The following is a 60948-nucleotide window of genomic DNA, read 5'->3' as shown; positions in this document are numbered from 1 at the left end:
CACAGTGTTCGCCCACCTTGCTGTTCATGACCTCGCAGGCTGCACAGTGTTCGCTAGGGACGGCAAACGACGACGCCCACAATACTGTTTGTGTTCTGACGTGTCTGGAAGGTTGTATAGTGTCCGTCTGACATGGCCTGGCGGCACCGTCCTGCAGGTGCGCAGGGCATGGCAGGGTACGGTCCTCGTTATTGCAGTTGACTTGAGTGCCTTGCCTTATCTGCTCCGCTTGCTCCCCGGGCCCACACCGAGCAGGCGTCCTGGTTGGTTGTTCCTAGTCGGCCCCGATCGTGTCGGTCGGGAAAGAGAGGCGAGCAAAGGTCCGACATATCTCCGGTCGGAGGAACGGGGTCGGAGTCGGACTGCGGTCCCACCTCAGCTAGGCCTTCCGATCGGGGCTCCGACCAGGTCTCCTGGCCGGAGGTGCCGGTCAGGGACCGGATCGTGGTCTCAGCCTGTTATTGTGTATCTGGGCCGGCCCAGACGCGCATTGTTGCTGCGCCGCCTGCTGGGCCAAGTATTGTAGGGAAGTAGTTTCATTGGAGACCTCGGGTTTATGAAGCCGACACTCTCTATCTAAATCTAAATCGAAAGGAGCTAGCTTAGCTACTAAAGTACTCTATCCGGTCAAAAACACACACACATTTGACGTTCCATGGTCTTCCATGCGTATATTTGATCAGTAGATTCTTGTAGAATGTATTCTTAGAAGCCTTCAAAGTTAGGAGATAATGTCAGCATCTTCAATATATATCTACACATGCCATTTTCCCTCCATGTTTCTAAACTAAATATAATTGTAACGTGCTTGTAATTTTTCAGGTTTAGACCATTTTTCCCAATATAATAAGGGTTTTTTTTACAGAAGGGAAGTACTGTTAGCATCTATGTAGTGCATGCATGGAGATGCGAATGGGTTGGCCTTGCAACACCCTCTTTCCTTAACCGCATGCTAGACAGATGCTGCTAGTCATGGATGCATCAAAGAACTCCTTATTCATTATGGTGAATGGAGTAGGTAGTGTCACTACAATACTAAGATGCTGCCACCATCATCTTCTCAAGTCATGGAGAACAGGAAACAAGAAACTTGAGAGGTGTGTTGTCTTGTGTTTTCAAAAGGGAACCAAAGATGTCGTCTAGGAAAAGTGAATCTACGATACTTGCAGCAGAGTTAGTACTTTTTTTTTACTTTCTCTGTTCCAAATTGTAAAACGTTCTATGTTTTGTACATACATAGCTTTTACTGTCATCTAGAAATGTTAGAATGTCTTACAATTAACAATAAACAGAGTTTTCTAAAACTGAACCCTCAGATTTTTTTTATAGAGTATAGAAAACAAGAGGAATTAAGCTCTTTTGCATATGAAATTCAAGGGTGTTTCTTGAGTAGAGTCGCGATGTCCCTACACACAAGAACAAACCGAGTAACAAAGAGTTCAGTGTGCTTTGCATCATTGAGGAACGTGTTTGCTCTCGCCGGATAGAAGTTCAGACCAGCGCAACATTTTAGCAGTGTACGTGACCTCTGAATATACGCAAAGCCCAATCCCAAATGCAGCATTGGGGCTTCCATGTCATAGGCCCAACATATCTTTTTTATCGGTACAAAGCCCATCTAAAACCTTAGCCTTTCCGTTTCCATGTCACAGGCCTAACAAATAGGAATTCCCGATTTATTGGTCACGCACGAAGCCCATCAATAAACAATGTACTCCATCTGTTCTAAATTAAATCGATCTCTAAAGTTGTCCTGGATTAAACTATTTTAAATTTGACTGACTTTATAAAAGAGCATTAATATTTATAACACAAATCAATACTACTAGATGATGCAAAGATATTATGGTTAAATATAGAATGGCTCTAGAAATCAATTTATTTTGGGATGGTTTTAGAAATCCATTTATTTTGACGGAGAGAATAATAGGCTTCCATGTTTAGGCATAAAGAAAATTTTCTTTGTGATTTGGTTGGGGTGCGCTGGCCCTGCCAGCAGTGCGGGCGAAGCTCAAGGGCCCCAATGGCAAGCCACTATGGTGGTTCCTCCACCACAAAAATAATAAATTTAATATCAAAGTGGACACACGGTTGGACATTTCTTACTATCAAAGCAGGGAGCTTCGGCCGCATCTCAGCCCATCCACGTCGCCCCGATTTCCCCGGCCCGTCCGATCTTCCGATCGACGGCCCATGCTCTCTCCACCACTCGCTACAGATCCAGGGCCAGCTACGAAAACCTCAGTGGGTCTCACCGACACCGACGCCCTCCTCCTCTCCGCTCTCTCGCTCTCTCTCTCTCTCTCTCTCCCTCCCTCGCTCCCCACTCGTGAAGCGGCTCAGGCGAACGCGCGGGACGACCTCGACGGTGGCCCCAACTCCGCGCGGCGGCGGCGGCCCTCCTCCTCCTCCTCCGCCACCCCCACCACCCCCACGCCACTTCCTCGTCGTGGCGCAGAGCAGCGGGTCGCGCGGCCTAGGGTTTGGCGTCTCCGTCGCCGGTCCTCCCCACGACCGCGCGGCCAGCCAGCGGACGCCGTGACGCGCCGGAGGGCTCTGGCGGCGGAGGAAACTCCGTGCTGGCCGTGCATGACGATGAGGAGGTCACGTCAGCAACATCGGCGGTGGATCTGGAGCGGGCGCCCGCGGGTCCCATCCCGACGGCGAATCTAAAGCTGGAGCACGGCATGGAGCTCGCGCAGGCAGCGGAGACGATGGATCTGCGGCCAGCAGGTGGATCAAGCGCGGACCCTCCCCGTCTCCACTACATCCGACTACATGGCCTCCACCGATGCCAGGAAAGGTAGGAAAGGACATAAAGGGGTTTTTTTTCTCAGCCTCCTTCCCGCGCTGCCTGAATTTACTCAGCCCTAAAATATAACCTGTGGTGCATTGATCCTATGGTGCATTGATTAGTTTTAGGTTTGCGCTGCGATTTCCTCTCCATCTCGCCTAATTAGGATCATGTCAATTATCAAGCTTGAGTACTAAAATGTCCTTCAGTTTACAAATATCACATCAACTGTTCTGCTTAAGCAAGACAAACAAGTGCTCTTTGTTTTCTCTTTGTCATAGTTTCAGAATTCGGTGTTCTATCCTCATAGTCAAATTTGAAGAGATGCTAGATATGTCGGTTCTCTGGTCCAGGTCCCTGACCAACTTCAGCATGTGTTCTCGAGATAGCTACTTCAATGTTTAACCATACGCTTTAATCCCTAATTTATAAAATAGTCAAAACTAATACTTCCATATCACCTTTCAATTTGCCAAAGAGAGTGCTAAAGCAAGTGAAAATATTAAATTGATGGTAAAACTCCCATCCCTATTATCATCGGGTATTTTGTGAAATATAGTTTACTTTATTGGCTCAAATTTACTGTCCTGCCAGAAAAATAATTGGGATTATTCGTAGTTGACCCAATTGGAAATCATGTCAGATTTTATTACAATTATTACATGCCATCTCTAAGCTTGCACTGCAACTGTTTCTCTGGTGATAGGTGTCCTTCAGCTACAAAATACAGTTTTGTGCCATATTTTTTGTGATCCACTTATATATAGATACATATGTCATATACTTGCAGTTAGTATAGACATTAAGCATATTTAATGGTTGAGCGCTGCCTAAAGGATAATTGACAGAACGTTGGTTCCATGGTTATCTGCTACTTTGGTCTACCCATTATATTCTAACCATGTCTATGGCAGCCTTAGTCCTCTCCAAGGTTAGATTTCTTCGTCTACCTTGACTGGTTGGAATGGTTTGTGTCTACCACATCATGTATTTGTAAGTTAGGTTTGCGCATATATACAGTTTCTTACGTCTTAACCGCTGGCCATGTCTTTGTTTTCCATCTATTATGTTAGTGCGTGTCGTCTGCCTGCAATTAGTATTCAGTCCTTACTGCCGATGCAGTGGCCTCACCTAGACCTTCCTATCATGTTGTCTGAAACCAAATCGAGGCAGATAAACAGCATGCTGCACTAATGGAGAAGGACAGCTGCTACCTCCTTTGTGAACTGAAAATTAGTCCATGAAGTTGCACGTTAACACATGGTTTCAAATTAGAACTAAAGATTAAAAAAGTAGTCCAATTGGTAAGGCTCATATTATGGCGAAAAAAAAGGTTCAGTGACAAAATCTTCCTAAATACTTAGCTTCGTTAATTATATTTGTCAGCAATGTTTACGCATTCTGGCTCGGGATGCAATTGACACCATATATGCTAAATCTTCGTGTGGCTAATAGATTAGGAAGCAATAAAATACAGTGCTCCCTGGCTTATAAGTTTTTTTCATGCTACAATGATTACGACATGAAGTCCTTTTGTCTATTGTTATTCCTGGCAGCTTGATATGATGATGATGTAAGGTCCTGTCTGATCCACGTGCACTATCAGCAAAACAGTGTCATCTCCTACCAGATTTGTAACCTCTTACCTCTGTATGTATTTTTATTGGGTTTGTTTCTAAATGCTGATACATCTTGTGGACTACAGCGAGGTGCTGTCTTTATAAATGTTAAGATTAAATAATCATATATGGTTATATGTTGATGTACTGTGCTTCTATGCCTTATACCATACTAAAGTATTAGATCAAATGAATGAGTATGGTTACTATGGTTTGTCCAAGGTACATGATAACAGCGTGTGTTTACCTATGTACTTATTACAGTTATTGCCTTACCAAAATATGTCAGACAGGCTGATCCACCCCCTCTCTCATTCCCTTTTTATTTCCATCTAATTTTAGTTTTTTCCCTCTTTTCCTTCATGGAGATTTTTTTAAAAAAAAAATTCAACATCCAGGTTCTTTGTTTATCCTAGGGCTTAATCTACCAGTACACACCTCTGCCTCTATTGCGATTGAGTTAGCATCACACTTGCCTGTTTTCTCGTTCTTGCTTTTTTCACATTTTAATGTGCTGCTTTTGGTTTCTAATATCATGATCTTTGTTCCAACGTCCTGTATTAAATTGCTGCAAACTGTCGTGAGCCAATGTGGCCTGCCATAGGCTTAATTATCTCTTCTTCAAAAAAGCTTCCACATGATCCATTCTTTTTGGCTTACACACCTACATGGCTTTATATTTTCCCATATGTGCTTCCTGCATTGGTCCTATTACATTAACCCAAATGCAGGAAGCTGTTGTGTTTGTATTTCTTCATCTCTGTCAACTCTTTCCTTTGGATAATAAGATTTGCTATTTTGCTTCAAACATAATGGATGTATGCGAGGGACCTCATCAGGCCTGTCAGACGTATTGGCCTCGCTCTACACACTACCACAGCACGACAAAGAGAGAGAATGATAGATCAAAAAAGATATCACTCATGACCTCAAAAAGTTAAGAGAGAAAACAATCGTCTCCCCAAAACACTGTGTACATCTTTTTGTTTTTGTGTTAAATTGTTCCTGGTTGTTTAATTTGCTCTCAGATTTCCTACTGTAGACAGGATCAGGGCCTTGCTTTTGGGCATTGCCACAGTTGGTTCGGCTACAGCATGCATTTTCTTTCTTTTCTCTTCTTGATTATTGAGATAACTATATATGCTCTCTTTAACGCTCCGGGAATTCCCGGCCTCTCAAGCCTCCACCTACTATTCAACACTGTTTATTTTTATTTTTTAAAATTTTAAATTTTAAATTATTTTTATTATTTTAATATATTTATTTCTTTGTTTTTTCCTTCCCATTTTTCCCTTTGTTTTTCTTTTCCCCATTTCCCCTCCCCTGCGCGTACCTTCCTAGTATGACTTACTCATTACCTTCCTAGTTGTTATGACTCTGGAGGAAATCTCGGTAATGGGGTGATACGCCCACAATACCAAGACTAATGTCTTTCTTTTCTTCGAATCACAATATAGACATAGATGTTCACTCACTCTGGCCCAATGATCGTATGCCAACAAACAGCATACAAACATGTGCTTATAAGATATTATTTCTTTGGCCAATATAAACTCCCATAGGAAATGTACACCGGCAGAGATAGTTGATCTCATGCTTTTGGTGATATAATGATTTATTGTTCTTTGCTGAAAATACCATATGACCTTTACAGTACAAAGAATTAAACTATTGCCAAGCCGATCATAGAAGATATTTTTTGGTTTGCCCAATATGAAGTGCCATCTAAAATCGACAAAATAAGCACATATCTCATTTCCTTTAGGTGATAAATTGATTTATTAAACTTATACATACCGCCACCTAAAATATACACATTAGGCACCAGCATCTAAAATTTAGATTGCTCCTGATAGGCAACGTCTCCCATATATAATGCAGAGACAGTACAATTTCTCAAAAGTTACTTCAATTTTTGAGGCGATAATTTTTACAGGTACAAATACTTTTAGCATGATGATACCGTTAGTTCGCAGGTTCCTTTCAATCTCCCTCATGTTTAGGTTAATCCCCAATCTCGACAAACAATCATCCTGCATCGAAACATTCCTGCTGCATACTTTTAGTGCATAAATTACATCCTTAATTTTTCCCACTATGTGATTCTAAAGGTTTACACACTATGCAATTTGGTGTCTTGCTTTCGAACACGTGCATGGCTTACTTTTGTGCTTATTTTCTTACCATCGGCCTGCTGCGACGGAGTACACGAATTTGGTTTTACATGCTAATCACCGATTGCATTTATTATTGTTTTGCAGGCTGCCATCTGCATGCGTGGAGGACTGCCATGTACATGTACATATGTTTTGGTGACATGGTGCAGCCTGCCAAAACCATAAGCCTCATGGACCATACATTTGATGACAAGGTACCACCACCTGTGCCTTAAGACGTTTTGCCTCTACATATACATCATCCCCCGTTGATGATATATATTCAGTTTATACGTTTCAGAGCGACATAAATATTTAACGGTTTTTTTAGCTGCAATAAACAATCTTATCGATCTATCCGTGTTTTAAATAATCTTGTCGACATAGTTTGATGCACTACAGCTATTAATTTCCCAGATAGCTAATCTTCAGAAACACACTCTTCTTTTGGGTGCATGATCAGACCATGCTTGCTGAAAAACCAGGTCAGTCATGCTTCAGTTTCAAGGCTGCCTGCAGCAAGGTAATAATCTGAGCATCGTTAGTTTCGTGGTTGCATGGTTATTATTTTCAGCACCCATATCGTTATTATTTTCAGGTAGAATGATGTCTTTGGTTTCCTGTATGGTTCCGTAGCCTGCTGTCAAATGCTTGCTACCCAAGAATACGTACCTCTTCCAATGCCATATTCAACCCCTAATTAACTGCATATCTGGACAACACTATTCTCATAATCATTGTGCAAAACATTACAAATTTTTGGGTGTTACCTATAAGGCGTAAGAAATTTGGAAATAAACAAGTATTTTAACATTACCTCCACATTCGGTACAGACAGTCAGATCAAAGCACATTTGTGTTCCTGCTTTGTACCTGATTGACACAAATACAGGCTAAGATTATTATGACTCCTACCCATGTTTCAACATAAGCACTATTTCTTACCTTGTGTTGAGATAAATTATGAGCTTATCGATTTCAGGTTGTGCATTGTCTTGTTTGTTTTGCTGTCTCCTACTTGGTTTTCAGACTAAAAAAACTTCTTTCGCGGCCTAATCTGGGCGCTGAGCATTGGAGGTCACAAAAAAAGATGTTTTAGTCGATAAAGATCTATGGTCACGTAGCACCATTTGTGTAGTATTGCTGAATCCTCGTTTTTTTGGGTAGTATTCTATAGCAGCCAGTCAGTCATTCTTTGTACCCAAACACCCCCACAGTCCTATGTATAACAAATTTACTGGAGTGATACCAATTGCTCTTTTATGAATCCACTCAAATAGCATTAGATGATAGAAGTCATTTAGTACAGGAAAAAAACATTCTAGATGACACAAGTCATTCAGTAGAAGAGAGTATGGTTCCAACAGAGATGATGTGCCTTTATTTATATTTTTTTAGGGATTTTAGCATGCTTATTTTTGTAGTAGATTAACCAATTTTCCAAGCCTTTTTCCTTCTCAACCAAGCCAGAAAGGTGGTTTGCGCTGTTTATAGTATGTTGACCTGATTTATGAAGTTACTAAGCTTCTACCAGGAAGGTAGCACGATCTTGTGGATTATGAAACAGTTATATTTATTTTAACAAGAGATTAAGCGTTCTGTATAAATGAAGAAGGTAGGATGTTAAGGTCTGGAAATAGTTAATTAGTTGCCTCTGTATGCATTTAAAGTATTCAAGCAAGTTCAGATGCCTCAGCACAATTCACAAATCGGCTACTTTTATTCAAAAAGTGTTTTGTCCCACACCTGCTGTACCAAAACTTAACAATAAATTTATGGCTGATTGCTTAGGTGCAGAATTCATGGGTGTAGGCCACGAAGACGCAAATACACGGGTAAGGTAAATGCCATGTCCTTCTTCCAGTTTCTAATCTCTATGTGACTCTAGAGAAGAAAAAAAACTCATGCTTCATGGTCGGTGTGAAAACAGAAGCTTTAGAATATTGCTCATGCAGTGTGAACACCTCAAATAGTTTATTGCATTGCCTTCTATTTTTTTGCTACGAAATGTCATCTACCACATCAATCATTTCATGTTTACAATTCTCAATAGTTTTACCATGTTAAATATAAAAAGAGCTCCAATCGTTCTATTCTTGTGCATGACATATCTACATTAAACTCCTAATATTGTTTTAATGTAAATATTAAACATCCTCTTTGCCTGCGTCTTAACCAGGTGATTTGCCGGCGCGCGCGATACCGCGCATGATGTACTAGTATACTACACTTACACGAAAAGGCCGAGAAAGGTATGGGTTGCACTGAGGCCGTGGGTCTCGTTTTATACCCTTCTTTTGGCTTTGCTCGCTCAAAGCTGTCGAGGTGGGACTAAACTGAAGATTAAGCATGGCCCAGAGCAGCTCAAATGCGTTGTTGCTCTTGCTCTTGCTATTTGTTTTTGTTTGTTTGTTTGTTTCATTGGGCCGTTTGGGCTCATAATTTACCATCCCAACGTGGATCCCATAATTGGCCCAGTTTCCCGTAGCCGCTGCCGTTGGAGCAGAGGAGACCGGGGCATGCAGTGGCATCAGTATCGATGTGCATCAGCGCAGGCTAGCAGCCTATGACACACCACCACCACCTGTCGTCGTGATTCCAGTCGCCGACCAGCTGCTCCCTCTCAAAATTTACTGTTCATTAAATCAGTAAAACAATGTTTTCTCTCACGGAACCCGTCAGTTTCAGACCAGCGAATAGGGCAAGTCAAGTTGTGCCACCAGGTCCCAAACCAATAATAGTGGAGCAAGACGCGCGTACAAGGGGATGACGCGCGTCGGCCCGGGCGGCGGCGAGGCGACGATGCTGGCAGCCGAGGTCGACGGCGTGCCGCTCCGCTTCGCCAGCGCGGCGTCGTGTTCTTCACGCACGGACGACAGTAGCACCACCAACTAGCTACAAGCGGTCACATCGCAGATCGAGAGGGTGGCGAACGTACGGCCACCGGGGACTCGTCTGGCCGGCCGGCGGTGTGCAGTTTTGCTTTTTCCTACACTTCACTGTGTTTTGATGGGAAAGTATATCTACTTTTGTATTTTTTTCTGCAATGCATATCTTTGATGAGAGGATAAGATCATTTGACGAAACGGCCTCATTATGTACAGGTCCCCTACTACCTAGAGCACTATAAATTGTACCTCGCAGAGATGGTATTGGGACAACTAATTTGATACTGCTAGTGAAGCAAGTTAGTATAATCCCAAGCCCCTCATAGAAATAGAAATGAATATAAGATATGATTTTCATATGGCTGAAGGGGAAGGAGAATGGAGCTACTCCAAGAATTCTAGGCGTCCAGTGATTATTCTATCCCTTTTCCTAAGATACAACTATATTTTATGTAACATGCATTTCTCATGTTGCATATGCACCAAGTTTGTAAGCAATGATATGTTGGTATTGTTAGTTTTAACCATTGCAACAATCATATATTGTCTTCTATGGATTTGAAACGTATATAAAATTAGTCTTCTTTTCTTAAAGCATATAGAACATTAGTTAAGTCCATGTTTTGTTTCCGATTGCTGCTATCCCTTTGATAATTGTCAAATCTATCATATTAATCTTGTGTGATTCTAGATGCCAGTTAAATACCATCCATTCACCTTATCCAATAACTTACTGCAAATATCAATTTGGTTTCATTGTTCTTCTTACGATGGAAGGATGGGAGACCCATATATCACCTAATGATTTCCTCTTCTTTGTGGATTTTATTAGAAAATATATTTACGTGAGACCAGGCCAGTGGTTGAGAATGCCATAAAAGAAGTGTACACAACTCTTCACTCCAAAACTATGATCATTGGCGACCTAGGATGTGCTGCAGGACCAAACACATTGCTCTTCATCTCTAGTGTTATAAGCACCATTGTTGAGCTGTGTAAATCTAGTGGAGATGATTATGTGGAACTTCAATTCTTCTTGAATGACCTTCCTGGCAACGACTTTAACGAACTATTTCGGTTAATTGAGAAGTTCAAAAGGCCAAATATAACGGGTGAAAGGGCACATCTACCACCTTTATACTATATTCACGGGTCACCGGAATCCTATTACAACAGGCTTTTTCCCCGTGAAAGTGTCCACCTATTCCACTCTTCATACGGTCTTCATTGGCGCTCCCAGGTATTTGGATCACTGATTAAATTGGTTATTTATCAATGTTAAGAAAGGGTTTAATTTGCTACAGTACTCTAGTTACTTATTATGAGATGTTAAGAGCTCAAATAAATCACAAACCTTGATTTTTTGGTAGATGTAATAATTATATAATTAAAATAAATACAATACAAGAAAAAAAACTATCTAACTTAAGCCTGCGATTTACTTCCTTACATATCTCTCTCGCATGGAAGGCAAGCAGAAACACCAGACATACCTATTGTACCCGATAATCTTTAGTTTTGTTATAGGTTGAGATTTACAGATTACCGATTTAAAACTGAAATTCTTCCTATAATTCTATATTTGAGTTTTCACTTAAGCTATTTAAGACCCAACCCCCCCCCCCCCCTCCGGGAAAAAAGAAGAAAAAACCATGTATGCATGCTTCAAAAACTAGTATTCCTTAATAAATGGCCTCAAAATTAGGTTTTATTCTGAAAATAAATTTAAAACATTGGAAACAAAGCCCAAAATTTATGACACGTGTCTATTAATTCCAAAATAGAGCCTAATTTTCAGCATGCGTTTTGTTAAGAAAAATTGAGTTTTACTCGAGCATGTATGCTAAAAAATTATATGACAAAGTATTTCCCAAAACATGCACTTGGATGGTTTTTTGGACTTTTGAGAAACATTTTTTAGGCCAAACAAGTTAACCAGAAACTGAAAACAGCTATAGAATGATTTATGAAAATTCTTACTTTTCTTTTATTAAGATAAAATTATATTACAAGTGCACGACTTTACCAGAGGTCTTTTTCTCCAGAAGAATGATTTTTGAAAGTAGCTCAATCATGAGAAGACATTGTATATTTTGTTTATCCGGAGCATACCAGGCATACCTTTTGTTTTACCATGCAAAAGTGAATTCGAAAATAATGTCACGTTCAGTCCACTAAAAATTACATGTTCAGACAATCACGTATGAGACCTTACATCTATTAATAGATCTAATTATGTATGTGGTCGATCGTTTTCTATCACATATGCCTACTTCCAAAAATAAAAATACATAAATATATTTATTTATTCTATTACCTCCTAGGAGGTAATACGTAGTAATCAACATTTAAATCAACGGTTCAAAGCTCCCCTTAGTTATTACATATCTTCCATGATGTATCCATCTTCTTGCTGTTCTCTTAACATGCATGTCTATCATAATGTTCTGAAATGATATCTATGTAGGAACCTGAGGGCCTAGAGGCGTGGAGAAAAACTTATCTAAATGAAGACAACATTTACATTACAAAGACCACGACACCTTTTGTGGTGAAACAATTCCAAAAGCAGTTCCATAAGGACTTCTCCCTCTTCTTGAAGCTGCGCCATGAAGAACTTGTGCATGGAGGTCAAATGGTCCTTATATTTCTTGGGAGGAAGAATGAGGATGTATACAATGGTGATCTCAATCAACTTTTTGCATTGGTTGCAAGAGCGTTACAGTCTCTTGTTTTGAAGGTAGTTGTTAATTTATGTAAATTATTGCATTGTTGTATTTTTACTCATTTTGACTTTGTGGAGGAAGTCATGAAGTTAAAAGAATTGTGATCATAACAGGGCCTCGTGGACAAGGAAAAGTTAGAATCTTTCAATCTACCAGTCTATGGGCCGTCAGTTGGAGAAGTGAAAGAACTAGTCATGCAAAGGCATTTATTCAACATGGATCTAATCAAACAATTTGAGATGAATTGGGATCCTTTCGATGATTCAGAAGGTGATGATGTTGAGGATACTGCCCGTAGTAGCATGAATATTGCTAAGTTGATCAGATCTGTACTAAAGCCTTTAATTGTTCGCCATTTCGGAGAAACCATAATTGACGCATGGTTTACCGAGTTCAGGTCTCTTGTTGCTGAGCACCTTGAAAAGGAGAAGACCAAGTTCACCACCATCATCATGTCCTTGAAGAAAGAATAATATATATCCATATGGGTGTTGTTTCTCAAATTTCTTTTACTCAAATACCAAAGAATTATATAATATATAGATATGTGTGTATATGTATATGTATATGTATATGTATATGTATATGTATATGTATATGTATATGTATATGTATACGTATATGCATACGTATATGCATACGTATATGCATACGTATATGTATATGTATACATATATGTATATGTATATGTATATGTATATGTATATGTATATGTATATGTATATGTATATGTATATGTATATGTATATGTATATGTATATGTATATGTATATGTATATGTATATGTATAATCCTATGTACTCCTAGGGTGTAGCTACTCCCATGTGTGTATCTCAATATTTACGGTGTATATGAGCCAATAAAGTGTATGTACACGCTATATAAGATTATACTAGACCATTTGGGATAGTATGTATGCAATATATGAAAGTATACATAGAGTATGTGGTTATACTTATTTTATATACTACAATAATTGTATTGTAATATATATAGCATTATTACTATATAGTATCTACGTACTAAACAATATTCAGTAACCATCGTCCCCGTAGTCAGCCCCAACCCTCCGGTTCAGGCTCCTAGGCCCGGCCTAATTTTTTTTCGATGAGCGCCAAGTAACCTGACTTCGGAGCTGTATCACCGGCTCACCGCTCACACCCATGTTTTTTTTTGGCAGCTCTATTGATTCCAATCCACTCAGATCTTGCCCGCTTGGCATATGCTCCGTCCCTAACCTCACCGGCATTGCCCCCTCGCCCGTCGCCCCACCAGTGTCACTCCCCATCCCTCCGACACATCGCGCTGCTTCGCATCGTCGTCCTCAACCACGATGAAGACACCGCCAGCCGCACCTTTAACAGAACTGATCAATGAAATAAGAAGTGCTCATAACTACTGATCAAGGGATGAAATGAAACATACTTACATACAATTACATGATCTGCACACGGCCGCCAGACCTTGCCATATTGCTGGATCCGCCCTAGTGCCGACGAGCGCAGGGAGGAAGTGACCTTCCACCTCGCCACCGCCGCTCGCGTGCGTGGCGGGCGAGCGCCCATCCCACATCTCCGTGGGACTCCCCTTGCATCGAATCCCCGTGTGACAACATCAACGGGAGCTGAACGCAGTCAATCTCCTTTCTTCCATCGACGCAGGTCGGTGTAGCACCTTCTGATCCCTTGGGCCGCTGGTCTGTGGGCCATGTAGCGTACGTGCATGTGTGCCCTGGGATAGCAGGGAAGAGACTTCGAGGCGACTCACGCGCGCCGCGAGCATGGAGAGCAGCGTCTGGGCGGGCCCGTGGATCGAGAAACCCTAACGCGCATCGCGCGCCTGCTAGCGGCGAGGGGGCCACGCCCGGCTCCTCGGCTAATCGCCGGTCGACAACGAAAAGAAAGGATTGTTGCATTCGTTATCCTGCAAGAGTGTTCCGCCAATAGCTGCTCGACAACGGAAAGAAGCTACAGAGCTCATCAATCCAAGGCTGCAGGACAATGAAAACGAGACACTGTTGGTGTTAGCGTTGGCGAGCGATCCAACAGTCCAGGACTCAGGCTGTTTGGTTTTCCCTCGCTAAACTTTAGTAGCTAAACCCTGGATTAAACTTTAGTCACTGGGTATTTAGTTTGGGTGACTAAAGAGGCCTTTTAGTCCGTCAGGGTATTTGACTCCAAAGTAACTAAAAGGTGAGGTTTAGTCCCAATTAGCAATTCCTTGGTGACTAGTTGGCTAAATGCTCATTTAGTCCTATTTAGTTATAGTATTTGGATAAAATATGACTAAATGAGACTAAAATTAGCCGGTTAAACTTTAGCAGCCCAAACCAAACACCCTCAGTTAACCGTACACCACCGCCACAAGATCGTGCCAAGGAAAAAAATTGGTTGTGTAGCATTAAAAGATTACGTTAAGGTAAAATACCATCGAAAGATTGGACTGTAAACTGAAAGTACCATTTCGTTGAAATAGGATGACGGAGTTGTTATGCTGGACAATAGTACTCCCAGGCGTAGTGTGTTTCTCATCTGTTGCTTCTACTCATCACCAACAACGTGCTGCTTCCTCTCTGATGAAACCAAGGCCATAGCCCACCGAAAGTACCGCATCGGCCTGTTCGCTTGATCATTTCTGTGGCTTATATGTCGCTGATGCTGTTTTATTATGAGAGAAAAACATTGTATCATGGCTGATAAACATGGCTGATACGATCAAGCGAACAGGATCCCCAGCAGCAACAAGATTAGATAGCGGCCCCATCGACGACCATGTCCAGGTAAGGTATCCTTCGCACCGCGTTAGCTGTGCGTCTGCTACAACGCGTTTTGGCAGCCACGACCACATTTCTCTGCCTCGCCACGTTGCTGCCTACCATGCTGGCGTCGACATTAGCCACGGCCTCCCTGCTCGCCTTGCTAGAGGGGGCGAGGTGTCCCACGACCCATGACATCCCCCTATCAGGCAAGGCAGGCAATGCAACAAGTGATCGTTTGTTCGAACACATACACAAGCAGCTCGATTGATGGGGACAATAGTGCGCAGTGGCGGATTCAACGGTGGGGCGGGGGGGGGGGGAGGGGGGAGCCCCCCCTACCGATACCGGAGCCCTAGAGCCCTCTGGAGCCCCCTGAATTTTTAGGCAAAGTTCTATCGTGTAGGTGGGGCTGAGACTTAAAATCGAGCAGCAGTCGGAGGTAGAAGACGACTATGTTGCTGTCGCACTTTTGTTCAGCCCTCCCTAAAATTTTTCCTGGATCCGCCGCTGATACAAGGAGGGATCGACATGCAGTACAACCAGTCGCTGAATGAAACTGACCCGTGTCTCATCCAACCATTGTTGGCTTCTTCCTGGCTCGAGACGCACAATGTCGAGATGATGATTGATGCCTCTTCTTCTTGTCATCCTCGTCTTCGTCTTTGCTCATCTCATATGTTGGCACCACTACCAGAAACAGTAGCTATAGCAACACGGCAAAGCCAAAAAACACTCGGCAAAGGATTTGCCGAATGTAACACTCGGCAAACAGCACACGGCGTACACAGTGATGGTAAAAATTTATTTACCGAGTGTTTTTTATTGGCACTCGGCAAAGACGTTGCCGAGTGCTGAAACCGACGCTCGACAAAAAAAAGTAACGTGACGGCGTGGAGACGGTCACGGCGTGTTTGCCGAGTGTCTAATGGCCTCGGCACTCGGCAAACATGACCTTGTTTACCGAGTGCCCCAGCCTTGACACTCGGCAAATAATGCATGTTTGCCGAGTGTCCCGGCCCAGACACTCGGCAAATAAACCATGTTTGCCGAGTGTTATATCCCGGACACTCGGCAAAGACTGGCCATTCCAGACCTAGCTTTTGGTCTTTTTGCCGAGTGTCACAGCACAGACACTCGACAAAGAAGCCATTTTAGCCCTAGAATGCACAGATTTTTGCCACGTGTCCGCTTTGTCAAGTGTATTTTTCATGGCACTCGGCAAATAGCCCTTTTGTCGAGTGTAACACTCGGCAAAGCTGCCATATATAACCAGTTTATTTGGTTCGGTCACAGCCACGTACCACATTCAAATAAACATCACATATATCATAGATAGTTCACAATAGGCATCACAAGCAGTTCATATAGATATATGGACCACATCACAGATGCAAATGAACTTCACAATCACAAATGCAGATAAACTTCAGAATCACAAGTACATAGTTCCCAGTCGCTCTCCAGGCTCATCAGGAATGCAAATAAACTATGACCACTGTGACCACTATCGGTCATAAGGCTCATTAGATGCCGCAGATTGATTCTACACAAAGGAGAAGAGATAAATCATTAATAGTGATTGAGAACGAAACATACAAGTATTAGAAATAAACTAGCAACTAGAAAAATGATTAATTCTGCGGAAACTAAAAGTAGCTAAGTTACAGTGATTGAGAACGAAACAGTGATTACAAGGTTAACTACAAACTAGAAATAAACTAGAAATTAGAAACTATAAACATACGCACATCACAAAGGAGAAAAGATTGATTCTGCATAAACTAGAAACGGTGATTATAAGGTTGTGAAGTGACTCACATTGCCTGAAATAGTATTTAGAGCTGGTTGAGGAGGAGGGACTGGCATCGGTGGCGGAGGTTGACCGATTGCAGCGTAAACACCCCTCATATATTCAAACATCTACAACCGCTCTGCCTCCATCCTCTGCCGCTCTGCCTCCATCCTCTGCCGCTCTGCCTCCATCTTCGCCTCTAGCTCCTCCCAGCGCCTCATTTCTTGTTCTAGCTAAGCCTATAATATTTCATCCTAATGTTACAATGCAATGCAAAAGTATATAAAAATCAATGAACGATGAATAAAACAGAAATAACCTAGAGTGCGTTCATCTGGAACCGTGTAGAGTCCGGCCATGGGCATATCGTCGGGCTGGAACTCGTGCTCCGTGCTCGAATCTGGGAGAGAGTGGGAGTACTGGCCGTGTCGATTGTGCCATCGACAATCTAGAAACTAGCCATGCTTCTTGCTCCCTCTTGCCCTCATGACCACTTCTCTATCAAGGTCATGGGCGCTCGGATCGTACTCTGGGCCATGGACCGTCCTTACCATCGATGTGTATCCATCGAGGTGGCTGTGGATGGACTCATTGCTGTACGCCGAGGATGGGTCCTTCGGGTTGTAGGTGACGTCGACCGTCGCCTTGCCCTTGTGGGCCAAAGCATATGCCATGAACTGGGAGCAAGGCTCGCCACCATGTGTCATTGACTGCAAAAAAAGCAATATGATTAGAAATTATGCAGAATTGAGCGTTAGAATAAAGAAATAAATTCATGAACCCATCTAGCCGCGTATTCTGAGAGGTTGAAGTTGCCTTGATGGTGTGGTGCACCCAACATCAGCAAATGTCGCTGCCGACAAGCATTGTGATTCTTCTCCCACGCGGGGTCGCACCACCTGTCCACCATCCGGGCCCAGCACTACAAATCGTAGGCGCACCACCACGGAGGCACCTACATCATCAAGTATATGACATATAAGAAGATGAAATTAAGCGTAATTAATCTCAGAAAAAATAAGTATTAAAGTTCTATATTTACCATCAGGTATTGTTCTAGGGTCAACCTCATGGTTCTTGCCGCACTTTTAGGGAGCCTCACTATCGATGCAGAAAGTGACCAACACGTAAATATTTGTAGTTTTGCTATATATTGTGATCGGAGGTGGCCTAGCACTCAATGACACAGGGTTTATATTGGTTTAGGCAACGTGCCCTATGTCCAGTTTGAGTCGGTCGGTGACTTTATTCCTGAGCCCAGGTGCTCGAAGTTTGCTGTGGGTTACAAACGGAAGGGTGAAAGATGGGGGGTACAAGAGGTCCGGTCGGACTCTGGTCTGAAGTGCCGAGAGTGACGAGAGCTCCGCTATGTGCTAAGTGTTTGAGCGTGTGCTCTGTGTAGCTTTAGAGTGTCTAAAGCTACAGAGGGTGAATCAATATAAGTGAACTGAGGAGTCTATCTGTTGGGAGAGAGTGCATCCCCTTTTATAGATGAAGGGGACGACTTTACAAGCGAGAGAGAGAGTACGCATGCTACTAAGTCTTATTGCCCACGCCGTCGGGTACAAGATGATGGTAGGCGCTCATAACACTGTTGTTGTCAGACACATGTGGGAGGTTTTACCGTATTCACCATGTATGGTAGATGACGGTGCCCACAACACTGTTGATGTCTGGAGGAATGTGGGGGAGCATTATCGTGTTTGTCTGGTACGGGAGTTGATGGCGCCTACAACACTATAAGGCAAATGTTGGTGCCCACAACACTGCTTGGGTTCTGACATGGTAGGAAGGTTGTAGGGTACCCTTCTGACATGCCCTGTTGGTACTGTCCTACAGGTGTACAGGGTACGATCCTCGGTATTGCGGTTGACATGAGTGCCCTGCCTTACTTTCTCCATCTGTTTCCTGGTCCTCACCGAGCGGGCGTCCCCGGTCGGTTGGTCCCAGTCAGCTATGATTGCGCTAGTCGGAGAGGAGCTATAAGTAGGGGTTCGGCGCAACCCTGGTCGGAGACGTGGGTTGGAGTCAGAAGTGGTGTTTGGCTAGGCCTTCCGGTCGGAGAGGCCGTCCAAAGGTGGGCCAGAGTCGGAAGCGAGCGCTTATTCCTCTTTGGTCAGGCCTTCCGGTCGGAGAGGCGGGCCGGAGTCAAAAGCAAGCGTTGTTCCTCCTTAGCGAGGCCTTCCGGTTCAAGGTTGGATCGCCCTTCTGGCCTATTGTTTAGGTATTTGGGCTGGCCCTAGAGTTGCGTGTCATTCGCAACGTCGTCTGCTAGGCCGAGCCTTTGCTGGGAAGCCAGTCCATGAGGGACCTTGGGTTTATGAACCCGACAGGAGCCCCCAAGCCCTCGAGCGATTCGGGTGTAATCATCTGGGGGGGTTTTCGTGTCGCCAGTGGGAGAAGTTTTGTTTTGTCAGCGGGTGCGCGTGAGCGCACCCGTGGGTGTAGCCCCCGAGCCCCCGGGCGATTTTGGTAGAATCGCCTGGGGGTTTTTGTCAGTGGGCGTGAGTGTGTGCATTTTGGTGGGCATAGCCTCCCTTTTCTAGTTTCTAGCCCATCATTTCTAGGAGCGTGGTCCTAGGCATTTGGTCATGGCCGAGGGACTAGGTGAGATAGAGTTTTGTCTACCAGAGCGTGGGGCGTGCCGAGGGTTTCGGGTGAATCAGAGTCACGGATCCAGGGATTAGGCGAGTCGGAGTCGCTAACCATGGCGTCGGGCGTGCCGAGGGTTTTGGGTGAATCAGAGTCATGGATCTAGGGATCCAGCGAGTCAGAGTCGCTAACCAAGGCATCAGGCGTGCCGAGGGATCGGGCGAGATGGACTCGTGGATCCAGGCATCGGGCGTGTCGGGGGATCGGGCGAGTCGGAGTCATGGATCCGGGCATCGAGCGTGCCATGGGACCAGGCGAGTCAGAGTCATAGACCCAGGCATAGCCGAGGCGTTTGGGTGTCTTGAGCCCCTGAGCCTCATTGGGCTTTGGTAGGGATCGGTTGAGTTTTATGCGTTACCCCATTCGTGGTTTCTCGCAACCGGAGGGTCTGAGCTAACATCGCTTGCCTCGATGGCTCGAGTGACACGCTTGGTGAGCTCGCTAATGGGCACATTCAAGTGAAGTCTGGATCCGTCGTTCATGACGGGGTCGGCATAGCCCTCATGTCGCACTCCACTGCTCCTTAACCTGCAACCCGGCAGATGCCTGGGTTGTTCTAGAGACCGACCCAGGTGGCCCGCTGGCCTCTCCTCGATGGAGATTCTATGGGTTTGGCGGGAGGTTAGGATCGAACGAGAAGGTTGAGATGACCCTATCTGCTTTGGGGCAGATTGGGCAAGGGCCGCCCAGGGCTCATCTGCATTTTCTCCCCTGGCTCTGTTTGACGCAAGGCGGCCTCGAGCCCTTCATGGGCCGGCCTTCGAACCCTAGTCGATCGTTGCTCATGTTGAATGAGGCAACTACCACTTCGTGACACAACACGGAGCATTGTGATGCATTTAACTGCATATGCAATGCTTTTGGATGTATGGAATGAATGAATGCGTGCATGGATGAATGAATGTTCATATAAAGAAAGAGTGGGGGTTTGGTAATGTTACCTTGATGACTCGAGTGACGGGGTTCGAGGCGACCAGGATCCGTGCTCGTTGTTCGTGACAGAGTCAGCATGGCCCACATGGGGCGTCCCTCTGCTCCTTACCTATCTCTTGACGTTCACTTGAGTCGTCTAATCGACTCAGGAAGCCCGTTGGTCTCTCCTGGCAGAGATCCTATCGTTTGGGCCTTTCCATGTCCCGCCTAGGAAGGCAGAGGGCCGCCTACGCGCAGTGGCGCCTTCTCTCTTGCGCCTGGCGTGCGGTAGTGGTGGGCCATACCCAGGCCATGTCCCGTCTGACCAGGCGCTGTTCCATCAGGCAGGGTGCGTCCATCGGTCAAGGCGTGTCCCATCCGCATTGAATGGGGGAAGGGAGAGGGTTTTTTGCCCCCATCGTTCCGTGTTTCCCCAATCGTTGCGCCTTTCCCAACCGCTGTGTCTCTTTCTTTAAGTAGGGGAAGGGAGAGGGCTTCTATTCTGTTCCTTCGCCTATTCCTCATCTGCCGTCTCTTCTTCTTCTTCATTCTCGCCAAGAGCGTTTGAGTGCCGCGGAGGTTCCTAGGAGAGAAAAGGGGAGAGCGAGGGAGAGGAGAAAATTCATAGATCCATTCACGAACCTAGAGCGCAATGTTGAGCTAGAGGTCATTCGTCGTGAGGTTGTTAGTGCTGACTACCTTCGCCAAGAAGGGGTTTCTGCCGCCGAAGGAGGTGGCGCATTGGAGGGCTCCTGCGGGGGAGGATTCCCACAACCTTGGGTCAGCGAGGTTGTTTCCTTCATCGCCTTTCATGAGCATTGGTTAGGATACCCCACGCACTGGTTCCTACGTGGGCTCCTCAATGAGTGGGGCCTAGAGCTATAGCACCTTAATCCGACTAGGGTGCTGCATATCGCTGGCTTCGTCACTGTGTGGGAGGCCTTCCTTGAGATGGAGCCACACGTGTACTTCTTCCGACGGATGTTCTTCGGGCGAGCTTTGTCGGAGGGGAAGCCACACATGATCGCGTCGGTGGGGGGTTTCGCACTACAGAAGAAACCGAGCGCGTTGGGCTCATACCCCGTGTACACCCCCTATGATCTAATTGGGGGTGGCACGGGGAATGGTTCTACATCAGGAACCTGGTGCAGGCATCGTTCCCGCCTTTCACTAGCAGGAGGCCAGAGAGGCAGGATAGCTAATCATGGGGCCCCACCAGCTGGCAGAAGAAGAAGGTGGAGATTATCAAGGTGGAGCTCTAGAAGCTCATGCGGTGCGGCCTTGATGGGGTGCGGCTGTTCCACACCCTCTTCCATCGTCGGGTCACTCCGCTGGCGGAGAGGATGCGGCCGATGTGGAAGTACAACGGCCTGATGGACCCTGATCGTGCATCACCAGAGGAGCTGCCGAGCGACGAGGTCTAGAGTTGCGTTGACCGGGTGCTGTAGCTGAGGCCTAAAGAGACCCTCGATGGAAAGCCTAGACCGCTCAACGCCGCGACGGTGTCCAAACTGGTATGCTACCCTCTCCTTACTCCATGTTCTTTTCCCCTTTTGCTTCTCTCATGTCCTGACTTTGAGTCGTCCGTTCCGTAGGGACTTGGGGTTTACAAGTCCTGGCCGCACATTTCGAAGGGGCCAGAGGGCGCGGCTCGGCAAGCCGCCCTAAAGGAGGCGGCGGTTGAGAGGAATAAGAAGAAAGCTTAGGAGGCTCGGCGGAAGCATGAGAAGGAGATGGACATCGCCCGGTGTGTGCCGGCCGGGGGAAATAGGAGCAACATCGAGTCAAAGCTCGAGTCGGAGGACCCCATAGAGGTGGGGGATGATGTGATCTTCTCCAAGGAGGAGGAGGAAGGCTGGGAGGTCGTTGTGACCTCGGCGGAGCATCGTGATCCTATGGCCGCGTCCGCTGGCAGTGAGCAGGAGGCAGAGAGGCGCGGCGATGTTCCTGCACCGAGGAAGCGTGTTGCGAGCGCGGACGCCATCGATGAATGGGAGGCGAAGCGGACGCGGTCATCGTGCCCTTCTGAGGCATCTTCGGCCTTGTCCCCACCTGCTGCAGGCGTGGTAGAGCAAGCCAGGCGGTCAGAGGAGAGGGTTTGCACCCGCGCGTCGTCGGGGCCGACGCCAGCGTGCGACCCACAACGGGAGGATGCCCCGCCAGCTGCTCTGGTCAGCATGCCCTGAGCCAAAGGTCATGATGATTCGTGGGCTGAGTAGGAGCCGGTTGGGTCGACTCCCCCCCCCCCCCGATTGAAGTGAGGGGGCGTGGGTCGCGGCCCAGGAGTGGTCCTCGCCCGGCGGGCCCGTTGATGTCAGAGTAGGGCTTCAGAGCCCTACCGCTTCCGTCCCAGTATGCCTTCTTTGTTTCTTTTCGATCTCGCTGTTGAATTTTTTGGAGTGCGGCTGACCTGTACTTTTTTTACAGCGGTCGGATGCTGACGGGGCTGAGTATCGCCCAACTCCCATGCGGGAGGATTGGAGGCCCACCTTGCAGCGCGCCGTGGCGAGCTGTGGGGTGAGCAGGGTGGTGGCGGCATGTCCTCCCCTTCCGAGGGCAGCGCCCCCCGGGTCGGTCGCCAATACGACGGCAGTGGCAGTGATGGTGTTGGCAGCGATCCTGGTGGTGATGGCGGAGGCCGCGTCGAAGGTAACCCTTGCAACCCCTCCTCTACCGACTACGGCGGAATATACAATTGCAACATGTGTGAAACATATAATACATCCAGATAAAATACTTGCAAATTGTAACATGAAAACACTTATTGCAACATAAGACTGAAACAGCTGAAACATTTTGAACATAATCTTGCAACATAGGTGTGAAACATGTGCAACATTCAGATAAAAAAATGCTTGCAACATATGTCTAAAACAGATGAAACATTTTGAACTAACACTTGCAACATGTCTCTGAAACACTTGTAACATATGCAACATCCCGATCTACTTTTGTAAAATCCATACGAAACACCTACAACATACCTCTGAAACATTTAAAACACTTGAAACATATATTTGCAACATATGCGAGAGGTCGGGGCCAGTTGATTCCGGCCTCGAGGCGCGAGCACCACCAGCACAGGCCGCGCTCATGGGTGCCCTTGGTTCTGCCGGGAACCGATCTGAGGCGCGCGACGGCACCACGATCACCAACAGAGGCAAACGGCGTGCCCGACGGCACGGGAGCGAGAGGCGCGGGTGGGCGCGCGGCAGGTGGGACTGTGGGAGCAAGGAGCGAGCGGCGCGGGTGGGCACGCGCGACGGGCAGGACCAAGAAGCGAACAACACAGGGTAGGGTGCGTGCGGGGAGATGGCTGAGGCGGTAAATACGGAGAAGGGCAGCCGCACGGCCGCACGACGCTGTGAAACGTACGATGGACGAAAAAGTGGATAGATATTTTTAAGAGAGATGTGAGAGACATAAAGAGGATGAGGCAGGCTTGGTGGACCGCGCAGACCCAAGAAGGCGGTGTCTGGTTGGATGGACGCCCGCCCCTAAGCTTTAACGTAAGTCAAAGCCATCTTTATTTTTATCACTTTTTTTTAGAAAAAATTCTAATATTTACAATATTTAGTTGGCTGTGCAGACTAAACCATACCATCAGGCATCAGCTGATCAGCATGACATTGTTGGCTGTGCAGAGGCCGCGTCAGCGCGCTCTTTCTGTCCTGAGGCTCTCGATCGGCTTCCTCCCCTCTCCACCGCGGGAACGTCCGGCGCCACGCCCACGCCACCCAAGATTCTACTTCTACGGTTCTACCAGTGGCCTCCTTTGCTCTCCGCTGAGCTCCCTCGCAGCCTCGCTGACCGTTACGCAGCGCGCGGTACGCCGGCCACGCCCGCCATGCACGACTCGGCATAGGCGGCAGTCGGCACTAGCTAGCTAGGCACCGGCGCACCGACCGATGCGGCCGGCGGGGCCACCGACGAAGCCCGCCGGCGCCGGCGCCGGGGCGGTCCAGGGCAGCAGCAGGCGTAGTAGTAGGAGGCCCGGCGGCGCCGTCCTGAGGCTGCTGCAGGCGCCGGCGGTCGTGGCGCTGGCGGCGGCGCTCGCGGTGTCGTCGTCGCCGGGGCTGGGGCCCCCGGCGTCGGAGCCGCTATGCAACCTCCCGCCGACGCTGTCCGGCGAGGACGGCGGCGGGCGGCAAGGCGAGGCGAACAGGATCCGGCACCCCAAGTCGGACCGCGCGGCGCGCTGCACGTCCAAGTGCGTCAGCACCTGCGTCCTCGGCGGCTACGGCGCGCCGGGCGTCGCCGGTCCCTTCAACATCCGGAGGTACGCACGCTGCTCCAATCCATCGTCGCGTCGGTCGCTCCATTGCTTGCTCATCTTCGTGATGATGATTAAATTAAGCGCGTACGACTTGACTGTCTGATCAATCTCTGCTTTGATGACTAATTCTCTCTCGTTTGCCGTTGGCATCGAATCATGGATGGATGGATGCGTGCAGGCCCCTGGTGGTCTTCAAGGACACCTTCCGAAGCCGGCAGTACTGGTAACGACGCACGCACGCACGCAAATTGGCTCCTTTTCAATCCATTATTACTGACGAGTGATTTGTCTTGATTACTAGTGTCCAATACTCCAGTTATTTATATGCATGCATGCCTGTGTATAATTTGTAATAGCTTGGTGGAGTGCTCGGACATCTGCAATCTACTCAAGGACGGCGAAGATGACCAGTGAAAGTGGACACAATAATGCAAGAAGACGAGCTCTCCTGCATTCCATGGTATGGCCGGAAACGGAGGCTTTGGCCGGCCGGCCGTTTTATATGCTCCGGATTGCCCGCTTCGCGCACCCTTAACATGCCATGCGAGGCAGAGTTTTCCCTCTCTTCTCTCTCTCACTCTCTCTATCTAAATCTAAATCGAAAGGAGCTAGCTTAGCTAAAGTACTCTATCCGGTCAAAAACACTCACACATTTGACTTTCCATGGTCTTCCATGCGTATATTTGATCAGTAGATTCTTGTAGAATGTATTCTTAGAAGCCTTCAAAGTTAGGAGATAATGTAAGCATCTTCAATATATATCTACACATGCCATTTTCCCTCCATGTTTCTAAACTAAATATAATTGTAACGTGCATGTAATTTTTCAGGTTTAGACCATTTTACCCCAATATAATAAGGATTTTTTTTACTGAAGGGAAGTACTGTTAGCATCTATGTAGTGCATGCATGGAGATACGAATGGGTTGGCCTTGCAACACCCTCTTTCCTTAACCGCATGCTAGATAGATGCTGCTAGTCATGGATGCATCAAAGAACTCCTTATTCATTATGGTGAATGGAGTAGGTAGTGTCACTACAATACTAAGATGCTGCCACCATCATCTTCTCAAGTGATGGAGAACAGGAAACGAGAAACTTGAGAGGTGTGTTGTCTTGTGTTTTCAAAAGGGGACCAAAGATGTCGTCTAGGAAAAGTGAATCTACGATACTTGCATCAGAGTTAGTACTTTTTTTTTTACTTTCTCTGTTTCAAATTGTAAAATGTTCTGTGTTTTGTACATACATAGCTTTTACTGTCATCTAGAAAAGTTAGAATGTCTTACAATTAACAATAAAGAGAGTTTTCTAAAACTGAACCCTCAGATTTTTTTTTATAGAGTATAGAAAACAAGAGGAATTAAGCTCTTTTGCATATGAAATTCAAACCGCAGCTCCTTGGTGATTTCAAGGGTGTTTCTTGAGTAGAGTCGCGATGTCCCTACACACAAGAACAAACCGAGTAACAAAGAGTTCAGTGTGCTTTGCATCATGGAGGAACGTGCTTGCTCTCGCCGGATAGAAGTTCAGACCAGCGCAACATTTTAGCAGTGTACGTGACATCTGAATATACGCAAAGCCCAATCCCAAATGCAGCATTGGGGCTTCCATGTCATAGGCCCAACATATCTTTTTTATCGGTACAAAGCCCATCTAAAACCTTAGCCTTTCGGTTTCCATGTCACAGGCCTAACAAATAGGAATTCCCGATTTATTGGTCACGCACCAAGCCCATCTATAAACAATGTAATCCAGCTGTCCTAAATTAAATCGATTTCTAAAGTTGTCCTAGATCAAACTATTTTAAATTTGACTGACTTTATAAAAGAGCATTAATATTTATAACACAAATCGATACTACTAGATGATGCAAAGATATTATGGTTAAATTTAGAATGGCTCTAGAAATCAATTTATTTTTGGGATGGTTTTAGAAATCAATTTATTTTGACGGAGAGAATAATAGGCTTCCATGTTCATTGTGATTTGGTTGGGGTGCGCTGGCCCTGCCAGCAGTGCAACGGTTAGGCGACGCTCAAGGGCCCAATGACAAGCTACTATGGTGGTTGCTCCCCCCAAAAATATAAATTTAATATCATGGTCCACTTATTAGATATTAAAATAATAAGAACAGATACTACACTTTCACTCATCATTGGCAAAAAGGCCGAGAAAGGTACGGGTTGCACTGAGGCCGTGGGTCTCATTTTATACCCTTCTTTTGGCTTTGCTCGCTCAAAGCTGTCGAGGTGGGACTAAACTGAAGGTTAAGCACGGCCCAGAGCAGCTCAAATGCGTTGTTGCTCTTGCTATTTGTTTTTTTTTTTTGTTTGCTTCATTGGGCCGTTTAGGCTCATAATTTACCATCCCAACGTGGATCCCATAATTGGCCCAGTTTCCCGTAGCCGCTGCCGTTGGAGCAGAGGGGACCGGGGCATGCAGTGGCATCAGTATCGATGTGCATTAGCGCAGGCTAGCAGCCTATGACACACCACCACCACCTGTCGTCGTGATTCCAGTCGCCGTCGATGCTTGCCGTAGCATTGGGGCATGTCAAGTTGTGCCACCAGGTCCCAAACCAATAGTAGTGGAGCAAGACGCGTGTACAAGGGGCTGATGCCTTTTTTTTTTACAATTTAGCTTTTTTTTTTAAAGAAAATTTACGTTTGGTCTTTCTGGGAGACGTAAACTCATCTTTGAATTCTGAGGGTCGGCATCAGGACTCATGGCGCCGAGGTAACACATCTCGGCGCCACAGATCTTTTGGCTCCGAGGTGCTTGACCGAGCTCAGCAGGACATCCTAGGTGGCGTTGACGTGGCCGGTACCCTCGGTGCCAGAATACATGGCGCCGAGATCGGCGCCACAGATCTTGGCACCGACCTCGGGCGCGCGGGGGCAATGCTATTACTGTCTCTACTTTACCGCGCATCGAGAACACATACTGCCGTGTGCCCCCCGCTGCCGTGTGCCGTCCTACTCCTGTAGCTGTGCGTAGGGATGAAAAAGGTCGGAAACGGTCGAAAAACCTCTCAACCGTTTTCTACTTCTACATTTGAATACGAAAACGAAAACGAAAGCGATAAAGCCGGACACGAAAACGAACACGAACTTACAGAATATCAAAAATTTTGAAAACGAACTAATTCGAGCGGAATTATGTCGAACACGGTCAGTATACGAAAAATCAATACAGAATATTGACCCGTAGGACCAAGTGCATAACAATTAACAAGTACATAATAATTAACAAGTCCTACAACTTTCTTAAAAAGTATCTCCATTCGACACGATGTAAGGAAGATACGATTTTTTAAGGCAACAAGCGCTTGTACGCGATTAATATATCGCTGACATTGTTTAATTTGTTTGAACATCTTCAAGATATCAAATGAAAAAAACTAAGAACTAGAAAGTTGTAGATCTCGTCGAGAGCTATAATTTTTATATAAAAATCATCTTCATCCGAGATCATACGAAAAAGATATAATTTTTCTAAGGTTGGACTTGTAGTACGGATTAAATGTATAACGGGATATTTACGTACCGTTTTCATCCTTAACTGTGTGCCTTGCGACTACGATGGAACGGTGCTGTGTCTGTGGCGATGTGTTGATATGGATTCAGTGCGGCTCCATCACGAGGGCCCCGTGCCGAGTCGTGCGCCACGTGTGTGCGCATTGGCGGATCCAGGGGGGCTGCAGCCCCCCCCCGGGAGAGTGATTTTGCCTTGATATTACTGTAGAAAAACATGATTTCATCGTTAATCTTCGACATTTGTTCTAAATCTCTATTGATTAGCCCCCCCCTGAGGTGCTCATCCTGGCTCCGCCACTGTGTGTGCGGGTCTTCTGCCTGCTGGTAGGGTGAGTCACCATCAGGGGCTGATCCCGTCGTCGTCCGTGACATCATTATTAGGGGCTGATTACGTGCGTGCAACATGGTAACGAAAGCTCATCAAGCTGCTGTCTGAACCATCAACTGATGTGCAAAAAAAAAAAAAAACTGATGAGTGCAAAAATAAGTCGCAAAACATTTTTCCCCTTCCGTTACATTCTCTTCCATTTGATTGCACGAGTAGCAACAATAAAACACATCAAGCTGCTGTCTAAACCCAAGAATAGATGACTAAACTTGCCACGGCCATGCATACGGTTTATTATTACCGATAAGCACGAGATTATACTGGCAATGTGAAGCTGATGGAATATATAACCACCACACCGCACCATATAGTCGTTGACCGGCACATGCATACGTGTGGAAGCAACAACCAAGCAACGGCCAAGCACTTACGAGGATCGAAATCGCAGTCAGAAATAACACGGCGCAACGCGAGTGTGTGTGTGTGTATATATATATATATATATATATATATATATATATATATATATATATATATATATATATATATATATATATACCCCTGTAGCCGGCTACAAAAATAACTTATTCTGTAGCCACTTTAAGTTACGATAATTACTATGTTAATTTACGAGATTATAGTAACTCCTTACTAAGTGGTTTACTATAACATTACGGTAAATATCCTCAAGTGTTACAGTAACTCAACCATCGTAAATATGTATTGATATTATCGTAAATTAGTATGTAAAATCATCGTAAATGGAGGTGGCTACAGAACTTATTTTGTAGCTGGCTACTGAATATACTCATATATATATATATATATATATATATATATATATATATATATATATATATATATATATATATATATATATATATATATATAGACACACACACGCGCTTCCACACACATATATATCTACAACAGATTAACCTCACATGCAGCGCTTCCACACATGTTGCACGCACATAATCAGCCCCTAATAATGATGTCACGGACGACGACGGGATCAGCCCCTGATGGTGACTCACCATACCAGCAGGCAGAAGACCCCGCAGCGGCACGAGGCCCTCGTGATGGAGCCGCAGCACACACGCGGCGCACGAGGCCCTCGTGATGGAGCCGACTCACCGTACCCGCAGGCAGAAGACCCACGAGGCCCTCGTGATGGAGCCGCACTGAATCCATATCAACACATCGCCAGAGACAGCACCGTCCCATCGTACGTCGCAAAGCGCACAGCTACTAAAGTAGGACGGCACACGACAGTGTGTTCTCGATGCGCGGTAAAGTAGAGACAGTAATGCCATTGCCGTGCGGGCCCCGACGTCGATGTCAAGATATGTGGCGCTGAGCTCGACCCCGACATCAGTGGTGCCGATCTATTCTAGCATCGAGGTACCGGCCACGTCAACACCACCTACGATGCCATGCTGTGCTCGACCAGGCATCTCGGAGTTAAGATCTGTGGCGCCGAGACGTGTTACCTCGGTGTTATAAGTTCTAGCGCCGATCCCTAGATAAAGATGAGTTTATGTCTCTCTAAACGTAAAAAATTTTCAAAAAAAAAAGTCAAATTGTAAAAAAATTGGGGGTGATGCGCGTCGGCACCACCTACTAGCTACAAGCGGCCACATCGCAGCACGAGAGGGTGACACGAACGGCCACCGGGGACTCGTCTGGCCGGCCGGCGGTGTGCAGTTTTGGTTTTTCCTACACTTCACTGTGTTTTGATGGGAAAGTATATCTACTTTTGTATTTTTTTTTCTGCAATGTTTATCTTTGATGAGAGGATAAGATCATTTGACGAAACGGCCTCATTATGTACAAGTCCCCTACTACCTAGAGCACTATAAATTGTACCTCGCAGAGATGGTATTGGGACAACTAATTTGATACTGCTAGTGAAGCAAGTTAGTATAATCCCACGCCCCTCATAGAAATAGAAATGAATATAAGATATGATTTTCATATGGCTGAAGGGGAAGGAGAATGGAGCTACTCCAAGAATTCTAGGCGTCCAGTGATTATTCTATCCCTTTTCCTAAGATACAACTATATTTTATGTAACATGCATTTCTCATGTTGCATATGCACGAAGTTTGTAAGCAATGATATGCTGGTATTGTTAGTTTTAACCATTGCAACAATCATATATTGTCTTCTATGGATTTGAAACGTATATAAAATTAGTCTTCTTTTCTTAAAGCATATAGAACATTAGTTAAGTCCATGTTTTGTTTCCGATTGCTGCTATCCCTTTGATAATTGTCAAATCTATCATATTAATCATGTGTGATTCTAGATGAAAGTTAAATACCATCCATTGACCTTATCCAATAACTTACTGCAAATATCAATTTGGTTTCATTGTTCTTCTTACGATGGAAGGATGGGAGACCCATATATCACCTAATGATTTCTTCTTCTTTGTGGATTTTATTAGGAAATATATTTACGTGAGACCAGGCCAGTGGTTGAGAATGCCATAAAAGAAGTGTACACAACTCTTCACTCCAAAACTATGATCATTGGCGACCTAGGATGCGCTGCAGGACCAAACACATTGCTCTTCATCTCTAGTGTTATAAGCACCATTGTTGAGCTGTGTAAATCTAGTGGAGATGATTATGTGGAACTTCAATTCTTCTTGAATGACCTTCCTGGCAACGACTTTAACGAACTATTTCGGTTAATTGAGAAGTTCAAAAGGCCAAATATAACGGGTGAAAGGGCGCATCTACCACCTTTGTACTATATTCACGGGTCACCGGAATCCTATTACAACAGGCTTTTTCCCCGTGAAAGTGTCCACCTATTCCACTCTTCATACGGTCTTCATTGGCGCTCCCAGGTATTTGGATCACTGATTAAATTGGTTATTTATCAATGTTAAGAAAGGGTTTTGCTATGGTACTCTAGTTACTTATTATGAGATGTTAAGAGCTCAAATAAATCACAAACCTTGATTTTTTGGTAGATGTAATAATTATATAATTAAAATAATTACAATACAAGAAAAAAAAGAAAACTATCTAACTTAAGCCTGCGATTTACTTCCTTACATATCTCTCTCGCATGGAAGGCAAGCAGAAACACCAGACATACCTATTGTACCCGATAATCTTTAGTTTTGTTATAGGTTGAGATTTACAGATTACCGATTTAAAACTGAAATTCTTCCTATAATTCTATATTTGAGTTTTCACTTAAGCTATTTAAGACCCAACGCCCCCCCCCCCCACCCAAAAAAAGAAGAAAAAACCATGTATGCATGGCTCAAAAACTAGTATTTTGTCATATGTGGTCAAGTGAAATCCAAGTTTCCTTAGTAAATGGCCTCAAAATTAGGTTTTATTCTGAAAATAAATTTAAAACATTGGAAACATAGCCCAAATTTGATGACACGTGTCTATTAATTCCAAAATAGAGCCTAATTTTTAGCATGCGTTTTGTTAAGAAAAAATGAGTTTTACTCGAGCATGTATGCTAAAAAATAATATGACAAAGTATTTCCCAAACCATGAACTTGGATGGTTTTTTGGACTTCTGAGAAACATTTTTTAGGCCAAACAAGTTAACCAGAAACTGAAAACAGCTATATAGTGATTTATGAAAATTCTTACTTTTCTTTTATTAAGATAAAATTATATTACAAGTGCACAACTTTACCAGAGGTCTTTTTCTCCAGAAGAATGATTTTTGAAAGTAGCTACATTGTATATTTTGTTTATTCGGCGCATACCAGGCATACCTTTTGTTTGATCATGCAAAAGTGAATTCGAAAATAATGTCACGTTCAGTCCACTAAAAATTATATGTTCAGACAATCACGTATGAGACCTTACATCTATTAATAGATCTAATTATGTATGTGGTCGATCGTTTTCTATCACATATGCCTACTTCCAAAAATAAAAATACATAAATATATATTTTTATTCTATTATTACCTCCTAGGGGGTAATACGTAGTAATCAACATTTAAATCAACGGTTCAAAGCTACTTGGGAGTATTGTAGCAACCCCTTAGTTATTACATATCTTCCATGATGTATCCATCTTCTTGCTGTTCTCTTAACATGTCTATCATAATGTTCTGAAATGATATCTATGTAGGAACCTGAGGGCCTAGAGGCGTGGAGAAAAACTTATCTAAATGAAGACAACATTTACATTACAAAGACCACGACACCTTTTGTGGTGAAACAATTCCAAAAGCAGTTCCATAAGGACTTCTCCCTCTTCTTGAAGCTGCGCCATGAAGAACTTGTGCATGGAGGGCAAATGGTCCTTATATTTCTTGGGAGGAAGAATGAGGATGTATACAATGGTGATCTCAATCAACTTTTTGCATTGGTTGCAAGAGCGTTACAGTCTCTTGTTTTGAAGGTAGTTGTTAATTTATGTAAATTATTGCATTGTTGTATTTTGACTCATTTTCACTTTGTGGAGGAAGTCATGAAGTTAAAAGAATTGTGATCATAACAGGGCCTCGTGGACAAGGAAAAGCTAGAATCTTTCAATCTACCAGTCTACGGGCCGTCAGTTGGAGAAGTGAAAGAACTAGTCATGCAAAGCCATTTATTCAACATGGATCTAATCAAACAATTTGAGATGAATTGGGATCCTTTCGATGATTCAGAAGGTGATGATGTTGAGGATACTGCCCGTAGTAGCATGAATATTGCTAAGTTGATCAGACCTGCACTAAAGTCTTTAATTGTTCGCCATTTCGGAGAAACCATAATTGACACATGGTTTACCGAGTTCAGGTCTCTTGTTGCTGAGCACCTTGAAAAGGAGAAGACCAAGTTCACCACCATCATCATGTCCTTGAAGAAAGAATAATATAGATCCATATGGGTGTTGTTTCTCAAATTTCTTTTACTCAAATACCAAAGAATTATATAATATATGTATATGTATATGTATATGTATATGTATATGTATATGTATATGTATATGTATATGTATATGTATATGTATATGTATATGTATATGTATATGTATATGTATATGTATAATCCTTTGTACTCCTAGGGTGTAGCTACTCCCATGTGTGTATCTCAATATTTAGGGTGTATATGAGCCAATAAAGTGTATGTACACGCAATATAAGATTATACTAGACCATTTGGGATAGTATGTATGCAATATATGAAAGTATACATAGAGTATGTGGTTATACTTATTTTATATACTACAATAATTGTATTGTAATATATATAGCATTATTACTATATAGTATCTACGTACTAAACAATATTCAGTACCCATCGTCCCCGTAGTCAGCCCCACCCCTCCGGTTCAGGCTCCTAGGCCCGGCCTAATTTTTTTTTTCGATGAGCGCCAAGCAACCTGACTTCGGAGCTGTATCACCGGCTCACCGCTCCCTACACCCATGTTTTTTTGGCAGTTCTATTGATTCCAATCCACTCAGATCTTGCCCGCTTGGCATATGCTCCGTCCCTAACCTCACCGGCATTGCCCCCTCGCCCGTCGCCCCACCAGTGCCACTCCCCATCCCTCCGACACATCGCGCTGCTTCGCATCGTCGTCCTCAACCACGATGAAGACACCGCCAGCCGCACCTTTAACAGAACTGATCAATGAAATAAGAAGTGCTCATAACTACTGATCAAGGGATGAAATGAAACATACTTACATACAATTACATGATCTGCACACGGCCGCCAGACCTTGCCATATTGCTGGATCCGCCCTAGTGCCGACGAGCGCAGGGAGGAAGTGACCTTCCACCTCGCCACCGCCGCTCGCGTGCGTGGCGGGCTCCCACATCTCCGTGGGACTCCCCTTGCATCGAATCCCCGTGTGACAACATCAACGGGAGCTGAACGCAGTCGCTCTCCTTTCTTCCATCGACGCAAGTCGGTGTAGCACCTTCTCCCTTGGGCCGCTGGTCTGTGGGCCATGTAGCGTACGTGCATGTGTGACCTAGGAGAGCAGGGAAGAGACTTCGAGCCGACTCGCGCGCGCCGCGAGCATGGAGAGCAGCGTCTGGGCGGGCCCGTGGATCGAGAAACCCTAACACGCATCGCGCGCCTGCTAGCGGCGAGGGGGCCACGCCCGGCTCCTCGGCTAATCGCTGGTCGACAACGAAAAGAAAGGATCGTTGCATTCGTTATCCTGCAAGAGTGTTCTGCCAATAGCTGCTCGACAACGGAAAGAAGCTACAAAGCTCATCAATCCAAGGCTGCAGGACAATGAAAATGAGACACTGTTGGTGTTAGCGTTGGCGAGCGATCCAACGGTCCAGGACTCAGGCTGTTTGGTTTTCCCTCGCTAAGCTTTAGTAGCTAAAGCATGGATTAAACTTTAGACATTGGGTGTTTGGTTTGGGTGACTAAAGAGGCTTTTTAGTCCGTCAGGGTATTTGACTCCAAAGTAACTAAAAGTTGAGGTAGCCTGACTAAAATGTGAGGTTTAGTCCCAATTAGCAATTCCTTGGTGACTAGTTGGCTAAATACCCATTTAATCCTATTTAGTCATAGTGTTTGGGTAAAATATAACTAAATGGGATAAAAATTAGCCAGCTAAACTTTAGCAGCCCAAACCAAACACCCTCAGTTAACCGTACACCACTGCCACAAGATCGTGCCAAGGAGAAAATCGGTTGTGTAGCATTAAAAGATTACGTCCTTGTAAAATACCATCGAAAGATTGGACTGTAAACTGAAAGTACCGTTTCATTGAAATAGGATGACGGAGTTGTTATGCTGGACAATTGTACTCCCAAACGTAGTGTGTTTCTCATCTACTGCTTGTACTCATCACCAACAACCTGCTGCTTCCTCTCTGATGAAACCAAGGCCATAGCCCACTGAAAGTACCGCATCGGCCTGTTCGCTTGATCGTTTCTATGGCTTATAAGCCAGCTGATGTTGTTTTATTATGAGAGAAAAACACTATATCATGGCTGATAAGCATGGCTGATACGATCAAGCGAATAGGATCGGGCCAGCAGCAACAAGATTAGATAGCGGCCCCATCGACGACCATGTCCAGGTAAGGTTTCCTTCGCGGCACGTTAGTTGTGCGTCTGCTACAACGCGTTTTGGCAGCCATGACCACATTTCTCTGCCTCGCCACGTTGCTGCCTACCACACCGGCACTAATATTACAATCGGCGTCGACATTAGCCACGGCCTCCCTGCTCGCCTTGCTAGAGGGGGCGAGGTGTCCCATGACCCAAGACATCCCCCTATCAGGCAAGGCAGGCAAAGCAACAAGTGATTGTTTGTTTGATCAGATACACAAGTAGCTGAATTTTTAGACAAAGTTCTATCGTGTAGGTGGGGCTGAGACTTAAGATCGAGCAGCAGTCAGAAGTAGAAGACGACTATGTTGCTGTCGCACTTTTGTTCAGCTCTCCCTGAAAATTTTTCTGGATCCGCCGCTAATACAAGGAGGGATCGGCATGCAGTACAACCAGTCGCTGAATGAAACGTACCCGTGTCTCATCCAACCATTGTTTGTTTCTTCCTGGCTCGAGACGCACAGTGTCGAGATGATGACTGATGCCTCTTCTTCTAGTCATCCTCGTCTTCGTCTTTGCTCACCTCATATGCTGGCACCACTATCAGAAATAGTAGCTATAGGCACACGACAAAGCCAAAAAACACTCGGCAAATGATTTACCGAGTATAACACTCGGCAAACAGCACACGACGTACACAGTGATGGTAAAAATTTATTTACCGAGTGTTTTTTATCAGCACTCGGCAAAGACGTTGCCGAGTGCTGAAACCGATGCTCGGCAAAAAAAAGTAATGTGACGGCGCGGAAACAGTCACGGTGTGTTTGCCGAATGTCTAACGGCCTCGGCATTCGGCAAACATGACCTTGTTTGCCGAGTGCCCCAGCCCTGACACTCGGCAAATAATGCATGTTTGCTGAGTGTCCTGGCCCAGACAATCGGCAAATAAACCATATTTGCTGAGTGTCACATCTCGGACACTCGGCAAAGACTGGCCATTCCAGACTTAGATTTTGGTCTCTTTATCAAGTGTCACAGCGCAGACAATCGACAAAGAAGCCATTTTAGCCCTAGAATGTACAGATTTTTGCCACGTGTCAGCTTTGTCGAGTGTATTTTTCATGGCACACGGCAAATAGCCCTTTTGCCGAGTGTAACACTCGGCAAAGCTGCCACATATAACTAGTGTATTTGGTTCGGTCACAACCACGTACCACATTCAAATAAACATCACATCCATCATAGATAGTTCACAATAGGCATCACAGGCAGTTCATATAGATATATCGACCACATCACAGATGCAAATGAACTTCACAATCACAAATGTAAATAAACTTCAGAATCACAAGTACATAGTTCGCAGCCGCTCTCTAGGCTCATCAGGAATGCAAATAAACTATGACCACTGTGACCAATGTCGGTCATAAGGCTTATTAGATGCCGCAGATTGATTCTACATAGAAGAAGAGATAAATCATTAACAGTGATTGAGAACGAAACATACAAGTATTAGAAACAAACTAGCAGCTAGAAAAAAGTGATTAATTCTACGGAAACTAAAAGTAGCTAAGTTACAGTGATTGAGAACAAAACAGTGATTACAAGGTTAACTACAAACTAGAAATAAACTAGAAATTAGAAACTATAAACATACGCACATCACAAAGGAGAAAAGATTGATTCTGCATAAACTAGAAACGGTGATTATAAGGTTGTGAAGTAACTCACAGTGCCTGAAACAATATTTAGAGCAGGTTGAGGAGGAGGGACTGGCATCGGTGGTGGAGGTTGACCGATTGCAGCGTAAACACCCCTCATATATTCAAACATCTACAGCCGCTCTACCTCCATCCTTTGTCGCTTTGCCTCCATCCTCTGCCGCTCTGCCTCCATCTTCGCCTCTAGCTCCTCCCGGCGCCTCGTTTCTTGTTCTAGCTGAGCCTACAATACTTTCATCCCAATGTTACAATGCAATGCAAAAGTATGTAAAAATCAATGAACGATGAATAAAACAGAAATAACCTAGAGTGCGTTCATCTAGAACCGTGTAGAGTCCGACCGTGGGCGTATCGTCGGGCTAGAACTCGTGCCCCGTGCTCGAATCTAGGAGAGAGTGGGAGTACTGGCCGTGTCGATTGTGCCATCACCAATCCAGAACCGGCCATGCTTCTTGCCTCCTCCCGCCCTCATGACCACTTCTTTATCAAGGTCATGGGCGCTTGGATCGTACTCTGGGCCATGGACCGTCCTTACCATCGATGTGTATCCATCGAGGTGGTTGTGGATGGACTCGTTGCTGTACACCGAGAGCGGGTCCTCCGGGTTGTAGGCGACGTCGGCCGTCGCCTTGCCCTTGTGGGCCAAAGAATATGCCATGAACTGGGAGCAAGGCTCGCCACCATGTGCCGTCGACTGCAAAAAAAAAGCAATATGATTAGAAATTATGCAGAATTGAGCATTAGAATAAAAAAATGAATTCATGAATCCATCTAGCCGCATATTCTGAGAGGTTGAGGTTGCCTTGATGGTGTGGTGCACCCAGCATCAGCAAACGCTGCTCCTGGCAAGTGTTGTGATTCTCCTCCCACGTGGGGTCGGACCACCTGTCCACCATCCGGGCCCAGCACTACAGATCGTATGCGCACCACCACGGAGGCACCTACATCATCAAGTATATGACATATAAGAAGATGAAATTAAGCTTAATTAATCTTAGAAAAAATAAGTATTAATGTTCTATATTTACCTTCAGGTATTGTTCCGGGGTCAACCTCATGGTTCTTGCCGCACTTTTAGGGAGCCTCACTCTAAGAATTTCCACGTGGTATTGGATCACGACCTGGATGCGTGCCTTGTAGTGCATGTCCTTGATAGTTTCTTGGTGGCTTTGTCAGCCACAGCATCCGCCTTGGCCTCGTATCCCTCCTCGCATCTAAATAAAACCTGCATATAGACACAATGTATCCAGCTATTATTTCAAGAATGTCCAATCAATGTGATGTATTGAGCAATGTAGTGCGAGAAAGACTTACCCAAAGCTTGGCCTTGACATGCTGCACCTTGTCGGCGAATACCCTACCATCCCAATCAGGGGCGTCAGGGACGATGGCATAGTGGGCCCACATGTAGGCCGGCTCGATAGTTCCACCAAACTGCACTAGACCAGGGAACTTTTTCTTGATAAAAAACCAAGGATGCCGTTCACATGGCATGCGTGATCACCCCCACCGACCTTCCTCCGACCCCTACCCAAGTGATTAAGATAAATTATTAGTTTCTACTATAATTTTGAACATATCAAATGAAAAATTAGTGACAACATCTAAAGTTACTTGTCTCCATCGGGTCAAATCAGCGGGTGTCTCTCAAGAGGTATCGGTCGCCTCGGGAGGGTCGAGGGACCTCGCAACCACACATGCGACGAAGTAGAGGAAGAGGTACCCCCTATCTCCTCCTCCACCCCTGCCTCATCCTCCATCTATACCTCCTCCTCCTCAGAGGATGAGTGAGCGGAAGGTAACTCAGACGGTGATGAAGGTATAGGTGACGGCGGCCTCGTCTTGCCCCCACCCTTCCCTCGACCACTGGGTCTACCTTGAGGTCTCTTCCCAAACCCCTCAGCTGCATCAGACCCTATAGCTGCATTGGACCGTTTACGCGTCGCTGTCGCTTTTGAGTAAAGCGACGTTATCCTCTTCATACCGCCCACGATTTTCAATCACCTGCAATTAAAAAGAGTAAACCAATTAGCACAGATAATACATCAAAATAGATGCAAAATAAACAAAACATACTTAGAGAATAACATGGCATGATAAATAATAAATCAATTAGCATGGATCATACATGTATTAGAAATAATCATCATGATCAGGATTAGCTGGATCATAAGTCTCATCATCACTATCATGCATGTCGATATAATCATCCCTATGCTCCAAAGGAGGAATGTCATCATCACCGTCATTGCTTAGATGTAATCGCTGAAGTAATTCTAAGTCCTTCACATTCTGAACCTCGTCTTCGACGTCCTCGTCAGCACCACTTTTATTATCTACTTCCATACCCTGAGCTTCAGTTAAGTCTATCTCAAAACTCCCTTCGAGCCCATCTTGTTGAAAGAACTCTCCGTCATATGTTTTGGGGTCTATGTTGTAATCTTTATTGTTTGGGACAGGTAGTTTATCATGTGGTGATACCTTGTACACAACATCCCAACCCTTAAGACGGTCTACAATTTGGCACGGGTATGAGAGATAATAAACTTGCATGGCCTATTGAGCCACAATATAGACATCGTCTCCTGGTAAGACGGATGATTGTCGAATTTCGACTAGCCCAAGATTAGGGGTCCACCTCACTACTTCAAGATGAAACCAATGGTATTTAAATATAACGAGATTAAGAGGTTTGCAACCATGAAATATGAGTTCGTATATTTCTTCAATTCTTCCGTAATACTCAACCCCATCTAAGCCTTGCGTAAAAACTCCGGTATTTGTGGTTCTTCGATTGGGCCGACTCTGCTCATGGCTTGTTGTGTGAAAGCGATATCCATTCATGTCATAACCGGTAAATGACCTGACCCTATAGGCACAACCATCGGCAACCTATCTCAACTCAGCACTCATAGATGCATTGGTTTGTCCCTACAAGTTAAAGCAGGGTAGTTCGTTATATTAGTCACACGTACGAGCAACTTGTAATGTCAAACTAAGTACGAGCCAAATTGGACAGTACCTTCTGTTTGAACCAAGAAATGAAATTGGGCATTCCATTTCCTGCACCCTCTCTAAGAAGGGTCAAAGTTTCCTGCGGGGTAGGTTCCCTTGATTCATGCCAGAATTGTTCATGAAATTCCTTGTACCAACAAGAAACAAGGGAGTTGGACACAGAATTGTGACTACTTGAGAAAAGGTTCGTTGAGAACTTACAGCATGTACGGCTCCACTTCGGATAGGTTGGTCAACACGTATAGCATAATAAGTGCGCCACTCTTTATGTTTCAAGGTCTTATTAGTCGCACCACTTGCACTTCCTAGTTGCCCTCAGAAAATGCTAAGGTTTGATTCATCTTCACCAGCATTGTAACGAGGGGGTGGATTATGCATGATAGGAAGGTTGTCAGCAAAGTATTTTGTTGTTAAGTTTGACACCTCCTCCAGAATGTATGCCTCTGCTATGGATGCTTCAATTTTGCATTTATTTTTACATTTAGTTCGAAGAACCTTTTGAAATTTCTCAATTGAATAGCACCAACGGCCCTACATAGGCCCCCCATTCATGCCTCATACGGGAGGTGCAAAATCAAATGTTGCATCAGATTGAAGAAGCTAGGTGGAAAGATCTTCTCCAACCTGCACGCAACACAGACGCCATTCTTTCCATGTCTGCAACCACGGTACGAGATAACTCCTTAGCACAAAGCTGGCAGTAGAAATTCTCAACTCCACCAGCACTATCTAGACATGCTCAGGGACATAGCCTCGAACCATCACCGGTAGTAGCCGCTCAAGCCATATGTGATAGTCATGACTCTTAAGCCTGTTGATTCGCAAAGTAGCTAAGTTCACTCCCCTCTTCAGATTCGCTGCATACCCATCCGGGAACATTAACATTTGGAACCATTCTAGTACTTCCCTCCTTTGGGCCCTCGTTAGAATGAAATCGGCCTTAGGCTTTCTCCATGACTTCCTGCCTCTAGGAGGCACCATGTTTAGCTTTGGTCTATTGCATAACCTCTCTTGATCCACTCTAGCCTTAACATTATCCTTTGTCTTATCAAGAATGTCCATGATTATATCAAAAATTGCCTCGGCAACATTCTTTTCAGTGTGCATTACATCAATGTTATGTGGAAGTAGAAGGTCATCAAAATAGGGGAGGTTCCACAAGCACGACTTGTGAGTCCAGGCATGATGCTCATCATATCTCAGAAAACGACTTCCTTGGTCATTGAACTCAAGAGCATCTAACTGAGCATGAACCGCAGCACCAATCATCATCTGGGGTGTAGGGCCTTCAACTATTACATCTTTCGTAAAGTTCTTGATGTCTTGTCTGAATAGATGGTCAAGAGGTCACTAGTAGAGAAATGACCTTTGATCCCACCTCGAAATTTGGCTTTAGTCCCGGTATTTTGCGCGGCCGGGACTAGAGAGACCTTTAGTCCCGGTTTGTAGCTCCAATCGGGACTAAAGGTCCCTACCCAACGGCTACTGCGGCAGGCTTTTGCTGCTGTAGACCTTTAGTCCCGGTTTGTACCTCCAACCGGGACTAAAGGTTCACTTTTATTCCTGGTTTGTACCTCCAACCGGGAGTAAAAGTCTACTCCCGGCTGGAGGTTCCGTCCAGGACTAGAAAGGGGCATTTAGTCCCAGTTTCTGTCTACAACCGGGACTAAAGGTCCCCTCCTATATACCTCTTGTTCCTCCCCGAGCCCGAGCCACTTCGAGCTCAGTGTTCTTACTTCATCGCCGGCCTCTCTTCTTCCTCATCACCGGTGATCACAAGATTTCTTTCATTCCTCCATCGATTCTTCGGTTCTAAAGGTTACCAACTTTATACTCTCATGTTTCATCAGTAGCTTATTTCATTTTGTGGACTAGATATATGTGGTTTTTTTATGGTAGATTTTTTTTATTTGTAAGCCATTTAAGCTCAAAATCATTTTAAAGTTTGCATATTTGGATGAAGGAAGGTTAAAGTAATTATTCAAAACTAGTATTGAGCTTTCATTTCTAGCATGCATAGCCCACTTCATGCTTTAGAGATATAGAGAATTTTAGAGTTTTTTTTAATTTTATTTGTTTATAAAATGAGAAATTTATATTATATTAAAATGAGTATAGAGAGTAGATGGCAACTACTTCCGGGTCCTCGGCCTCTCATCGGGTTACAAAGCGACTGAGGCTGGACCTCCCTCTCATTGTAGGCGGCAAGTGTGAGGAGAAGATTGTGATGGAGTACCGGGTGAGAAAGGAGTGTCCCAACAAGGGCCGTATCTTCTACAAGTGTCCGGATCGTAATATGAGTTATTTTGTCGCATTTGATGATTATGGTTAATTTATACTTATTTTCATGATGATTGTGATTAAAGTTCTAATTTTTTGTTTTAATTTTAGTGGGATGGCACTGGATGTTCTGGCTGGTACTGGGAGGAAGAGTATGTTGAACACATGCAGAACTCTCTTGCACAGGTGGCTACGGCGGCTGATGAGACAGTGATCCTGCGGAAGAAGCCCATAGATGTTGAACAAATGCATGATCTGTCTGTTTTAGTTGGGATTGGTCGCGAAATCCTTATGCTGCTGAAGTGCATTTTAGCTTTAGTTTTTTAGTGGTAGTTGGGATTGTCTACATTGTAGCGAGACTTTCATAAATTAATACCTTGTGTGGTGGCATGCATGTCATATAATTAACTAATTATGTTCTAGGTTTTAATATGGTATGTATGTCATGTAATGCAGATGAGCCAGCATTGGATGTACAATGCTGATCACCGATCCCAAGAGTTCATTGAGGGTGTGCATTCTTTCTTATGTGTGGCCGAGGCAAACAAACGCGATGGTTTCATGTGCTGCCCATGTGCCATATGTAAGAATTTGAAGGAATATGCTAGCTCAAGGAGTCTTCATTCACACTTGTTGAAGTCGGGTTTCATGCCAAACTATATTTGTTGGATGAAGCACGGAGAAACCAGAGTTGTAATGGAAGAAGGTGAAGAAGAACAATGGGACGATGATGACCTTATTGCTAAATATGGGGCCTTCAATGATACTATAATGGGAGAAGCTGAAGAAGAGGTAGGGGCAGAAGATGAGCCCGCTGATGATCTTGGCCAGGCCATTCATGACGCACAAAGAGAATGCAAAAGTGAAAAGGAGAAGATCAAGTTCGAGCACATGCTAGAGGATCACAAGAAATTGCTATACCCAACTTGTGATGCGGGGCAGAAAAAGTTGGGTACCACACTAGAATTGCTGCAATGGAAGGCAAAGAATGGTGTATCTAACAAGGGATTTGGGGAGTTACTGAAAATCCAAAAGAAGATGCTTCCGAAGGATAACGAATTGCCTGCCACTACGTACGAAGCAAAACAGGTAGTTTGACCTTTGGGATTAGAAATCCAAAAGATACATGCATGTCCTAATGACTGCATCCTCTACCGTGGCAAGGAGTATGAGAAGTTAGATGCATGCCCGGTATGTCATGCATCGTGGTATAAGATCAGGCGAGATGACCCTGGTAATGTTGAGGGTGAACGTCCCACAAAGAAAATCCATGCCAAGATTATGTGGTATGCTCCTATAATACCATGCTTGAAATGTCTGTTCAGAAACAAAGACCATGCAAAGTTGTTGCAATGGCACAAAGAAGACCGTAAGGTAGACAATATGTTGAGACACCCTGCTGATGCGTCCCAGTGGAGAGCAATCGATAGAGAATTTCTGGAGTTTGCAAATGACGCAAGAAACTTAAGGTTTGCTTTAAGTATGGATGGTATGAATCCTTTCGGGGAGCAGAGCAGTAGTCATAGCACTTGGCTTGTTACTCTATGTATCTACAACCTTCCTCCCTGGTTATGCATGAAGCGTAAGTTTATTATGATGCTAGTGCTCATCCAAGGCCCAAGGCAACCTGGCAACGACATTGATGTGTACCTGAGGCCACTAATTGAAGAACATCTACTTTTGTGGAATAGACCAGGTGTACGTGTGTGGGATGAGCACAAACAGGAGCACTTTGACCTACGAGCATTGTTGTTTGTAACAATCAATGATTGGCCTGCTCTAAGTAATCTTTCAGGACAATCAAACAAGGGATATAATGCATGCACGCACTATTTTGATGACATTAAAGGTATATTCTTGAAAAAATGTCGAAAGGTCATGTACCTTAGCCATCGTCAATTTCTTCCTATGAATCACCCCCTAAGAAAGAAAGGCAAGCATTTTAAAGGTAAGGTAGACCTCCAGACCAAGCCGGGCAACCGAACTGGTGAGGATGTACTCAATATGGTCAAGGATGTGAAAGTAGTATTTGGAAAGGCACATGGCAGCGAACCTATTCCGAATGACGCCGACGGTCATGCACCCATGTGGAAGAAGAAGTCCATATTTTGGGAGCTACGCTATTAGCAAGTCCTAGAGGTCCGTAGCGCGATCGACATGATGCACCTGATGAAGAATCTTTGTGTGAACCTGTTAGGCTTCATGGGTGTGTATGGGAAGCCTAAGGACACACTTGAAGCATGACAGGACCTGTAGGTGTTTGAAAGAACGAGACAACCTGCATCCAGAGAAGACAGATGATGGACGCCATTACTTAAGTCCTGCTAGCTACACTCTTAGCAAAGAAGAGAAGGAAAGCATGTTTGAATGCCTAGCAAGCATCAAGGTACCATCTGGATTCTCCTTGAATATAAAGGGTATAATAAATGTGCCAGAGAAGAAATTCCTAAACTTAAAGTCCCATGATTGCCATGTGCTCATGACAAAATTGCTTCCCATTGCATTAAGAGGAATTCTACCTCCAAATGTACGTCTAGCCACTGTGAAGCTATGTGCATTCCAAAATGCAATTTCTTAGAAGGTAATCGATCCAATGGATCTAGCTAAACTACAGAATGATGTGGTTCAATATCTTGTCAGCTTTGAGTTGGTGTTCCCTCCTTCCTTCTTTAATATCATGACACACCTCTTAGTTCACCTGGTCAAGGAGATTAGCATTCTCGGTCCTGTGTTCCTACACAACATGTTCCCCTTTGAGAGGTTCATGGGAGTTCTAAAGAAATATGTTCATAATCGTACTCGACTAGAAGGAAGCATCGCCAAGGGCTATGGAACAGAGGAGGTCATTGAGTTTTGTGTTGACTTTATTCCCGACCTTGACCCGATTGGTGTTCCTGAATCATGACACGAGGGGAGACTAAGTGGAAAGGGGACACTAGGGAAGAAACCATATATTGGTATGCAGGACAATTATTTTAATAAAGCACACTACACAGTTCTGCAAAAATCCTCTTTGGTGGATCCATATATCGAGACACATAAAGAGTTGCTCCGATCCGAGTTTCAAGGGAAGTCTGAAGCTTGGATTACGCGTCAGCACATGGAAACTTTCAGCGACTGGTTGTGAAAAGAATGTTAGGGTGATGAGAGTATTGATGAGCAACTTTATTTGTTGGCTAGGCAGCCATCATGGCATATCCTCACATACAAAGGGTACGAGATAAATGGGAATACATTTTACACAGTAGCCCAAGATAAAAGGAGCACCAACCAAAACAGTGGTGTCCGCATAGATGCCACCGACCCTAATGGAAATAAGCAAACATATTATGGCCGCATAGAGGAGATATGGGAACTAAACTATGCATCTACTTTTAAGGTACCTTTGTTCAAGTGCCAATGGGTAAAGGCGACTGGAGGCGGGGTAGCAGTCGACAACTAGTATGGAATGACAACCATAGACCTCAACAATATTGGGTACAAAGACGAACTATTTGTCCTTGCCAAGGATGTGAATCAGGTGTTCTATGTCAAGGACATGGCTACAAAACCGAAGAGAGGAGAAAAACAACAACGACCCAATCAATTAGCCAAAGCGCCACATAGTTCTTTCAGGGAGAAGAAACATCGTTGGAATTGAAGACAAGTCAGACATATCAGAAGATTATGAAAAGGATGACCGAATTCCACCCTTCACAGTGACTAAAGACCCAAGCATCCTGCTAAATGATGAGGACACTCCATGGTTACGGCGCAATCATAACCAAGGGATATATGTTAAGAAAAAGTTCACTACTATGCCCGCTTGATATATATAGTGATGTATTAGACCTATTATGTAATAATTGTGACTTCAGATTTTATTGTCGTGTTTTCATATTTTCTACGGTTCAAATGAATTTTCTGCTAGACGGTGGATTTCCCGTGGAGAATGTGTGATGAAAAACCAAATGATGAACGTTAATAAGATGTGAAAACTAATTTCCTGTCGACAAATAATAGTTTTAATGATTTTAATTAAGTAGTATATTTTTGCATGGTGTAAATTGTAATTATTATTTACACTATGTCAAATATTTATACAGTAAAACAAAATAGTTTAGTTTACAAATTTTTGTTGCGTATAATAATGCAAAAACCAAGTCAAAGAATTTTTTTATAATTTTTTTGGATAATATTTTATTTATTAGGCAATTAATAACTCTCTGCATATTTATATAAAAGAAATATATAAAAAAGGAAAAACTTACTTTACTCCCGGGTGGATCAACCACCCGGGACTAAAGGTGGTGCTTTAGTCTCAGGTGTGTACACTTGCCGGGACAGATCTCCCTTTACTCCCGGGTGGATCAACCACCCGAGACTAAAGGTCGAGCTACAGTTTTCGTAGCCCGCCCAAATGCCCTTTACTCCCGGGTCGTGGCTACACCCGAGACTAAAGCTCAGACCTTTAGTCCCGGTTGTAATAATAGCCCAGGACTAAAGATTCTTTAGTCCCGGTTGGTAGCTCCAACCGGGACTAAAGGTATCCCTTTATAACTCACACCCTAGTTCTCTTCCTCTCTGTCTCCGCCATGCCATCGCCTCATCTTCTCCACCAGATCGATCCAGCAGTGCCGCCGCTCCCAGGCGACCACCCTACCCTCGCCTCGTCAGCGCACCTCTTCTCCGACCGGCCAGCGCGTTTCTTCTCCGACCAGCCAGCGCGCCTCGCTCATCCTCGCTGGAGCGCGCGCCGTCCTCATCCCCGGCCCCAACCTCGCTCGTGCTCACCGGAGCGAGTCGAGCCTTCACCGCGCTGCCTCACCGGAGCTCGCCCGAGCCTTCCCCGCACGCACTGCCTCACCGGAGGGCGGCCAAGTCTTCCCCGTGCTGCCACACCGGAGCTCGCCCAAGCCTTCTCTGAGTGCACTGCCTCACCGGCCGAGCCTTGTAATTAGATTCGATCTCTTGTATGTGTCTGTCTGTAGCATTGTATGTTTGAGCGTGTTTGAGTTTCTGTAAAACGCGACGTGCGGGACGGCGGAGAACTCGTGCTGCCGATCGACTCCACGCGGTTGCGGTGCCCAGCGGTGCGGCTTGTTTCCATCGGTAGTGCCAGGCAGGCGTCAGTCGTCGTCGTTCAGCTCTGCCGGTCTTGGTTTTCGTTTCTGTCGACTCCACGTCGTTCGTGCTGCCGGTCATGGTTTTCGACTCCACGCGGTTGCGTTGCTGTCTTGTGCACTTCGTTCGTAGAATCGGAGCCCGAACAGCCGGCCTGATAGTTTTTGTTTCGTTGCTGCGGTCCAGGGTGCAATGCAATGCAATGACAATTGACAATGCGTTGCTAGATCAAAATATGGTCGTTTCTATGGACTCTGCGACTAGATATTTTATTTTAACTTTTTATGAAATAAAAAACTTAGAAAATAGTTAGAAAATTGTAGAAAATCTGTACTAGTTGAACTTGCGGACCATGATCAGCTCGGCGAGCATGTTCTCTGCCGAGCGGTAATGGACATTAAGGAGGAGCTTTGATTCTACGAGGGAGAGCAGCAACGATCGTGGAAGACCGTGTTCCCTTCCTCGTAGAATCGGAGCTCTTCCTTGGCCACGTACGGTGCCGTCCGGTGGAGAAATGCTCGCCGAGATGATCATGTAAGCAAGGTCAACTAGTACGGATGGTTATTTATTGAAACATGTTTTTGAGTTATAATTTGATGGATATTTGATAACTTTTGACCTACAAATGTCATATGCAAATGTTACTATCCTCGGCAACCTAAACGCCCGTGAGCTCGCCGATATCGAGCAGGTCACTTAGAATTATTTTTTCATAAAATGAAATACTTAGAAATCATGCCTTTTATTTTTTAGAATTAATTTTTCCATGAAAAGAAAACCTTAGAAAATTGTAGAAAATCCATACTAGTTGAACTTGCGGACCGTGATCAGCTCGGCGAGCATGTTCTCTGCCGAGCGATAATGGACGTTAAGGAGGAGCTTTGATTCTACGAGGGAGAGCGGCAACGGTCGTGGAAGACCGTGTTCCCTTCCTCGTAGAATCGAAGCTCGTCTTTGGCCAAGTACGGTGTCGTCCGATGGAGAAATGCTCGCCGAGATGATCACGTCAGCAAGGTCAACTAGTACGGATGGTTATTTATTGAAACATGTTTTTGAGCTATAATTTGATGGATATTTGATAACTTTTGACCTACAAATGTCATCTGCAAATGTTACTATCCTCGGCAACCTAAACGCCCGCGAGCTCGCTGATATCGAGCAGGTCACTTAGAATTATTTTTTTTCATGAAATGAAATACTTAGAAATCATGCCTTTTATTTTTTAGAATTAATTTTTCCATGAAATAAAAAACTTAGAAAATAGTTAGAAAATTGTAGAAAATCCGTACTAGTTGAATTTGCGGACCGTGTTCATCTTGGCGAGCATGTTCTCTGCCGAGCGGTAACGGACGTCAAGGAGGAGCTTTGATTCTACGAGGGAGAGCGGCAACGGTCGTGGAAGACCGTGTTCCCTTCCTCGCAGAATTGGAGCTCTTCCTTGACCAAGTATGGTACCGTCCGATGGAGAAATGCTCATCGAGATGATCACGTAAGCAAGGTCAACTACTACGGATGGTTATTTATTGAAACATGTTTTATTTTTTATAGATATATCTAGTGGAGTACAAGCTAGATGGCTGCCCTGAGAGACAACATGGATGAAGAAATGATGAATATTATCAACACCGGCACTCAATTTGCCGATGGTGACCAGCAGGATGTAGATGATCGGAGTCAATACCTGGCTCTTGAAGAAAACCAAGAAAATATTGTGCAAGAAAATACTGGCGATGTATATATATATTTATATATATATTTGAATATTGTATATATATATATTTGAATATCTATCATCTATTATGTGTACATATGATATTTATTTATTCTTTTTTTATACATAGCCCTCTGGATCGATGACCACAACGGTAAAAAGCAAAAATATTCGAGGCCCGAAAAAGCCATTGGAGGGGCACTATATAATATCGGAATTCAATATCGAGACAGGCGAACTACTTGGTCCACATGCAAGGAAATTCGTGCAACACTGTGGGTACCTTGTAAGGGATAGAGTTCCGATCAGTGCCCATGAATGGAAGCAAAAGATCAACGAGCCTCATGTTAGTTTTATCTCTGATCTTGATAAGAATTTAATTTGGGATGATATCGTTCAACATTTCACGTTGCAAGCGGATGATTATGATGATATCAACGATTGTAAATTGAAGGAGCTAGTTCGAAAGTGGGCTATGAAGAAGATGGCCACACAATTCTAGACTTGGAAGAAATCCCTATACACGAAATACGTCATGAAGAATCTAATGCCCAATTTCAATACTAGTGGCCCGCTCGCGAAGTTGAGGACCTACTGGAATGATTTTGTACAGTACAAGACATCGGAAGAGGGTGAGGAACGGGTCAGAAGGAACCAAGGGAATGCTCGACAGAAGGTATACCACCATGGCATGGGATCTGGTGGCTACGCGACTGCCATTCCCAAGTGGGAAAAAATGGAAGCGGACATTCTTACCAAGGGTATCACACCAGAATCACTCAATTGGCCCAAACACGCGAAGAATTGGTTTTTCGCTCATGGGGGAAGACTGGACCTAGAGACCGGGAAGCTGGTTCATGGCCCAAAACTCGAAAGAGCAACACAAAGAATATCTTATGCTCTACAAGCTAAAGCTATTGGTGTGTTCAGGCCTAATAGAGAGAAGGATGAACTGACGTATGCCATCAGGACTGCTAAACACAGTGGCCGAACAAGAGGTTTAGGACAGAACATTTCTTGGGAGCATGATTTCCCTAATGACAGAGATACCTACAGAAGCCGATAGAGAAGGAAGGATGAGGAAGTAGCGTGGACCAGCAGGTTGGAGGAATATGTTCATGAGTCACGGGAGGCATTGCTTCAAGCACAACAGCACGAAAAAAACATGCAAGCTAGAATGCAAGACGAAATCATAAAGCAAGTGCAAATAGCAATGAGTGCCCAAAGGCAGGCATCAGATGCAGGAATCAACATTAATATTAGCCTCCCTGATCAGTTGAAAAGCAGCTACGCTTCCACAGAGTTGCCAAATCAAGATGACGCAATGCTACATTTCCCTATGGATGACATCACTGCACCGTTTACATCATGTGAGCTACATATTCCAAAAGAGAATGCCACAATCATGGTGGCTCTCGGTGTTTTTTCTCCTCCAGATCCTATCAAGACACCAAGAATCTATGGGGCAATAATACCACCTGGATATGTTAGCGTCTCAGTGGATAGAGTTAACAAAGGTTTTAGTGATCTGGCTCTTGACATTCCAGGAGGTGATGGGGTGAAGACTCTAGGAGAAGCAGAGAAGACATTCATACTATGGCGCAAGCGCTACATCATTATTCCCAGGGTCTCTAGTCCACCACCGCTTCCTTAATTGCCAGACAATAGGTGCGGACATAAATGAACAAAAAAAAATTCACTAATTTTCTATTGACATGCATGATTAAAAATAATAATTTCTTATACCTAATTATTCTTTTTTGTACTCACACAGCAGGGTCTCTGCCAACCTAAGTCTAATTATCCAATCTCCAGATCATCATAGTGCTCCGGGAAATTAGGTGGCAACGCCGCCACCGCCGCCACCTCTAAGGAGGTCCCCAACACCTCCAAGGAGGTCTCCAACACCTCCAAGGAGGTCTCCAACGCCTCCAAAGAGGTCTCCAACACCTTCCCCGCCTCCCTTGATGACTAAGAAGAAGCCAGCTCCTAAGAGGTCCGCCCCACAAACAAAGTCGTTGGCCCACTAGCAGGCAAAGAAGAAAGCCACATCTAATCCAGTCATTCCCCAAAACTGTCTTATGAAAAAAGTGAAAAGGAATTAAATGCTGTAGTACAAAAAGATATGGATAGTTTCTTTGAAAAAGTGAAAAAGCAACAAGAAGCGAGGGAGAACCTAGAGAAACCGTACTTCTACCTACCTCTAGATCTTCTAAGAAAGAAGGTGGACCAGAAAAAGCGGGAATCTAAAAATACCCTGCCAAAATCGGACTACGACCGCTCTCTCACCAAGTCATTTGAGGCGGCACAGAAAAAGACTATACCAGGGAAAGGTGTTGCACAACTTGAACAACAATCGCAACAATCAGTCCACCCTCTTGTCATTCGTAATGAATATGGTTCGAACTTAGACTTAGACGTCGATTTTGAGGAGCTGGCTTGGTTTTACAAGGAAACTGGTTTGGACCTTGCCCAAGTGCTCGCTGAAGGACCATCTGCTCCGAAAGTGGATCCTTGGAAGAAATTTGAACATGGAAAGAGTCTATGCAACCCTGAGGCCTTAGGTGATCTGGGTACGCAAATGTACCTGCTAAACAAGTGGTACATGGCGGCGTGTGAACGGGGAGAGACCTTTGTTCCTGTCAGAGTTAGAAACCAACATTACTTCTGTGGCGATGACGTTATATATGTCGAGTTTGTAGAATTACACCAACTATGCCACCTGGACTCTCTCGACAAAAGTCTCATTAGCTGCTATTGTCTATAAGTGTGATTATTTTCTACTATTAATGTGTATATATATAAAGCTACATGTATATATATAAATTATATATCCTCACACTATATTTTTATATATGCAAATATGAGATGATAGAACTCAGAAAGAGAAAGGATAATGATGTTGGTTTCATTCATCCAAATGTCGTATTCAAACACCCTAACCCCCTGCCTCAATGGAAAGCTAAACTCGAGAAAAATCTCATGAGGTTCTTAGTGAACCAACAAAACAAGAACATACTCTTCCCCTACAACTTCAAGTGAGTGTTAAATAATTAATGTCGATCATATGGACATTTGTTCAATTATTTGCTTACTAGCTAAGCTATCTCCCATATATATATGTTGACTCTAGTTAATGTCGATCATATTTGTGTATAAAAACATATGCAGCAATCACTGGATATTGATGGTCATCGATATGGCCAATAGTCGCTTGAGCATCTTAGACTCGTTAAGAAAAGAGCAAACAGAGTACCAAGACATGATAGATATTATCCAAGGGTAATTTGATCTCTCTAGCAACTATATATACCCCGATCTCTTAACTGCAACAATTATTAAAGGCCAAATTAATTTTTTATTTTATTAGGCGCAGTGTTTGAAAAAGTTTCATTGAGGAACACCACATGAAACATTGTAAAGCGCCACTGGATGTAATCGCACACAAAGTAAGTACTAGCTACATTTATATATATATATATATAATTCAATTAACATCATGCATGCTTTTAATTCACCGGATCTTTTTTCTTGTAAAAGTGGGTTCTGAGGCAAGAACAGGGAAACAACTACTGCGGATACTATGTTTGTGAGTTCATCATGGCGTATGCAAAAAGAACTCCTGAAGAGATCCTCAAAGTACGTTATATAAATATATTCATATATTCATAATTTCTTTTGTTGCTCATATATATAAGTAATCACATGACCAACACACACATATATATATATATTAATACTTTTCCTTTAACTTTTATTGAAGACTCTATGGTTGAAGGAAAAAGTCATACGACGTGACCAACTGAAAGCAATTCAAGAGACCATAGCAGAATTTCTTAATGACCAGGTCCTCAACCCCGCCGGCGAATTCTACAATGACGTTAACGAAACATGGAAGCCAAACCAGATGGAGTGAATTTGTTATCCCAAGGATATGATAGAATATACAATGCAAGCTTTATTTGTTATATATATATATATATATATATATTATATGTACATAAAATAACGTACAATATATGTATATGCATGTAATATATATGTTAGTTTCATACTTTAGTTTGTACAAAATGTTCGAACATTATAAACGTGTAGAATACGTATATTACTAGCGCCGTAGAATGCGTATTCGAAAACCAAAACGAATCATCAATTGAAAATAGAAACAAAAAAAAGGAAACCTTTAGTCCCGGTTGATAATACCAACCGGGACTAAATGGCCACCCCACGTGGCTAGGCCGGGAGGCCTCTTTAGTCCTGGTTGGCCTTACCAACCGGGACTAAAGGTGCACCTTTAGTCCCGGGCGAGAAGCCGGGACTAAAGGATGGGCCCTTTAGTCCCGGATTCGTGCTCCCGGTTGGGAAACCAGGACTGAAGGGGTTTCCCAACCGGGAGTAAAGCCCGTTTCTATACTAGTGGGTAGGAATTATCAATGTTTGTCGAATGAAGAATACTTGCCACCCTTTGTCAACCAAATGAACATCAGAGATGCCTTGCATACTGGGCATGAGAACTTCCTATGAACACACCAGCTGCATAATATCCCATACGTTAGAAAGTCGTGCAGGGAGTACTAGTACCAAACATGCATTTTGAAGTTTGCCTTTGTAGCTGGGTCGTATGTCCATACCCCTTCCTCCCAAGCACGAACCAAATCATCAATCAGAGGCTCCATATACACACTCATATTATTCCCCGGGTGTTCAGGAATTATCAACGACAAAAATATGTTTTGTCATTGAAAGAGGACGCCAGGGGGGAGATTGAGAGGGATAACGAACATGGGCCAACAAGTGTATGAGGCAGCCGCCACTCCATAAGGATTGAACCCATCTGTTGCTAGAGCGCAACACATACATTATGAGCCTCTAGAGCTTTCTCACAATGAATCATATCAAACCTTGTCCATGCTTCACCATCGGATGGATGCACCAGCTTCTCAGGATTGTATCGACGTCCGTATTTGTGCCATGTCATCTGTTTCGCGGATTCCTCAGTCATATAAAGCCGTTGGATCCTCGGTATGAATGGAAGGTACCGTAGGATCTTCATGGGGACGGCGAGCTGCCTCTTCTAACCATCACCAGAGTCTACCTCTAGAAACCCAGAGGATTTACACTTCACACAGTACTTTGCTTCCGCATGTTCTTTCCTAAATAAGATGCATCCCTTCGGATAAGCATGTATCTGCTCATATGGCATCTTAAGTGCATGAAGGAGTTTCTGTGCCTCATACATGCTCTTTGGCAGGATGTGACCATCTAGGAGCAGGCTACCAAAAACTATCAGCATAACATCGAAGGCTTCTCGACTCAAGCTAAATTGGGACTTTACAGCCATTAGACGTGCAATGGCATCCAGTTGAGAAACCTTGGTATGCCCATGAAGGGGTTGTTGCACCGCAGACAACATAAAGTAATACGCCTTTGTGGTTGCCTCTGGCTCCTCCTCCCTACGTCCTTCATCGAAGTGTGCTTCATGAAAGTCATTTAACATGTCTCCTACCCCGGCATCGGCATCATAATCCTCGATGCGTTGTCTCACGACCTCGTCTCTCACACGATCAGATTCACCAAGGTAGATCCACCGGGTATAGTTCACCATAAATCCATTCTTGCAAAGATGTTTACCCATGACCACCTTTGTTTATCGATGCGTGTTTGCACAAATGCTATAGGGACACCAAGTGGCACGCGCTCCTTTAACCCTTGCAAATGCTAGTTCCAAGAAAGCATCGGTCTTCTCAATCCATTCATCGATGAACGAACCAAGACTAGAGCGGCCCGTGTACATCCACTCATGGTCATCCATCCTCTAACATATCAGCAAGTAATATAAAAATCAATTGCATCTATAGGTTCCTACGTGGTGGTCTAATAGGTGAAGATAGGTCCTAATCCCACTCGAGGATGTGTAGATGGGGTTAGTTTCCATGCTCTACTCCTATCCGAGATAGAATTTCGGCAGCACCTCCCCGTTGTTCTCCAAATACACATCCTGGTAGGGAGATTGTGTATTCGGAGAACAACAGGGAGATGCTGTCGAAACTCTATCTCGGATTGGAGTAGAGCATGGAAACTAACCCCATCTACACATCCTTGGGCTGTCCAAAAAACATGGACAATTTGAAATAGATATGGTTATAGATATGCAAAGATCTGCATATTTTGAACCATGTCTCTTTCGAACAGGAGACGCCTAGCTAGGTTACGTGATGTACGAACATCATATGGAAAGAGGGGTGTATGATGCCTCACCTTGCTGTCCTACAAAGTGACAAGTCGAGGACAGTGGAGAATGATCTTTGCAATACTCTCTCCTACAACAAACGAACATAATAGTCTCTCCTGCTTTTGACCTCATCATCGACGAGGTCATAGAAAGAGGCGAGAGCGTAGTCCACCATCCCCACAAACTCGGACATGAGAGGGGGCGACGTCAGCATCCTTCGGAGCCCCCGTGCGCACGTGTCCACGGGGACACAAAGCCATAGGGGGACCGGCTGCACGGTAGTGGCGGTGGGGACAACAGGGTTCCTCTGAAGAGTTGGCAGAACGTGTTAAACAGTGAGTAAAAAATAATATGTACATCACTCACCGTGGGGTTTGAGCCCAGCATGGGCTCGAGGCGAACCGTGGGTGTCTCGACATTGAGGTCATTGAGTGGCCCAGGGCCGGTGGAGGGCGCTCCTCCTCCAGTGGACGTCGGGACGAGCGCCTCCTCGCGGAGGCAGAGTACGCCGAGTTGGTCTGCGATGAAGCCTAGACTCCCAAAGAGAAAGGTCTGGAGTGGCACGAGGACGGGAGGAGCCTACATCCTAGCAAGTGGGAGCGTGGGAAACTCCAGCGAGCCGAAGCAAATCCTATCGCTCGAGCCTGCCATGTCAAAGATGGTGGAAAGGTGGGCCATCCGATAACCAAAAGTGTGAACACACGGCGTCTCTTCCCCACGGACGGTGCCAACTATTGGCGTGAAATGTGGCTAACAAGTAAATATTTGTAGTTTTGTCGTGCGTTGTGATCGGATGTGGCCTAGCACACGATGACACAGGATTTATACTAGTTCAGACAACGTGCCCTACATCCAGTTTCAGTCGGTCGGTGACTTTATTCCTGAGCCCAGGTGTTCGGAGTTTGCTGTGGGGTTACAAACGAGTAAGGACTAAGAAGGGGGTGTTAGAGGACCAGTTGGACTCTGATCCAAAATGGAAGAGTGACGGATGCTCGAACTTGGGCTAAGTATTGGAGCGTATGCTCCGTGTGTCCGAGCTTATCAGCTGTTGAGCTCTAGAACCGTCAAGCTATCGAGCTGTTGAGCTATTTTTTAGCCGTCCTTCTTTTATGAGAGAGCGCATCCCCTTTTATAGATAAATGGAATGGCCTTACAAGTCAAAGACAGAAAGGGAGAGAATGTGTACGTGTGCTACCGAGTCTTGTTGCCCACGCCGTCGGGTACAACACGCCATCGCCCACCTTACTGTTCATAACATGTTGTATCTGACAGGCTACACAGTGTTCGCCCACCTTGCTGTTCATGACCTCGCAGGCTGCACAGTGTTCGCTAGGGACGGCAAACGACGACGCCCACAATACTGTTTGTGTTCTGACGTGTCTGGAAGGTTGTATAGTGTCCGTCTGACATGGCCTGGCGGCACCGTCCTGCAGGTGCGCAGGGCATGGCAGGGTACGGTCCTCGTTATTGCAGTTGACTTGAGTGCCTTGCCTTATCTGCTCCGCTTGCTCCCCGAGCCCACACCGAGCAGGCGTCCTGGTTGGTTGTTCCTAGTCGGCCCCGATCGTGTCGGTCGGGAAAGAGAGGCGAGCAAAGGTCCGACATATCTCCGGTCGGAGGAACGGGGTTGGAGTCGGACTGCGGTCCCACCTCAGCTAGGCCTTCCGATCGGGGCTCCGACCAGGTCTCCTGGCCGGAGGTGCCGATCAGGGACCGGATCGTGGTCTCGGCCTGTTATTGTGTATCTGGGCCGGCCCAGACGCGCATTGTTGCTGCGCCGCCTGCTGGGCCAAGTATTGTAGGGAAGTAGTTTCATTGGAGACCTCGGGTTTATGAAGCCGACACTCTCTATCTAAATCTAAATCGAAAGGAGCTAGCTTAGCTACTAAAGTACTCTATCCGGTCAAAAACACACACACATTTGACGTTCCATGGTCTTCCATGCGTATATTTGATCAGTAGATTCTTGTAGAATGTATTCTTAGAAGCCTTCAAAGTTAGGAGATAATGTCAGCATCTTCAATATATATCTACACATGCCATTTTCCCTCCATGTTTCTAAACTAAATATAATTGTAACGTGCTTGTAATTTTTCAGGTTTAGACCATTTTTCCCAATATAATAAGGGTTTTTTTTTACAGAAGGGAAGTACTGTTAGCATCTATGTAGTGCATGCATGGAGATGCGAATGGGTTGGCCTTGCAACACCCTCTTTCCTTAACCGCATGCTAGACAGATGCTGCTAGTCATGGATGCATCAAAGAACTCCTTATTCATTATGGTGAATGGAGTAGGTAGTGTCACTACAATACTAAGATGCTGCCACCATCATCTTCTCAAGTCATGGAGAACAGGAAACAAGAAACTTGAGAGGTGTGTTGTCTTGTGTTTTCAAAAGGGGACCAAAGATATCGTCTAGGAAAAGTGAATCTACGATACTTGCAGCAGAGTTAGTACTTTTTTTTACTTTCTCTGTTCCAAATTGTAAAACGTTCTATGTTTTGTACATACATAGCTTTTACTGTCATCTAGAAATGTTAGAATGTCTTACAATTAACAATAAACAGAGTTTTCTAAAACTGAACCCTCAGATTTTTTTTATAGAGTATAGAAAACAAGAGGAATTAAGCTCTTTTGCATATGAAATTCAAGGGTGTTTCTTGAGTAGAGTCACGATGTCCCTACACACAAGAACAAACCGAGTAACAAAGAGTTCAGTGTGCTTTGCATCATTGAGGAACGTGTTTGCTCTCGCCGGATAGAAGTTCAGACCAGCGCAACATTTTAGCAGTGTACGTGACCTCTGAATATACGCAAAGCCCAATCCCAAATGCAGCATTGGGGCTTCCATGTCATAGGCCCAACATATCTTTTTTATCGGTACAAAGCCCATCTAAAACCTTAGCCTTTCCGTTTCCATGTCACAGGCCTAACAAATAGGAATTCCCGATTTATTGGTCACGCACGAAGCCCATCCATAAACAATGTACTCCATCTGTTCTAAATTAAATCGATCTCTAAAGTTGTCCTGGATTAAACTATTTTAAATTTGACTGAGTTTATAAAAGAGCATTAATATTTATAACACAAATCAATACTACTAGATGATGCAAAGATATTATGGTTAAATATAGAATGGCTCTAGAAATCAATTTATTTTGGGATGGTTTTAGAAATCCATTTATTTTGACGGAGAGAATAATAGGCTTCCATGTTTAGGCATAAAGAAAATTTTCTTTGTGATTTGGTTGGGGTGCGCTGGCCCTGCCAACAGTGCGGGCGAAGCTCAAGGGCCCCAATGGCAAGCCACTATGGTGGTTCCTCCACCACAAAAATAATAAATTTAATATCAAAGTGGACACACGGTTGGACATTTCTTACTATCAAAGCAGGGAGCTTCGGCCGCATCTCAGCCCATCCACGTCGCCCCGATTTCCCCGGCCCGTTCGATCTTCCGATCGACGGCCCTTGCTCTCTCCACCACTCGCTACAGATCCAGGGCCAGCTACGAAAACCTCAGTGGGTCTCACCGACACCGACGCCCTCCTCCTCTCCGCTCTCTCGCTCTCTCTCTCTCTCTCTCCCTCCCTCGCTCCCCACTCGTGAAGCGGCTCAGGCGAACGCGCGGGACAACCTCGACGGTGGCCCCAACTCCGCGCGGCGGCGGCGGCCCTCCTCCTCCTCCTCCGCCACCCCCACCACCCCCACGCCACTTCCTCGTCGTGGCGCAGAGCAGCGGGTCGCGCGGCCTAGGGTTTGGCATCTCCGTCGCCGGTCCTCCCCACGACCGCGCGGCCAGCCAGCGGACGCCGTGACGCGCCGGAGGGCTCTGGCGGCGGAGGAAACTCCGTGCTGGCCACGCATGACGATGAGGAGGTCACGTCAGCAACATCGGCGGTGGATCTGGAGCGGGCGCCCGTGGGTCCCATCCCGGCGGCGAATCTAAAGCTGGAGCACGGCGTGGAGCTCGCGCAGGCAGCGGAGACGATGGATCTGCGGCCAGCAGGCGGATCAAGCGCGGACCCTCCCCGTCTCCACTACATCCGACTACATGGCCTCCACCGATGCCAGGAAAGGTAGGAAAGGACATAAAGGGGTTTTTTTTCTCAGCCTCCTTCCCGCGCTGCCTGAATTTACTCAGCCCTAAAATATAACCTGTGGTGCATTGATCCTATGGTGCATTGATTAGTTTTAGGTTTGCGCTGCGATTTCCTCTCCATCTCGCCTAATTAGGATCATGTCAATTATCAAGCTTGAGTACTAAAATGTCCTTCAGTTTACAAATATCACATCAACTGTTCTGCTTAAGCAAGACAAACAAGTGCTCTTTGTTTTCTCTTTGTCATAGTTTCAGAATTCGGTGTTCTATCCTCATAGTCAAATTTGAAGAGATGCTAGATATGTCGGTTCTCTGGTCCAGGTCCCTGACCAACTTCAGCATGTGTTCTCGAGATAGCTACTTCAATGTTTAACCATACGCTTTAATCCCTAATTTATAAAATAGTCAAAACTAATACTTCCATATCACCTTTCAATTTGCCAAAGAGAGTGCTAAAGCAAGTGAAAATATTAAATTGATGGTAAAACTCCCATCCCTATTATCATCGGGTATTTTGTGAAATATAGTTTACTTTATTGGTTCAAATTTACTGTCCTGCCAGAAAAATAATTGGGATTATTCGTAGTTGACCCAATTGGAAATCATGTCAGATTTTATTACAATTATTACATGCCATCTCTAATCTTGCACTGCAACTGTTTCTCTGGTGATAGGTGTCCTTCAGCTACAAAATACAGTTTTGTGCCATATTTTTTGTGATCCACTTATATATAGATACATATGTCATATACTTGCAGTTAGTATAGACATTAAGCATATTTAATGGTTGAGCGCTGCCTAAATACTTAGCTTCGTTAATTATATTTGTCAGCAATGTTTACGCATTCTGGCTCGGGATGCAATTGACACCATATATGCTAAATCTTCGTGTGGCTAATAGATTAGGAAGCAATAAAATACAGTGCTCCCTGGCTTATAAGTTTTTTTCATGCTACAATGATTACGACATGAAGTCCTTTTGTCTATTGTTATTCCTGGCAGCTTGATATGATGATGATGTAAGGTCCTGTCTGATCCACGTGCACTATCAGCAAAACAGTGTCATCTCCTACCAGATTTGTAACCTCTTACCTCTGTATGTATTTTTATTGGGTTTGTTTCTAAATGCTGATACATCTTGTGGACTACAGCGAGGTGCTGTCTTTATAAATGTTAAGATTAAATAATCATATATGGTTATATGTTGATGTACTGTGCTTCTATGCCTTATACCATACTAAAGTATTAGATCAAATGAATGAGTATGGTTACTATGGTTTGTCCAAGGTACATGATAACAGCGTGTGTTTACCTATGTACTTATTACAGTTATTGCCTTACCA

The 60948-nt window shown here is 44.7% G+C and overlaps 3 protein-coding genes, 1 long non-coding RNA gene and 1 other non-coding gene across 5 annotated transcripts; 4 read left to right on the top strand and 1 right to left on the bottom strand.

Moving 5' to 3' along the window:
- The first annotated feature begins 6383 nt into the window (after positions 1–6383).
- LOC136471061 (uncharacterized) lies at positions 6384–8411 on the top strand. The gene is made up of 3 exons (XR_010761912.1): positions 6384–6784; positions 7033–7092; positions 8361–8411. It is a non-coding gene; the product is annotated as an uncharacterized lncRNA (long non-coding RNA).
- Positions 8412–9749: 1338 nt separating this feature from the next.
- On the top strand, positions 9750–12716 carry LOC136471060 (benzoate O-methyltransferase-like). The gene is made up of 4 exons (XM_066468799.1): positions 9750–9866; positions 10290–10697; positions 11925–12197; positions 12297–12716. The coding sequence occupies exons 1-4, from the start codon at positions 9792–9794 to the stop codon at positions 12654–12656; spliced, it is 1116 nt and encodes a 371-aa protein (XP_066324896.1). The 5' UTR covers positions 9750–9791; the 3' UTR covers positions 12657–12716.
- Positions 12717–23932: 11216 nt separating this feature from the next.
- LOC136471059 (uncharacterized) lies at positions 23933–25356 on the top strand. Its single transcript, XM_066468798.1, has 3 exons — positions 23933–24576; positions 24752–24796; positions 24930–25356. Exons 1-3 carry the CDS (start codon positions 24206–24208, stop codon positions 24985–24987), a joined length of 474 nt encoding a protein of 157 aa, XP_066324895.1. The 5' UTR covers positions 23933–24205; the 3' UTR covers positions 24988–25356.
- A 1207-nt stretch (positions 25357–26563) lies between these two features.
- LOC136478925 (U2 spliceosomal RNA) lies at positions 26564–26753 on the bottom strand. The gene has a single exon (XR_010764577.1). It is a non-coding gene; the product is annotated as a U2 spliceosomal RNA (small nuclear RNA).
- A 3588-nt stretch (positions 26754–30341) lies between these two features.
- LOC136471057 (benzoate O-methyltransferase-like) lies at positions 30342–33529 on the top strand. The gene is made up of 4 exons (XM_066468795.1): positions 30342–30466; positions 30890–31297; positions 32563–32835; positions 32935–33529. The coding sequence occupies exons 1-4, from the start codon at positions 30392–30394 to the stop codon at positions 33292–33294; spliced, it is 1116 nt and encodes a 371-aa protein (XP_066324892.1). The 5' UTR covers positions 30342–30391; the 3' UTR covers positions 33295–33529.
- The last annotated feature ends 27419 nt before the right edge of the window (positions 33530–60948 follow it).

Source organism: Miscanthus floridulus, chromosome 8 (assembly GCF_019320115.1).
Source record: "Miscanthus floridulus cultivar M001 chromosome 8, ASM1932011v1, whole genome shotgun sequence".
Lineage (NCBI taxonomy): Eukaryota > Viridiplantae > Streptophyta > Magnoliopsida > Poales > Poaceae > Miscanthus > Miscanthus floridulus.
This window is presented reverse-complemented; position numbering and strand designations above follow the sequence as displayed.

Excerpts from the sequence above, each read along its gene's own strand:
- LOC136471060 (XM_066468799.1), top strand. The coding sequence starts at position 9,792 with ATGAATATAAGATATGATTTTCATATGGCTGAAGGGGAAGGAGAATGG. Across the intron at positions 10,698-11,924 it reads GTCTTCATTGGCGCTCCCAG|GAACCTGAGGGCCTAGAGGC; the intron begins GTATTTGGATCA and ends ATATCTATGTAG. Across the intron at positions 12,198-12,296 it reads TACAGTCTCTTGTTTTGAAG|GGCCTCGTGGACAAGGAAAA; the intron begins GTAGTTGTTAAT and ends TGATCATAACAG.
- LOC136471059 (XM_066468798.1), top strand. The coding sequence starts at position 24,206 with ATGCGGCCGGCGGGGCCACCGACGAAGCCCGCCGGCGCCGGCGCCGGG. Across the intron at positions 24,577-24,751 it reads GGTCCCTTCAACATCCGGAG|GCCCCTGGTGGTCTTCAAGG; the intron begins GTACGCACGCTG and ends GGATGCGTGCAG. Across the intron at positions 24,797-24,929 it reads TTCCGAAGCCGGCAGTACTG|CTTGGTGGAGTGCTCGGACA; the intron begins GTAACGACGCAC and ends AATTTGTAATAG.
- LOC136471057 (XM_066468795.1), top strand. The coding sequence starts at position 30,392 with ATGAATATAAGATATGATTTTCATATGGCTGAAGGGGAAGGAGAATGG. Across the intron at positions 31,298-32,562 it reads GTCTTCATTGGCGCTCCCAG|GAACCTGAGGGCCTAGAGGC; the intron begins GTATTTGGATCA and ends ATATCTATGTAG. Across the intron at positions 32,836-32,934 it reads TACAGTCTCTTGTTTTGAAG|GGCCTCGTGGACAAGGAAAA; the intron begins GTAGTTGTTAAT and ends TGATCATAACAG.